The 72,089-nt window shown below is 38.8% G+C and overlaps 1 protein-coding gene across 1 annotated transcript; it reads right to left on the bottom strand.

Annotated features, from left to right (window-relative positions):
• Positions 1-6,745: 6,745 nt before the first annotated feature.
• On the bottom strand, positions 6,746-53,597 carry LOC128543393 (complexin-1). Its single transcript, XM_053513803.1, has 4 exons — positions 53,291-53,597; positions 52,315-52,433; positions 12,208-12,383; positions 6,746-8,553 (listed from the first exon to the last, which is right to left on the bottom strand). The coding sequence occupies exons 2-4, from the start codon at positions 52,343-52,345 to the stop codon at positions 8,356-8,358; spliced, it is 405 nt and encodes a 134-aa protein (XP_053369778.1). The 5' UTR covers positions 52,346-52,433; positions 53,291-53,597; the 3' UTR covers positions 6,746-8,355.
• Between the last annotated feature and the right edge of the window lie 18,492 nt (positions 53,598-72,089).

Genomic DNA, 72,089 nt, shown 5'->3' on the forward strand with positions numbered 1-72,089 from the left:
TCACGCAAACACACACACATACACACATACAGTACACAGTGTCTGCGGACACAAATGGAAACAATTATCTGTCGGGATTTATTTTACAAGGTAAAGTGCAGGTTAATTTGTTTTATTTTTACTTAATATTTTGTATTATTTATTTTTATGTATTTATTGTTTTAGACTGAGGAACGAATAATTTGAGTTTCCATAATTTCTTAGGGGAAAATTAGATTTGGTTTACGAGTGTTTTGGAATACGAGGCCGCGTCCGGAATGAGTTATGCTCGTAATCCTCGTATGCTCGAAAAGGTTCCACTGTATATCTTATTTTTGTTTGGTCAATGTTAGTCAGTGGAACCTTTACATATTTTGGTCTAGTTTTAGTCAATGAAAATTTTACATTTAAGCAATAAGATTATTATTAATAACCCTATAGTCAATCTAGTGTAGCCAAAACTGGACATAAGGCTGGTTTTCACAAAATAATTATCTTTTTATCTGATGTTTTCAGCTAGTTATATTTATTTTTTAACCATTACAACTGCTGCATGTCCATATTTTTTAACTAAAAACAATAGGAGCAGTAAAGACAAAACTTTTTTTTTTGCTAACCTATTTGTTTAATGTGTTTGGCAAGGGTTTAACTATAAAATAGAATTAAAGACATTACAACATAATTATGTTTACATGTAAAATTGTGTGATTTTATGGTATGTCTTGATGTGTTTATTCAGGTTTGTGGTATTTTTTCCATCAATTATGTGCCCACACTGTTTCCCTCCAATATAACTACATCGGCTTTTTTTCTTCGGTTTTAATAAAGAAAATGGGTTTACATATCGGTACTTCTCTTTTACCTGAGTAAACTGCTGTGATGACGAAGAGTAAAAGATGACTGAGCTTGTAACATCCCGTCACTGTGAGCACAAACTACTCTTGATCCGTCGCGTGCTGTGACCTGGGAAACAATGCTGCTCAAGCCATAATGAATAAACACCGTAACGCAGTGGATTGTGATGAAAATTATATGTTGACGAAAATAAAGATAGATGTTTTATTAGTTTTTAATTTTTAAAACCACATTTTAGTCACATTATATATTTTTCGTCATTATTTTTCGTTGATAAAAAAGTATATAATTTCTGCTTTTCAGACAGAATCAGAAAATCCTTTGTTTCCAGGTCCATATGATGTTTTAAAACATCTTTACAACACTTCCCTCGAAGCCGTGTAGAACTTCTTCTACCCAGGTAGGAAAGGCTTTTCAAACAGCATGTCAGGCCGGTGCTTCTTTGCACGCCATGGCGGTCTTGCAGGTGTACCAGGCCAAACTGCTAAAGGATTTGAGCACGAGCGGCACCGTGAATGAGATAGCATTCACAGAATTACGCCGGGCTACTGACTTGTCCCTTCGCGCGACCAAGCAGACGGCCCATGCTATCGGCCGTTCTATGGCTTCCCTGCCAAATTTGACAGGCATCAAGGATACGGATCAAACATTTCTCTTTGATGCCCCTGTCTCACCTTCCGGCCTGTTCAGCAACACTGTTAATTCCGTCGCCACCAGGTTTCGGGAGGCTAGGCTATATGAACAGGCTTTTGGGAAATTTCTCCCATGCCTTGCTCAAGAGTCGAGACTGTCGGCCACCCAGTCTCGATCAGACCTGATTCTTGCCATCCTGAAGTCGTCCTAAAGCTTATGCACCCAGTCTTCACCACTGTGGCGTGGTCACCACTTCCGTGAAACTGGAAAGGGCGCATCTGCTGACAAAAGTTGCTGGGAAAAGGGGCCATAAAACATGTTCCCCCACCAGACAGAGAGTCAGCCTAATACAGTCGGTATTTCTTGGTTCCCAAGAGGAACGGGGGGCTGTGTCCAATTTTTTTTTTTTTTTCTTCCAAGTTCCTTTCCCTCAGGGCGATTTACATTCCAGGGCATTTGAATGTGGGAGCAGATGTGCTGTCCAGTCAAGCTCTGACACACCGGAAATGGAAACCCCACCCCAAAGTTGTCAGTCAATCTGGGAGAGATTTCACGTAGCAGAGGTGGACCTCTTTGTCCCGAAAGAAACAACAAATGTCCCCTTTACTACTCTCTGACTCTTCCAGCTCCCCTAGGTCTGGACGCCTTACGTGGGCCAGATTACGCATTTATGCGTTTTTCCTGATAGCTCTGCTCCCGGGGGTCTTGGCAAGGGTCGTCAACAGGGTTTGCGCCTCTTACACGAAAATTTGTTCCCATAGCGTTTTCACGCAGCATCTCGTTCCCGCCTTTTCAGGAAACTCGGTTACAGCAAAGTAACCCGAGACTTTATTCATGTAGCACTCCTTTCATAACAGACTTCTACCACTCATCCTTTACCCTAATCTACATTGGCCTTCATTATCTTAATCTATCCATTTATCCATCCATCCAATTGTTAGTTGTTTACAATATTATTATATAGGTTTTCTTGAAATTTTGTCAATATTTTTTTGTAATAGAATCAGATCTCTAGCTTCTTAATAAACAACCCCAAGGCTTATTTAATGTATGTGTATTAGTTTGAGGTAAATATTTTTATGGTGCATTTCTCAGCACTGTTTTCATGGTTTTATTACATGTATTTGGCTTTTTTGCCCTTCTTTTTATTTTTGATTGCCCTGCACTGCTCAGTTTACTTGATGCTCTGTTCTTGCTTGGTTTTCACCATAGGTTTGTCTGTGATTTTAGTTGTCTCTGCCTTATGAACATGCTGCCAATACTGCTCATTTCATTGAGATCATAAGCCAAAATGAGAATTAATAACATATTTTTACCTATCTATTAATACAGTGAAATGATTAATATGATTCAGGCTATTGTTTACTGAGCCATCAGTTTAAATTAATGCACAATATCAATTAAACATTCAGTAACAATTCAGTAAGAAGCCTTTTTAGCAATTGTTTTATAATATTTTAAAGCCATGCTTTAAAAAATAGATTGTACTAACCATCTAAACTTAAAGCAACCCTTTAAACGCTTAAATTTTTTTTTTAGTTCTGTAAAACTATCATTATTAATATAATTCTTAAACACATTATTATATAATTAAAAACAACAGTATTTTTTTAGTAAATTTTGAATGAACAGAATTATTTCAAAATTGATATGAAATATACTCCCCGTCTACAGAAACTATATTGGTCCTGATTTCCTGTAAGGAAGCTGTCCACATGTGAAATCTCTTCGTCTTGAAGGAATCCGAGCAGCCCGCAATGCTTCAACTTTGCCAAGAATGAGTTGAACAACGGCTTGTACAATAATAATGTCTTGTGAGCTATCCAACGGGCATGCAGTTTAGTCCACAGGTCACCTGTAGAAGGTCTTTCAAACTCAAGACTCTTTAATAAGTTTTTATGGCATCAAGATGACTTTAATATGCATGAGATTAGGAAATTCCTCCTGAAGATATTTCGGGTGCTAACATTTTTAGTCATTCTCACTTGGTGTCTAATTCTGAAGCTGTTCTGCAGTCCTACCTGTGCCAACTGGATATGAACACTCTATGTATGCAGACAAGTAAGTCCCAGACACTTAATATAAAGTTAAGGGTGGATCATTAAATTTTAGGATGTTTTGTGTCTTCAGATTAGGGCCACAAAGATTAGTGGCCCTTGTAAAGTTTAATGGTATCACAAATTCTGACATGTGTCTGGATGTTTTTATTCAAAACCTGGTTGTCCGAGCCAGGAGATTAAGATTTTTGTGTATCCATCATCCAAGCAGACAACAAAATTAACCATGCATCTAAAACAGCAATAAAATTGTATGCAGCAAAAGAAAAAAAAATAGCTGATCATTTTTAAAACAACGAGAAAACACATTTCTAGTTTAAAATAAGCTTCTTGCCAAAGGTTTTGACCACCCTGTATTACCCTTTTTTTGTTAATCATTTTAAAAGAATTGAGTAAGGTCAAGTAGAAGGAAATTTGAGTCTTAAGATATTTCAGTCCAAAACCTGGTTGTCTCTGCCATGATTTGTGGATATGGATCACTGTAACCTATGACTGTATATAGTAAATGTGTCTAATCATACACAGGATCTTACAGATTTCCAGTATCCATGTGTCAGACAATGATAATATTAATTGTAATACAAATCTACAAATTGTACTGATTTATAGACTTATAGACTGGAAACTAAGCGTGGAGAAAGAATAAGTCCTTAGAAAAATAGCTTGTGTGAGTGATGGAATCTTTAGTTTTTATTTTTAAAGCCAATTAATGGGAAATGTAATTTCAAAATTGTTGTATGTTGTCTTTGAGCTCGAAACATCACTTATTAAAATTTGTAATTAACTTTGATATGTTAACATTTTTATGAAAGATGCTAATAATGTTAGTGCTGATGCTAGCACGTTTCTGCTAATGCTGGACTCATAGCAGAGTATGAAATGCATTTAGATTAGACATAATTAGTTTTAAAGAGGGACCCCTTAATTTCAAGGTGAGCATCAACACTGCATTGTGACTAATAAGGACCTATAGTCTAATAGCCAAGTGGAGGTCTATAATTTCCATTTCATTGAAGCTTGCGCTTGAGACTCTCTTTGAAGCATGATTAGCAGTTTAATCCTTTAGACAACACAATCCTATCATCATTTGAATGACACAGTACATTCAGTTCACAGCCCTTTTCATGTTTATTGAACTGATGCCAACTTGGTCGCAAAAAATATCAAATAAAAGAACACTGTCCTCTATCTGACTTTAGGGGAAAAGTATAAAACAAGCAGCACACTGCATTTTGAAATCACAGTCTGTTTGTACATGCGGCAGTGTTTCTCGCTGAGATCCAGGAGCACAGCTTCACATCTAATTTCCATGCTGGTACAAAGCAGACTCAGTCTACAGAGCTTGTACTGCAGTGAGACATGCTTCTCAGGGAATCCCACTTTTTAGAGCACGACACTCGGCCGCTCTGGCAGCAGAGCAGAAACACAGGACCATGAGCAATTCTATGAAATCACTTTATTCTCAGTGTGTGGTGATTCCATTTTAGGGGGAGTGGTACAGTGTTAAATCAGTCTAAAATGGGCATGCAGTGGGGCTAACAGGTAAAGCGTTTAGGAGCACAGGAGACATACAGAAGTATCTTTAACAACCTTGCCTACAGCGCACACCATATGCATGCATACAATTTGCCAATGAAGAGAAAGAGAAGAAAAGGAGAGAGGGAGAAGAGGTGAGCAAAAGTTTTCTTTCCCACAGTTACAAAAGAATGCACACAAAAAAGGGAAGGAACAGATTCTTCTTAAAAATACAACACCAGAAAGACAAGAACAGGAAGAGGTTACAGACATAAAAACCACAGTAAGAATCGTTTATCTTGTATCAGCACAGAGGACACAGATAAGGACAATGCAGAGAAACAACACGTTTACATTCAAGTCACAAGAATGGAACAGCTCATAGATTTCTGTCAGGCAGTTTTTCGATGCTGTGAACATCTGAATGAAAAGGACTCGCTAAAAGGTGAGGACTAGTGGAAGCTTGTGTATGAAAAGTGTGAGCATGTAGATGAGTGTACTGTGTGTGTGTGTGTACTGTATGAATGGTTAATTGGGAATGGGGTGGGTGTGGGCATGCCTTGGGCAGCATTTTGACAAATATCTGTTGGTCACAGATCACTTAAGGGGTATCTAAGGATTCAGCCCCTATGGTGTTATCAGAAACATACTGTTTATCATGGATGTCAAAACAAATGTAAGAACTTTAAAATGAAAATTGAGTTACATTCAGGACAGGAGCTTATCTGCAGTGAAGGCAAATATAGATAAACAAACTGTAAAAAATGAAGTAACAGAAGGACTCAAAGTAGAATTATAAAGCTTGATAATGTGGTGCATTAGAGAATGGAAAAATAACTTAAAGATGTAAACCATTTCACATGAACACATTCTGTCACAAACAAGCCCAATCTTTGGTTTAGGAAAACATAGACGTGAAGGAGATGGGCAATGTGAATGAGCGATGCTCGATGGAGCTTTTCGGGCAGTGTTCCCACTGTATGTTACTAATCGTCTCACAGGACACAATGTCACAACCGACAAGGACTAAAGTTGAAGGCAGCTCCTATACATATTGAAAAAAAACATGTTGTACTGTAGACCTCAGTCTTTTATGTTATACGAATTCCTTGTGAACAAGAGAGTTTTCTATATGGAATCATTTCACATAATTAAGCAGTGTAACAGCTCACTAGTTTGGTTAAACTCGACTCTAAATTGTTAACACAGTAAAATCCTATATATTTGTTGCTCTCATTAGTACATGGCAGGACAGATAGCTATAGAGATTACTTTGTAGGCTTTAGTACGATGTGATCTCTATTATTGGAGCCACAGCACAGTAATAGCTGCATTTAAATTAGATGTAATTTTTCCTATGTAAATGCATCTATGCTTCAAGAGCCACATATACTGTAAGTAAAAAAAAAAAGGGAAATTAACATAGGCTAGATGGAATGTTCGGAATATTTGGAATGTTTAAAACACTCCAGTGGCAGCTGACAGCTAACTACATTTCCCTCGAAATGTCATGCACTACAAATTTGAACTGTGTGCAACTGATGATTTTACCTGAATATATAATAGTACACAGTTGTGATATAATGTAATACAAACATCATGAGTATTAAATATTTGTAATGTAAGCTTGGTTTCATACATTATACAAAGCCACTAAACTTTTTTTTTACTTTTAAGGTTAAAGAAAGTGTCACAATACTCCAACATCGGTCATCCCTGATATCTGATCTCTCACGATCGAGAAACGCAGACCCATTGTTTTCCTTCTAATTAGTTACTACGAATACATCACCACAACAACACTGACAAACAACAACTTAAATACAGTTGCAAAGAATTTTACAAACACAGGCTGAGGCAACATTGTAAGAGCAAGGCTCAGAAAACCAAATGCGGTTTTAAGCCCATGCTAAAACTCACACTGACAAATAAAAAGAAATTCTCCACTCCCTACTTTCTTCTGCAAGATATAATTTTGCTTCATCTCAAGTCTTTATTTTGACTGACACTAGTTAGACGACACAGCATCTGTACACTTACATTCTTGAATTAATTATTAAGTTTTAAATACACAACGATGAAGATTGTCTGTTATTGCTGATCTGGGACGAGATTCCCGTAATTAACCAACGGACACAGGACATCTTCATTCAAAAACAAATATTGCACTGTTGTCACTGTCTGCTCACTTAAAGTGGACGCACAACCGAGTTATGCGTAGAAACAAATATGTAAACACCTAATCACTATGTTCATTATTATACAGTAATGACAATGAAGATTACATAGATGGTTTTATATATATATATATATATATATATATATATATATATATATATATATATATATATATTATATAGAGCCCTATTGGTCCAATTTTAATAGTGTGTGCTCAATGTCGTCCTTGTGTTTTACAGTAGGTGCTAAGCTAAGCTATTTTTATTTGATATAGTGCCTAGCTCTATACTTTCACTCATCATGACTACATTAGCATGCCTGTATTCATGTTAACACACTTAGAGAGTGGTACAATGAGTTTATGAGCAAGGGATGTACTGTATTTCTAATGGAAGAGCTTTACGTACATATGGTAGCATGTATAAGTCAACAAAATGAAAAAAACAGAGTTATTGCCTTAAGTATCAATGTATTTCATCTAAAAAGTCAAACAAAATGGTATACAGTGCATTCACATAATTTTCATGCTTAAAAAAGATGTTTTTTTTTCCCTTTGCTTATTTCCATGTTCCAGGACTTCCAGTCATTTACAATGGTTTCAAATAATTAAATGTTATGATAAATGGTATTATGGTGCTTTACATACAATTATACACTTCTACCACATGAATTTAATAATAATATCTTTAACAGAACAGCAAACTTTAATCAAAAATACAATATGGTTTGGAGGACTTTCTCCAAGGAAAAATTATGGCTTTTACTCTTAGTAATTGTGTATATATTGATATATTCTTGTATTCATATATAGTCTTTTTATAAGCTATTTACAAATGAAAAATGTGGTGGCTTGGGTAATTAGTGTTGTTCCAGACCCTGGACTCTGCCATTAAATGTATCTTTAATTTGAAAAGGTGTATATATTTATATATATATATATATATATATATATATATATATACAATTTTAGTGCACAATTTTAGGCATGATTTCTGGATCCAACACTCCAAATTAAAGACTACAGTCATGGCATGTTCACAGAGTCCATTGACTTTGGATCTAATGAGTGAAGAGAGGGTGGTGTTGTGAAGGTTATGGCATTTATGGCAGGTTTAATAACAACACATGGATGATTGTGTTACTTCTTATTGAACATGTCTACAAGAGGACCTGGGAGGAACTTCATGACTGTGTCCACAATACTTTCTTCTTCATCCTCGTCATCACCACAGCCGGTGGGCACAGCTTTCTTCGGGCGAGTCAGACTGCCTTCAGATGCCTGCTCCATGGCAGCCTGAGCCTCAGCCTCCTTCTCCTCCTTTTTCTTTATTCCATACTAAACATGAAACACACAACAATAACAATACTTAGAACTGTCTAAATTCATTCATGCAGTCTGACATATAACATAAAAATTCACCAGTTCTCATTTACATTTATGGCATTTGGAGGACAACCTTATCCAAAACAACTTTCATTGATCTCAGTATATATCTGAGCAGTTAACAGGCCTTGCTCACAGGTCAAACAGTGGTAGCTCGGTGGTGGTACTAATGTAGTAGTTTTATGTCGAACCACTGAGCTACCACTGTCCCTCAGGGGTCAACTAGGATATTATTTAGGAAACAGATTTATTTCATGAGCATAATTGAACAATTAAATTATTAGGCTTATTATCTATATTCAAACAGTAATTTATTGAAGTAATTGTGTTTTTCTCCCCAGGCTTTTCACCAACTCAATTAATAAGGTCCAAGTCGACAATATTTATATAAAATTATTGTTTTTAGATTGTTTGATTTTTGGATTAACCCCCTTTAATTTAAGCCACTCATTAAACATAATATCAATAAGAGCAAAATAATACATTGAGTAGCTTTGATGATGCTGAGATGTTAATGCTTTCCTTCACATAGAGTACCTTACAGAACGGTACAAACAGAACTTGTTTCTGGATCCTTGCTTTGAGAACTACTGGCTTAAACAACTGACATATATAATTTGGAAGTGTTACGTGTATGTCCATAGGTGATAATGCATAACTTAGTGTCTATAACTATAAGACCATGATTGTAAGGCTGTGACTCCAAGCCCATAACCAAAGCCTGTGACAATATGTCCATGACTATAAGCTCATAATATTGGCAGACTGCCACTTGGCAAAGCAGCTCAATTCCTCCAGTGTTCTGACAATTAGCTTAGCGGTTCACAGAAATTAATTTATACTACATGCATTTGTTCATTTAAAATAAATATTCTGATTAAATGCTGTGCCAAATACTGGCAGGGAAGGTCCTTTATTGTACATGTGTTTTAGATGGCAAATGTTCCACTTGGTCTCCATGAATCAGTGGCTTAAAATGAGAAAATGGCTTGCCTTGGGTGTTAATGTTGATTTCTTTTAGGCATTTTTTGGATATAGATTTTTTAAAAAGAGTAACATGAGAGCTGAGATCATGCATTTAAATAATTTTGTTACTTGGCTTATTTTGGAACATTAAAAAAAAAAAAAAAAAATATATATATATATATATATATATATATATATATATATCAGGTCATATATTTTGCATGTCTAGATTGTGTAGTATTTCAAGTTTTAAATGTTTTTTTTTTCTTAAACTGATATATCAGCATTGGGTGTCTTTCCTAATTGGTGTCTGATTTCCTTAATGGTGTCTGATGACCCTCTTTTGACTCATTAAATATTGATAAAAGATGCACACATTTCCTATCAGTGACTCTTCTGCTAGGAATTACTAACAATTCTATGTTCACTGGTCTAATAATCGCCTTACCATGAATATTGTAGGGGATGAGCCTTGACTTTTAAGCTCTCGAGGGTTACATTAAAGCAGATACCTGCCAAACCATAAAGTTCAGCAAACGTGGAGCTTCCTCAATATTTCAGTCACGTCTTCAGAAAATGTCAGAATACAGTCAGACTCCTTGTGACAAATTAGACCCATGGGGTGAGTCAACGAAATGCCTTTCTTTATTCTCTAAATGCACACTACGGGGCTTAACATATAAATGTATCTGTTCTAATCAAACTCTGTTAGCTCACAGTAGGAAATGATTCACCATTTTATGCTTCCATGCACGTTGTCTATTAGCTCAAAAAACCAACATAACCTAACAAAATCCTCACCACTTAACAAATGCTGTTACAGTAAGTTATTCTACCAGATCAAACTAATAGCATTAAAGCAACAATCATTTCAAAGCCTTTTATTGATTATGCACTGCTTCCAACCTGCAATAAAAGTCACCACTTTGAAAAGTGTGTTAATGGGACTTAGACATGTGTTAAGAGTGCACATTTATTTAAAGTAGGGAGACGACCTGTTGGCACACATTGGAAATCCTATTTAGCATTGTAAAAAAAGAAATTGTCTCTTAGTGTTTTACTGTTCTTGCTCTTTTATCTGTTTTACGTTTTTTCTCCTAAAATTTGCAAGTATTTTTGAGTGACATAAATCTGATACAAGTTACCAAACTACAGTACACTATATGGCCAAATACAATGCCTTGCAAAAGTATTAATTCAGTACTCTTTTATAATTTGAGCCAGATGAGTTCTGCATTGTCATCTTGGAATCTGCCCGTGCCTTTAGGGACGAAAAAAATCCATTGGTGAAAAACCTGGTCAATTAGTAAGATCATAACCCTGCACAACATGCATGTTTGGTAGGCACTAGGCATAATGGAACAGGGTACTCTGGAGCAGGTAAATCTGGACTCATCAGACCACATGACATTTTTTTCAATGCTTCACAGTCCATCTCCTTAGATTTTTTTTCTTGATGCAGGACAATAATTTGACACTTCTAAAACAGAGTAATACCTCGACCAAAGAATATGTCTTCTGAGATGGTTGTTTAAGAAATGAGATGCTACTCACTGCATCAGTTAACTGGTTGCAGATGAAACATATTAATTATTGGAGTAATTAAATCCAGGTGTGTGTTTTTTGGCTAGAGAGTGAAAAGACAGACAGACAGACAGATAGATAGATAGATAGATAGATAGATAGAGACTTTATGATAATTGACACTCAAGTGCATCTGCATTAGAGCAGTGTTATTTAAATTTGTTACACAATTTAATTAGTCTTTTGTTGATCAGTTGTGTTAATCAGTCATTTTGCAATTCAGAATTAATGCACAATTTAAAAAAGAAGGTAAAGTCTCTAAAATTGATTAAATTGTTAAAATATGGAAAATGCAACCTAGTTTCTTCTTCTACCCTAAAGTTTATTGGAGTTTGATGCAATACCACACCTACTGAACTGGAGAGTGGCACAGAAGATTTAGTGGAATAAAAGATAATTACTTTGTATAAGACATGACATTTAAAAATTTAATACCAAAATATGCACAGTATTTAATATATTTTTTAAATCCTTAAAGCCTGTAAGAAATATAGCAGCCTGAGGCAAATCAGACAAAAAAAAAAAAATCAATTTAATGCAAATCATTATGCCAAAAAATCAAATCGGATCAAATCGTCAGTCTGCCTACAATGCCATTAAATTTACAATTTTGTGAGAGCCTGTGTCAAAGTTTTGTAAGAGAGGTCAAGGACAATCCTTCTCTTTGCCCAGCAAGTCAAACCTGTAACTATTCACCCTTCTCTAAATCAACACAAGCATCCCCTGCTCCTTTTTTCCTGATACACAGACTAAAACTCAGCAAATATTTGTATGCTTACCTCAGCGCATGTCTCTCTTTAGCAACACAAACATATTTATAGGTCTGAGTAACACTGTGCTGAAAACCATGAGGCCATGATAGATCATATATAAAATGAACTGAACTTTATTACAGTATGTAAATAATTATTAATAATAATTAAACTATAATAATTAAACTATCTCAGCTACTGCCTAAAATGATCCCAAAAAATATTAAATCAAATTATTGAAATTATTGTCACCTTTCATCTGCAACAAACTGTACACTTGTAATGACTTCCTTTTGGCTCTTACCTTATCCCTGATGCCCTGTCGGATTGATTCCCTCTCTGCTTCCATTTTTGCATATTTAGCCTTCCTCTCTTCCTCTTGCTGTCGCAGAGCCTCTTGTCTTTCCTCCTCCTTTTTTTCAGCATCAGGGTCCTTCTCTTCCTTGTCCCCGAGCATTTTGCCCATGTCTTTGGTCGCCCCTAACAAAGGAGGAAAAAAGACTTCAGATGACAATATATTACAATGCAATGCATCACCTTGTGAATTTGTTTTAATATGAAAAAAGAAGAAGAAGAAAAAAAGAAGTACCAAGCTAATACAAGCTTATAGTGTATTTTATATCTTCCCCACTGTGGAAGCTTCTGTCTATTTCAATGCAACGGTGGGACAGAAGGGACAATGGGTCAGAACAGTACAATGTTCAACACAGTGAGAGACTGCATGATGTAGACCATGCAGATAATAAGTTTTGATTATCTCAACCATCTATTCATCACAGACACAGCCAGTGCTTGTTAACGTCTCTGGATGTGCACATTAGCAGCAGCTGTATGTGTTTCAGTGTAGGGCTCTACTGATGCTTGGACTGCATTAGCAGAACATCTAGTCTTTATAGGCTGTGACCAAATCGCCTGCCATTTTCAGTTCTTAACTCAATGCTGTACAGTATATTGTACATGACAGAACATATTTTTTGTATAAACAGAAGATGCAGTTTAATTTTTCACAGCTCACAATCAATGTATTTGATGTTAACATGCATAATGCAGCAAGCAGCATCAAACCAATTATTAACATAATTTTATCAACTGGTACTAATTAGCAACTTATTAAAAATAATTCAAAACAAGATCTTAACACCCTTTGACAATTTTACATCCAATAAGGATAATGGAAGCTGATGACTGTGGCAAGAACTAGGAGGAAGAACATGCCTTTTATATTGGGCAGCATCTTCATTATGCATCAGTATAGAGATGGCTAAGGTTTCCCTCTGAGATCATTCTCAGGTACACCACAGCAGTGTATGGAAGAATGCCAGATGGCTCTCAGAATAACAGAACAATTTTGTTAAAATCCTTTCTGGGGATATTAGCCTATTTTAATACATTTGTTTATTTTCCAATCCTCATAAACTAGATAACTCACTCCCCTTTGGAGGGAGTGATAAGAACATGCCCATCCATGCTTGGTATTAACTGAAACTGTAAATAGAAATAACTGTGAGTTAGAATGTTTGAATGTTTGAAGCAATTTAATTCAAATTGTATAGTTGTTTATTGTCACAGCATAGGATTTAGACACCTAATGAGCAAGCCAGAGAGAAAACTAGCAAAGGAAAACGAAACAAGGAAGAAGAGTTGAAATGGAATCTGTCATCTATAAGTTGAATTATAAATCATTACAGTATACAGTTACAGCAAACATGTCAGAGCAGACTTCTTCAAGTGCTTCAACAGAGTTAGGACATATATGCTGCATTTCAATGAGGTATGTGTTTATGATATCATGGCCACTGCCATTTCCTACAGTATAGCTGTATTGAAAAAAAAAAAAACTCTTCAGATGCTATGCGTTTTATAAATTATTGTAAATCACAATACTGTGCTATTAACCAAAGCATTTTCTACATTTGATTAATAATGTCTTTCATTATTGTAATTTATAAAACGTATAGCATCTGAAGAGTTTTATGTTGTTGTTTTTTTCAATACAGCTATACTGTAGAAAATGCTTTGGTTAATAGCACAGTTTTGGGATGACTAACTGGATAAAAGACATCACTATGATAATGATTTTCACTAGTTCCTAAAGGCGTCAACTCTGACTGGTTAGAATGTATCAATTAATTTTCTGTAAAACCATGCCTCTAATAGGAGCGCCAAGAAATGTGCTCTTTATTGTTTCCATAATAATGGCAAACCGAGATTTTATATGTGGACACTCCACATAAACAGAAGCATATTTTTGGAAAGGGTGCTCAGTGTCAGCAGATGTCAGTGATGTCCATTTTATGGACAGGAGAAACTCTTTTGGGCAGAGGACTTGGTGGTTTCTTGGTAAAAGGACAAGCTGTGTGTGTTTTTTTTTATTTCAGAATAAAAAATAATTGATATAGGGAAATATTTTGTTTCATTGATGTTCCTCAAGAATGAACATAACTATAAAACAAGGCTAAGGCTAAGTGTAATTGGTTCCTTCTTTCACATCATTGTCATGGCAATGTTGACAGCCAGTAAGCGTATGGTGTTTTATGCCACAGAGTTTAAGGGGTTTAAAACAGACACCCGTTCAAAATTAACGAGTTAGCTAACGATTAACTTCATGATCTGTGAACTTCTGTCAGTGTACAATACATCCAATGTGTGGTGAGGATGTCACGAGTCAAATGTGCAAAGAACAGGTCAGTGTATTTTTGTTATTTTAACTACGTCTCAGCGAGATGCAAAACTTTTTTAGAATGCTCCAAGCCCATAGCACAGGAATCAACCAATCAGCTTCACTCTTTATGTGCTCCCAGATCAGGTGGTAAAATTCTCTGTTTTCTTCATGCTTGAAGGATGGAGTGCGCTTGTCCACACTTAATGGCTGACATTTTCCACGTGTTCTTGGAGTAGTATGTAATTTTTACTTCAAAATCATTTTAATATTACAGTGTCTTGTGTTGTGCTTTAAGGTCAGTTTGTTTAATCAGTTCAGGCATTATTTGGGCATGAAAATAAATAAACTTTGCTTATTTAGTTTGTTTATGCATAAAAATCCATTAATTAAAAAACACAATAAATATATTTGTACGTTAAAAGTTAGAGCTTTAGGTTCGCAAGCAACAATTTGCAGGCAAATTAGGTATAAATAAGGTTTCTTATGCACATAAATGTATGCCGCTTTAGAGTTGCTTTAGTTTAAACATTCAATTGCAGCCAAACAGCAGCTTTTTTTCCACTTGGTTTCAATGTATTTTTTCTCAGACTGCCTTAAATGTGAGTGTATATTGCTTGTAAATTATAAACGAGTTATAACCACTCTTACTGGACATTTAACCTTGAATAGAAATCAGATTCTGACCTTTAAATATTAAATTTGAGAAGGCCCATTATAGAGCAAATGTAATAAATGTCATTCTTTAATTGATAAGATACTCATGGTTTTGGGAAACTGACGTAGTCTAACTGAAAAAAAAAAAAAAAAACACTTTAAGAAATACAGTTACAAGAAAGTATGTTTATGAGGACTGATATATTGTTTTATACTAGCCAGACTAGTGTGCTGGACAAATATTGAAAATCATTGGGCAATTGGTGAATATGAGGACATGTATGAAAGAAATAGTGAAGTCTATAAAAGAAAATTAAGTCTGTTTTTGGAGCAGTTTGACACAAATACTAGCATCCTCAAATCCTGAGTGACATTATATTAGGTTGTTTTTTTACGTTATTGGATTGTTGTAATGAGTACTGTGCTGAATGCCAATAGCAACCTTAGGGACTGAATTGCCAATATTCTATGGTGCATATTGCCTGGGGACAGAATTTTGCCTGAGGACAGTCATCAGATGAAGTGTTGCTTGGATAATCTTGCATCATAGAGTTTGAGTATATATGATAAGGCAAAAACTGTTACCACTTTCTATTTTGCTCTTGTCTAAGCTTCATCAAGCAACTGGTTAATGAGGAAAATCCCTTCATACACATAAATGTGTGTGTGTGTGTGTGTGTGTGTGTGTGCGATTTGCAATACATCTCTGTGCTTACTTGCATTACTGACGATTACATTCGCACTGGAGTTTTCTCCTGTCTGAGCTCCTACGTGTTTCATTATCTGTTTTTAATTAAGGCTGTTTTCTCCTGCATCGCTATCTCTCCACCGTGCAGTGCTGCTAATCTGAGCTCTTAAGGCTAATTAGCTCAAGTGATCGTGACAGAGTTGCCATGCCGCCAAATGAGACAGCTGTGTCCCAGAAGTCTTTGCGACACTGCAGCGGAGATCTGTGCTGCCAACTGTGCAGGAACTCAGCAAGTGGTTCAGCCAGGCACAGTGAGATCACCCTGTGATCTGTTTAGAGCAAGCCGCTAGCTGGCTTAAACCTAAAAAAGCTGGGATTGCTTTGGTAACTGTACAGCATTTAACACAGATGGGTAACTGACAGATGCTTTAAATGTGTTGAGAGAAATTGATTTGTGTGTGAGGTCTTACTGAAAGACATTTTGATGATTTTTAAGATATGAAGAAGCTAAAAATCCCTTTGGAGAACTTTAATGTATGCTGAACAAGTGACAGGCACGGATTATTACATCATGAAAAAAAAAAACACGATTTAATATACAAATGCAGGCAGTGCAGCAGAGATTTGCCAATTTTGCATATTCACAGATATGAGGTACGTGATGAAATTCTATCAGGTAGATGCTGTACAAATTATGGTTAATTAGCATCAGGACATACCATATACCTGGACTTGATAATATGCAGAAGATTTTAATGCAATTAAACATTTTATCACATCATAACTGCCTCTGGCATCTGGCACTGTACTATAAAACTCCTGAAACTGAAAAAAACTGCAGACGCTGTATGTTTTATAGGATTACAGAGATATTACTATGGCTTATGTTGCATGGCTGTGACTGTATTAATGTGATCAACAGCTGGAAAAGAGACACCACTGCACTACTATAGATGATTTGTTTGTGTATAGGGACAGTACAACTGCGAGAACAGAAATACTGTTTTGCACTAGATGACGGCTGGGTAATTTCGTACTGGTTATACAGTGGTAGATCAATGAGATAAGGCTCTAAGTTACTGATCAGAGGGTCAGCAGTTTAGGCCAGTCTGCTCAAGCGATGTTGTATCTCAGCCGACCCTGCAGTCTGTGATATGCGAGGAAAAGAATGTAATGTGTGAGTGATAAATAAAAGCTTTTTCCTAACACTTATTTTATGTGAAAATACAATGTAGAGAAATTCATTATTAATTTCAGGCATCTTAAGTAATGTCCTTATCCTGGTCAGGGTGGAAGTGGGTGTGAAGCATGCATCACAGAAGCAAAACAGGAGAATTTATCCCAGTCCATCTTAGGGAACACAATTTTATTATTAAATATTGTTCAAACAACTCATAGCCAGAGAACAACCCAGAGAAGCCTCTTTCATGCCTAAATTTCTCAGCAATTTGTTTCCTTTACCTGCTTTAAATGGTGTTAAGAGAAACCGGACTTGTATTTTCATCTAATTAATTGTTCATTACTACATGCCCCACTGTAACTGAATGTATTCTATACCAACTTAGCTGAAGCTTCAATTCTTGGAAGGTTTTCTTTATTCTGAATCTTAGTAACACTTATTGATCTGTGTGTGCATACTGTCAAACTTTAGGGGGGTTCTTTACAGGATGATGCAGGTCCATCTATCAAGACTCTAATAGCTAGATGAGAGAAAAAGATGCTCCATTTTGAAAGAGGCCTGACTGTAACTTAAAATGGCCTGCATTATGTAAAAAGCTTCAATGCATGTGACAGTGTGCGAAAGGATGAAAGTGAGAAAGTGATAGAACTGGTATGCTCAACGGCTTGCATGTTCTTGAGACTGTGTGTGTGTGTGTGTGTGTGTGTGCCCTCCCAGTGTGCGAGTGTGGGTGGAGAAGAACAAACTGTGCCACTCTGTGTGAGCGTGTGTAAGCGCAATAAAAAAAAGTATACATTGATGAACACTTCTTTGCTTGCAATTGTGTCTATGCATTCCAAGATGATATGTGTCTGCAGGATTGTGGATCTTTAATTGTGTGTGTGTGTGTGTGTGTGTGTGTGTGTGTGTGTGTGTGTGTGTGTGTGTGTGTACGTGCGTGTGTATGATTGAAGGTTGTGGCTGTGCACTGAAGGACACTGAAAGGTGCAGTGGAATCCCTGTGGAGCCGAGACATGCATGTGGAGCTGCGGGATCGCTCAAGGACTCTGTGTTCTGTCTTCCCCATCTGTCATTTAGTGACACCTGCTCATGGAGCAGAGCCTAGCGCCCCACCTTGCCCTCCCACAGAGACATCAACCTCCCTCTTTGAAGAAAATAAACCACACTGTATCCAACAGTCTGCAGCACACCCATAGTTGCACACAATCATAGTTGAGCTTTCCTTTCTACTCTTGATATCGCATCTTGGTTATAAATCTGCTAAAAATTGGATGCAATATGGAAGGTCAAACAGGTCGCAGCTTTTCTTAAGACCTCATCCGTAGGAAATGTATGTCTATCTGTCATCTTTTTACTTGCCATTTTCATTTAAATGTGTCACTAAAGCCATCTTTCTTTCTTTTTTGCCACATATAGCCCATCCCTTACACTGTACTTACTGTATTTCCAGTTCTTCTTGGTCATGTGCGAGCACAATATACTAACCCACAAGATGCTACAGCTATCACATCATACCTGAAGGTCGATAAGCATCCTCAAAGGAGAGCCCTAATCATCCAATTTATGTATAAGGCTAATATATGCTCAATATTGATTAGTTTCGACCAACAGCTGATGGCTGCAACCAATCTTTCCATGTGGCAGATGTCTATAGTGTCAAACAGGCCATAATAAAAAACATATCTTCCAAAATAAAACATGCATATTTACGGATATGCACAGGAATAGTCTAGCAAATTCAGGTTCTAGGACATCCTCAAGTCATTAGTTTATTGGGTTTTATTAAATGGTACAAAGTATACAATTTCCAACACTAACAGAACATTCCAAGAATGTTTTCTTGCTACTCCAGAAAAATGTATAACATACATGTGGACATCCCTGGACATGTATATTGGTACATGTCCTTTTGTTGTGATAATTATAGTCAATTCATATATATATATATAAAATTAACATTAATAAGATGTTCCAGGGTTGAGGGGATCAATTCCCGTCTTGGGTCTGTGTGCAGGTCATGTTTTCCCTGTGCTTGGTGGGGGTAAACCGGTCTTCTTCCACATTCCAAAGACATGTAGGTCAGGCCAATGGGCGTTTCCAAATTGCATTATATGTGAATGATAAGCTGCAGGCCCACTGCAACCCTGTATATGGTGAGTGAGGATGCCCCTTGTTAGATATGTTTTTTTATGTTACTCAGGAAAAACTTTACAAGAACTATGAGGAGGAGAACCTATTACAGCACTGACTCTTGTAGGCCATGGAGTATTTCAGGACAGATGATTAAGTGTTAAACAGCACCCTTAGCCTGTTAGGGATCCGTCAAATGAGGCAAAGTGATAGAGATGACCAGCAGATAGTGCCTTAATGAGTATTTTATGTGACCACAGATACTAGACTACATATATACTGTACTGCTTGTCTTATTGAATGTCTCTAGGGGATACTTGAATAAACTAGCAAAAGCAGCGTCATGGGAGATTTCTTTATTATTATCATCCACAGCCAGAAAACAAACTGCAGGTAATGTAGAACCGATGGCAGTGCCTGGGATTATTACATTTCTTATGGCGTATATCATTTTACAGTTCCAACCTCATGCTACAGTATCTACTGGATAGTGATTGGGCCATTGTTGCCACTACAGAATTTTGTTTAAATCACATTCATCTTATTATCTCTCACTTACTTGCACCCATTCTTCATATCTCTTATACTGTACAGGGTTACAGGAAGTCTGGAGCATATCCCAGGGGACTCAGGGCACGATGCACGATTTTAGTTGACTATATAACAAGTAATATTAAATGGTGAAAAATAGATAAAGCTTTATAAGATGTTTTTTTTTCCAGTTAATTAATATTAATGCAAGATAAACATTCTCTTTCATTCTAAATAAAAGCAACATAAAATGAATACCTCTAATTCATGATTCAAATGTTGATAAAAAGTACAAAGGAAAAATGCAACTATCAAGAGTTGCCAAGTTTTTATACTGTAGTTTATAAATATATATATATATATATATATATACATATATATATATATATATATATATATATATTTTTTTTTTTTAAAGAAGTCTGTGGTTTGTTTTTAATCCTAAACATTCTGCTCTGCACACACACACACACACACACACACACACACATAGATATAATTTATTTTATTTTTTCTGCTTTTGAAACACCCTGAATTTTGAAGAGTGCTGTTCTTTCCTTTTTTTTTTTTTTTATTTGCAAGCACTAAAGCTCAGGAACTAACAGACATTATAGGAAGTAATCAGTCACACCACACTAGGCAAGTCAATTTCACTCGTACCTACTGCGTGATCCATTTTTTAAGCCATGTTGCATGCCTGCTGTTGGTTTCTGGCTCTAGAGATGAGAACGCATGAAAGCCATATGTGCAGAAAGTGAGACAGTCACGCCTAGGACAGAATGATACACTTGGTTGGATACTAAAGATCGTGCAGAGCGTCGGGCAACACCAATAGCCCATCTACAGCAGAAATACCAGTATTTTAAAATTCATAAAGTAATAAAAAAAATAAAAGTAAAGATTAGCATTCACTTCACTGGTTGTGTAGTGTAAGTATTTTAAAGAACTAGTGTAGATGAAAGAGAATGGAATAAGAAATATTGAGTCACCTGGCCATTTTCAGCTGAAATATCCACATATTATGCTGTGTCTCTCTACGTGAAGACACACTTATCATTAGTGTTCAAATTGACATTTTCTTCATAAAAGAGTTAGAGCTCAGTGTAGAAACCTTTACAACCATGTGTATCATTTATCTAAAGTGACCTAAAGTATCGTATTCTCTCCTTCAAAGGATCACAGTGCACATTTGGTCCTACTGTGGCTTATTTTACAGATCAAACATGAAAACTGTACTGTGGTCAGCTAAACCGCATGAAAAAATAATGCAAAATAGGGCGGTTAAGGATTTGAATGGGCAGGTTCTCTCTTGCATGTGCTTAGTGTGTGCACAGAACAAATGGTATGAAAAAAAATTAAAACTTTCTGGACTATTTTGAATAATATAATCTAAATCATTTAATACTTTCTAATGACAATATAATGAGATAAACCTTTTCATTTGCATACAGTGCACATGCTCCCATGCCCTCTATTATGTATTCACCTAGCAATCTTATTTCGCAGGGGTTATTCCAATGAAACTAATCTTTAATGGCTGTCTTAAACAGCTGCCTACAATGTTGATTTTACCCAAGAAATGCTGATTAGCCATTAGGCTCAATTACAAATTACATAGTGCATGTTTAGATTGTCTGGTGCTGTAATTGTCTTTCTCTTTCTCACAATTAAGCCACAACAATGCCTATTATGCGATTTGCCTTTCATTGAGCTGCCTTTATCATTTAATTCATGCTATCCTCGACTTTTTTTTTTTTTTTTTAGATTTTGGCAAATCACCCTAAACCCTTTAATCTTTTATCTTATTATTTAGTTATTTAATATCTACAGTGAGATTATTAGAAATGTAAGATTATGGTTTAATAGTTTTAATGGTTTAAACTCCCTACTTGTCCAGCAGAAAAGTGTTTGCCCTATTATGCGAAGATTGTGAGTTTCAATCCCAGTGATGCTACAGCAATCCGTGTCCGGGAGCCCAAAAGAAGAAAACTGGCCAGCTCTCAACAAGGGAGGGATTCAATCACAGCAACTCAAGCAAATTATATCCATCTGTAAGCTTATGCATGGGGAAGAGTGTAGTTTCCTTTGTGTATTCATTGTCATATGCACAAAAAAAAAAAAACAGGCAGATTCTTTTTAAAAAAAATTTACACAGCTGCAACTACCATGCTAATACCTTAATACTTGTCATCTCCAGCTGGGTTTATCATGTAATTCAGTACAACTGTGCTGTTTACCTGGTTTGCATTCTGGGACTTTGAGTCCAATGTTTCCTGTCTCCACTACTTCAATGCTCAATTTTTGAAATCTCACTTATGCTGAGATCACTGTTTTTTTTTGTATCAGCAATAGTAATGATATCTGAGTGGAACCCTTACCTTTTCACTGGGATATGAAAAAAATACAACACTAATCACCACGGATTACCAAGCATACCAGAAATATTCAGATACAAACACATCTCATGCCTTGCAAGGTAGACCTCACTACGACAGATTCACTTTTGCCAACTTTCCTTGTCTTCGATATTATATATCACTCCTCATTTCTTCATGTTGAATTAAATTTAATTAAATTATGTAGATTACAAAAATGGGAGAAAATGTTTTACTGTGACAAGCTGTAAAGTTGCCAAAGATATTATAACTTAAAAATTGTTGTAACAAAATTAGCAGCAATCTCATTGTTTTTTTTTATTCCCCTTGTAACCTGAGACCTTACTTAGACTCAGTTCTGCAATATCAGTGGCAACAGTGGCTAACCACAGCTCTGTCTGTCTTCTCAGTGCAAAATCACTCGCGTCATCCTCTGTATGACACCCAGGGGTTGGCCATCAATCACACAGTCAATCTGATTCCACAGATAACTAACATCATTATTCAAATGGGACTCACCCACATTCTCCTCACCCTCTATTCGAGTTTGGAGAAATCTGTTTGGCTTCACTTAATCACACAATCTGTGAAAAGCCATTTTGGGGCAATCCCATTCCCAGCGTGAGGCTCCTGAGGGGTCAGAGCTGCACTGCTGGGGATTTCCTGCATATTTTATGGCAATGCTATAAATTTCTTCTCTCTTGTGGTTAAAATCCTGAATATTCTTTTTTTAAATGCATCTGTCACAGCAAGGCAGGTCCATCAGTGTTGGCGGGGGTAATATCGCTCACGGCTTCAGAGGAATTTGATTAGGCGGAGGCAAAGGACAACGTGATGCTCTTAAAGGTTCATTAATATCAATTTGGAGGCTAAGGAGACTTTTTTTTAAATAAATGATCACTTTGTTCTAATTTAATAACAATGTAGGAAATTACTGCTTTTATTTATGAACTTTAAAGATTCTGCTGATTGTGTGTATTTGTGGTTTAAAAAAACAAATGTATTACAACTCAAATTACACTTACATATTTCAGTTAATTAAATTTTCAATCATGCATCAGTGATGAATTATCACACGTATGTTGGTAAAGTATTGGCTTTTTATTTGCAAAGGAGACACTTTTTAAACCTCGCTGCTCCATTGCTGATTCTGTCTAATACTTCTTTGACAATATTCTTTAGCCGGCAGTTTTGGAAAGCAGTCCCAGCCCTCCCTCTTTAATCAGAGTGTTTAGTCACTCACTGAGGTGATCGAATGCAAATAGCACACTTCAGAGCTGACAGACTGAACCACTTCACAAAGTAGAGACTGGAACTCTTCAGAAATAATAGACTGGGACAGAATTTTTAAGACTTAAAGACTGAAACACATTTTTCTTTCAACTGAATGAAAAAATACTACACTGAAATATATTCATTTACAAACATCTAGGAATTTCACAAATGAAAATGTAGACTATAGGTTAATTAATATATTATATTAGAATTATCATATATAAATTTAGATGCAGAAACTTTTCAGTACTGCAGTGAAATTAGTGCCAGCCTTCATTGTGGAAATTACAGCAGCTGGAACTGAGCCTAATTTGGCAGTCATGGTGAGTGGAAGCTTACACAAATCTCTGACCTACAATTATGATACCAGTGGAGGGATGCCATGTGGAAAGTTTTAATTCAAAATATTAAAAACTAAAGGCTTTCAACTTTCATTTAAATTGCTTAGAAATAAAAATAAATATATAAAAAAATAACCAATAATAATTGAAACCTGTGTGAAAATTTTGTTAAAAAACAATTAGATTCTTGTCAAATTCCAAAAATACTCAAAAGCTGAAAAAAACCCTGAAGCCTTTAGTTTGTAATTTAGTATATAAGCAGAGTTTGAGCCCACTGACAGGCATTCCTCCAAAGTAAATCTAATGCACCTAATCTTAATAAAGCCAGTGCTCCTTGGATGTTGCATGTGGCCTTTTAGCATTACACCTTATGGTCAAAAATAGATACTACAACATGTGCTAGTAGGGGGTAAACTGGGGCAGAAGTCATGATACCCCTTGCTAGGGGAGGTACAGCTGACAGCACAAGTATAGGGTTGGCAGATTGGGTAAGCCTAAAACATCTGCGGCTGCTGAAAACTTGTTTTATAGAAAACCATTAGAATTATGTCTAAGAAATATCTGCAACAGGCAAAGTGTAAGACAAATTATGCAAAGATTGGGAGGATGAATGGAGGATTTTCAAGTGAATATTGTCCATACATTTATAATATGGACTGAAACTTGTGTCCCACACAAAGGCTGATAATAAATGATGGTACTTACTGTTCCCTTTCAAAAGCTACACTTGATGCTGCGTGAAAGTGCTATGGGAACACTCTTCGTGCAACCGGTTGTTAAAGCATGTGTCAAACACGCCAAAAATTTTGCCATATATACTGTAACCTCGGTCAGGTTATGTCACTTGATTAGGTGCACCTGGAGGTTATAAATAGGCATGAACCGGAAACATCCTCAGCTCTTTTTGTCTTCAAGGACCGACATTGTGTGTGTGCGTGTGTGCAAGCACTTTTTCAAAGCAAAAAGAAAGCGAAAATAGAAGGTGTCTTATTACTCACCCGAAAGATGGCAGAGTTAGACACGAGTGCTGTCCCTCCGTGTAAAAGAATATCTCGCTGAGGGTAATCTCCACGCTTTCTGTTTTCAGTGTTTGGGGGAAGAGCACGCAGTTTTAGTATCAGTAGTTTTCTAGAGGTGGTAACGCATGGTCGAACGCTTACACCTCGATTCGTCGTAAAAATAAATAAATAAAATAAAATAAAATAAAATAAAATAAAATAAAATCCCCCAAACACTTAAAGTTAGATGACAGGTTTCTGTCGGGTGGCCGGAAGAGGGGCCTCAACGATGGTTGATGCGAAAAGCATAAAATGTTAGGTAAACATTAAAGCACTTTTTGTAAGTCGCTCTGGATAAGAGCGACTGCCAAATGCCTAAATGTAAATGTAAATGAAAAGCGCGGTTTTATATGATGATGCCCCAGATTCAAGAGACGCTTGCGGGCTATCTCTCTTCTGAGAGCTAATACTCCCTGGAAAAGTCCACACTCCCCACCAAGCCGTGTAGACTAACATCTTCGTTGGTGTGAAAAGCTTTTTCAGGCAGCAGGTCAGGCTGGTGCTGCCCTGTACACAATGGCTTCCAGGCATACCAGGCTGACCTCCTGAGAGATCTGAGCACTGGCGGGTCTATCGATGATGTGGCATTTGCGGAGCTATGCCGAACCACAGATTTATTTCTCCGTGCCACCAAGCAGACGGCCCATGCTATCGGCCGTTCTATGGCCGCCATGGTCGTCACGGAGAGACAGCTGTGGCCTAACCTCACGGACATCAAGGACAGGTATCGCGTCTTCCTCCTTAATGCCCTTATCTCGCCTTCCGGCCTTTTTTAGCTAAGCCGTTAACATCACTGCCACTAGGTTTCAGGAGGCAAAGCTCCACGAGCAGGCCTTTTGTAAGGCTCCTTCCCCACCGTGCTCAGGGGTCGGTTCTGATCAGGTCCGGTTCTCGCCAGGCGTGAAGCACAAAAGGAGATTGTGGCGAGCCGAGCAACCCCTCATGAAGATGGGACGGGACTCACTGTGCTTCGCAGTCCGCCGAGCACTGGCAGCAGGGAATCTACTGCCAAGTATGTCTCTTTAGATACAAAGCACTGTTAAGATTACAGACTTTGCTGAAAAAAGGGGGCCAGACAGACAGAGAATCACGCTATTACAGTCAGTATTTCTTAGTTTCCAAGAGAGACAGGGGGTTGCGTTCATATTTACATCTTTGTGGGCTAAATATCAAAATGTTGACAGCCAAAATGATTGTTTTTCAAATCCAACCAGAGAATTGGTTTGTGGCAATCATGGGATTGCGCCTCTGGGAAAAGCTAGCGCAACAAATTCTGCTTTGGGGCACAGGACAAGTTCCTGTCCCTCAGGACGATTTACATTCCAGGGCATATGAATATGAGAGCAGACTTGCTGTCCAGACAAGTTGTGACACACGGGGTTTGGAAACCCCAGCCCGAAGTAGTCAGTCCTTCAGCTCCTCTGGGTCTGAACGCTATAGCCCATACGTGGCCCAGACTGCGTCTTATGCATTTCCTTCCGTAGCTCTGCTCTCGGAATTCCTGACGAAGGTCCGTCAACAAGGCTTGCGCCTCGTATTGATAGCGCCCTGTTGGCCGACCAGTGTGGTGTTCAGATCTTATATCTCTCCTGTAAGGAGGGAGCTTATGTCTTAGGCACAGGGGACGACATTCCATCCTCGGCCCGAGCTCTTCTACCTTAACGTCTGGCCCCTAAAGGGGACCAGTGAAGAGAGGCTGTTCTTCCAGCCAGTGTAATTGAAACTATACTAAGTGCTAGGACTCCCTCCACTAGAAGAACTTATGCTCTCAAATGGAGTGTATTAACCCAATCCACTGCCAAATTGTTTCAGTGCTGGAGTTTCTACAAGAAAATTGACCTTGGGCTTATGCCCTAGTATTCTTTGAATGTACATAGCCGCTATTTCGACTTGTCATGTCCTGACTGATGGGGTTTCCGTGGAAAGCACCCTTTAGTTGCCCGCTTATTCAAGGAACTAAACGGTTGAGGCTGTCCACTAGAGCGACAGTCCCTTCTTGGGATCTAGCTATTGTGCCAGAAGGGTTGGTTGACACCCTTTTTGAACCACTAGAGTCAGCGCCTTTAGGCTTCTGACCCTTAAAATGTTTTTTCTCATGGCCGTTACTTCTCTCAAGAGAATTGGAGATTTGCAGGCATTGTCAGCCTCCCCATCTTGCTTAGACTTTGCCCCTGGGCTGGTCAAAGCTATGCTGCATCCTCACCCCAATAATCTTCTGGAGGTTCCATTCTCGACTATGCACCCAGTTGTTCTCAAAACCTCTGTCCTTCGCCATTTACAGCTCCGGAGCAGGAAAGACTTCACTTACTGTCTTCAGTTTGTGCTCTTCAGATTTACATTTTATTCACCGCACTAGCCAGTGAAGTAATTCAGAGCAGGTTTTTATATGTTATGGAGGCTGCAGCCGAAGGGCGACCGCCATGAGACAAATGCTGTCATATTGGGTGGGAGATGCTATTGCCCTAGCCTACGAGGCGCGTGGCAGACTTCGCCTATAGTAATTAGGGCCCATTCGACCAGGGGGCTTGCCTCATCAATTGCTCAGGCAAAAGGCGTTTCCCTTTGTGTGATGCGGCAGGTTGGTCCTCTCCGCAAACAATTTGTCGGATTTTATAGTTGGATGTCTATGTAATTCCAGCATCCCAGTATGATGTCTAATACCCCTTTGGGGGACTGTGCGCACACTACACAACCCTTGGGGGTCCAGACACTTGCAGTGCGGTGGCGTTGGTATTCTCGTTCCCATATGGGAACGAGTGTAGTTTTTGAAAGGGAACGTCTCAGGTTACTTTGCTGTAACTCTGTTCCCTGAAAAAGCGAGAATGAGATGCTGCGCTCCAATGCCGCACTGTATGCGTGACTGGACGTCCTTTCAGACAAAATTTACCTGAGGATGTTTCCGGTTCATGCCTATTTATAACCTCCAGATGCACCTAATCAAATGACGTCACCTGACCGAGGTTATATATGCCAAAATCTGCGTGTTTTACACACATGCTTTAACAACCGGTCGCGCGAAGAGCGTCCCTATAGCGTTTTCACGCAGCATCTCGTTCCCACTTTTTCAGGGAACAGGGTTACAGCAAAGTAACCCGAGATGTCTTTTATGTGGCTTTGAAATATAATTGGGCTGAAAATTTGTTTTTTATGTATATGAAAACAAACAAGGAGTTATAAAAAAGCACCCTAAGACTGTAACACATTTTGATAGACAATATGATAATGTTACGATAACAGCACACTCAAGATACCATGACAAAAACTGTGGCAAGTAATTTCATCAGAAAACATAATAATGTCCTTTAATAATAGGCTCTAAACTCTTAAAATTGAAGGTTCTACTGCCTTTTTCCAGAGTGTTTCACTTTTCACAGAAAAGGAACTAAATAGAACATCTTTACCATTTAAAGAGCCATTTATCATCCATGAAAAAATCTTAATATATAACTGTAACTGGCTGTGTTTTAAATACAATCAGTTCAGACAGCAAATAAAACTATACCACAGATAGGAAAAACTATAGGAAGAACCCTAAATTGTTTCTCTTTTTTTCTTCTATTTAGAACCTCCTTAGAATGTGAATACCATTTAACAAATGACAGAATCGTTCTGTATTCATTTTTCTCTAAAAGCATAATTTCAAATATCTTCAGCCAGGCACCATCTAATAAAAATTCAGATGTTACAAAATATGTCAGAAATACACAGACAGAGCTGGCAGTTGTAATGGTTTATTTGTACTGTCTTTGTCATTTTGAAAGTGTGAGATTTTAGGTTACTCACACATTTCTGTGCTGTTTGTTGTCTAAAGGTCAAAGGTCTCAAAAAAAAAAAACAGGAAAAGGGAGTGGTGTGTTGTAAGATATTTGAAGCCGGCAGTGTTTTTGTCCCATAACTTGGGCTTTAGCTTAAACAGCTTTAGTTTAAGAAATTGCATGCCTTATTCCTTTGAGAAAGATTGTAAAGTTTGTTAATTAAGCTATATCACATAAGTGCTAAACATCTATAAAACAGTTAGTTCTGAGCAAGTAATCTGATTGGATGAAGGGAATTTCACAAGTGCTGATATACAGCGTAACATCTTGACATCTTATGTCATCTTAAACAACACTTCGTCTCTGTAGTAATCAGAGCCATAGAATGATACATATATTTAAACTTCCCAACAATATACATATAGTTAAACGTCCCAGTTTTGTTATGCTCTATATCTGCACTTGTGGAATGCCCTTCATCCAATCAGATAACTTGTTCAGAACTACTGGGTTGGTGGTGGCTTAATTTGTTTAAGACTCCAGTTACCAATTTGAAGGTTTGCAGTTCAAGCCCAGCACCGCTAGGTTGATGTTGTTGGGCTCTTGAATGGCCCTTAACCCTACTGTATCTCCAAGGGTGCCGTATAATGGCTGATCTTGTGCTCTGACCCCGCCTACTTACAACGTTCTGAATTGCCTCTAAACAATTCCGTTTACAGCTAACACAAGCTATAAAAGGTTCTCAGCAGAATAACAAATCCCTCACTAACCCCTGATCAAGGGGAATAATTAGTGTGTGAAAGATGGGACTTACACCCTACATAGTGCACTAGTTTTTCATTTTACACTGAATCTTAAAAGTTAGCTGATAGACTTAAGCAGAATAAGTGGAAATATAAAGAGATTTATATCCTGTCATATATTTTTATGAATGTCCACCACCTCCCTGTTTTATTCTCCTTACCTTTTGGCTACATATTACCGGTAAGAATTTAAAACTACTTTTACTGTTGCTATTATACCAACTGTCAGTCGCTAACTATTGGTCACCAGATCAACTAGCTAGTTCTGCAAATCGTGGAAGAATATGTGTTAGTAGAACAAAATAACTGGTTAAATAAACAAAGAAATCATAGTCCTTTAATAATAAATTGTGTTTGTAGAACTTTTTTATGAAAGCAATATCACACTCGAAGACGGTTGTGATAACACGGTCTATGACCGAATCACAGCTGGTCAGATATTTAGCACAATAGCCTGAACTTGAGTGGGATATTGCTTAATTATAGTCAATCAGAGATTTTGCTTATCAAAGAATGTGATCAGATAACTTGAAAAGGAGTATTAATCTTAGGTAAACATGGGAAATTCATTAGTATCTGTAATATTCAGAATTTATTATTATTTTTTTTTTTTGGTTTAATTGATCTAACCATTTGCATGTTTATGAATACACCATGCTATATTAGTTGTTTTGCACTAATACAGCCTTTAGGCTGGGTTTCCCCTGCTACACTGCTCACTGAACTGTACAATCAACCATACTGCAGTTGTTCGGGATATCTATAGCTGCACCACTCATAACATGTGAGATGTGGTGTGTGTACATACTGCATTTGCCCTATTCCGTTATGTGAGTCATTACTAAAACACATCAGACAGGAGCTACTCAGTTGGAAAATTAACCTTTTATAGCTTAGGGAAGGGCGATGACTGGCTCAGGCTCTCTAGGGCTTTCTTAGCTTTGTTCAAAAAATTTCAGTGTGATTGCATAGGTTCCAGATGGTTTTTTTTAAATATTGCCAGCCAGTAAATTAACAATATAGATGGAATAAATGGCCATTAACTACAGAGATGTATTGGTGTAACTGGCATATTGAGATATATAATCAGTAATTTATTACAGGAATGAAAACAAAGATTTGAGACATTTCGAAAATATACAAAAAAATTAAGAATCAAACACCTCAGCCTTATCAATAAATACTTAATTCCAGAGAATGTACAACTTTGATTTCGGTATGAACTTTTAACTTGTGACAAGACACGCTATCTACTTTAAGATCCTGCCCTGAAAGAGCAGGCACTAATTAATCAGCCTGATTGCATCCCCCAGGCATTTCTCCTCAATCGCAGTCATTAGTCATTAACGGTTCTAAGCACATACCATCCCAAATGAGTTCCTTCATGCCCCCTTCAAAACTCTGTGATTCTCTTGGCCCAGCATGACATCACTATGATTGGGAATAGAGCCTTAGAATGACATAAGGATGTTATGTGGCTAGATCACCTGAACATGATTTTTTATAATAGCATTTCTTAGACTTTCCTAAGGTTGTTCCTTTCTATGCTGAAATGAAATAAAGCATCCTTGAAATAATGAATCATCTTGTAAGCATTTATTAGTGACATAAATTACAATGTGCACTACGTTCAAAATGCATGCATGTGTAACGGAAGAAATTAACTTAAAAATTTTGATATACTGTACTATGCGGAGGCAGCGAATTTTGCAAACCTCTAACCTCTAACTGGAAATTTACATTTTGCACCCTACAAAGACTACTGCCATGCTGCACAGTGTCTTAACATTTGTTATTTCGCATCTGTCCGTCCTCAAATAACAGATGATTTGCATAAAACTTATCAGATTGTTTAGTCTTCCATTCATGAAAGGATAAAGCCTCTGACCTGTGGTGTGAGTGCAGTGGAATGGAAAATATTTCTAACCTTTCCTTTCATCCATCCGTCGTTAGAGAGACAATGGTTTCTATGTCAGCCCTCATTTAGAGCCATTACAGTGCTCTCGCCGTGCATTAGCCTCAAATGGGGCACTAATTACATGCTGAGAGTCTTGCTGGTCTTGTTTCCTCTCCCACTGTCTGCCGTGACTTAAATAACAGCGTCTGACATTAATGTTGGCCCTTCTTACTTTCCTTTAAGAAGCTCCCACTTTAACTGTTTTTGCTTTTCTGCCCCAGTGTTCTCTAAGTGATGCCTTTGTGAATCAAATGCCCGATATTGGTGCACAAACTATCCATACGTTTGTCCTGTTTTTCTGTGCTGCCATGCATGATGTTCAAATTTTCCACCTGCAGTAAAGGTTGATTACAATTGATTTTGCTCTTGCTCTCTCTCTTCAGACCTCTCTTTCCTTCTCTTCCCCTTTCTGTTCGCTCATTTATCCCACCAGACAATATTATCAAGTGAAGAAAGAAATGTAACTGAAGCAATTGCCTCCCAAACCGATAAGTTTTTGGTCCGGTGCCCTTTGTCCTGAGCTCACCGAGGCCCTGAGAGACAGAGGGTATGGATAAGTCACATCTGCAGGACTGCTGTTTTATAGGACAAATGCAACTTATTGATTTCTGATCTTTTATACATGCATTTATTAGCTGGCTAAGCTGGTACAAATATTATATTCTCCAAGAGCCCTATTGTATCAATAAATATATTTGGAAAAAATAAAATTAAACGACAAGTTGTGATGTCATTAACTTTAGGTTCACCTTTAAACATACTAGTAAATATGTATCTAATTTTGTACTTTTAACTCTTAGCTATTTTTGCATTACTAGGTTTTAATGTTTGTATACTGGTTTCAGGCGATACAGAGTGTCCTAGATTATTTTGTTCAGCACAACCTATGCAATATGATGAAATTTTTTTTTTCACATATTCCGGTTAAAAAGCTGGGATCAGAACACAGGGTCAGCCAGGATACAGCACTCCTGGAGCAAACAGAGTTAAGATGCTCAATGGTGGTGCTGGGACCTGAACCCCCAGCAATGTTTGGTTAGATGCTTTACTACATACGAATTGGTGACCCAATCAGTGTATCTTCATCAACCAGAAACCCAGTGTATTAAAGTGAACACAGATAGCAGGGAGTTGTTCTTACAGTATTTACCAAAATCTAACTCGTCACATTACCTAACGTCACCCAATGTCCATAAGGGAAATCATGTACAGAAAGAATATATTTATACCAACATGAGAAAATTGGGTCAAGTGTTTACATGGCTAATATATACCTACCAAATGAATTATCAAATCCACCCTTTCATTCTGACTGGAAATTCGTTTGGATCAGAGTGAATCAGACAGTCTTGATTAAGGCATAACATGATGCACTGTTATTACAATTATTAATAGAATATTGGGGTCCATTTAATTGCATCTATTGTTGTTGGTGCCAGACAGGGTGGTCTGAGTCTTTTAGAACCTGCAGATCTTCTGGGATTTTTGTGCCCAGTGAGCTAACAGAAGAAGAAAAAAATTTTTTTTTAAATAAAATAAACAGCAGTTCTGTCGGTAGTAAATGCCTTACAGTTGGTAGGGGCCAAGGAGAACGGCCCAAGTGATTCAAACTAAAATAAGTCTATTTTAACTCAAATAAACTCTCCATTCAATTGTCAACCACTGTGAGCAGTAGACCATCTCAAAACACACAACATATCGGACTTGGTGGTGGATGGTCTAGGAACAAATGCAGAAGAACAGTTTTATTCCTGTCAGCTAAGAACAGGATTTTGAGGCCACAGTGTGCACAGGCACTGAAACTAGGCAGTTAAAAAAAAGACTAGAATGTCTTTATAAATTATCTGGAATAGTATGCTGTTATTGATTTGGCTTAGCACTAAACAGAAAATTCCACTTTTTGTTGGTTACGTCATTTTTTCGTACTATTTTCTCTTGAACTACAACAACATTGTTTTCTGCTAATCACTGAAACCAATAACATTTATTTGAACAAACACTTGCGTTTGTAATCACGGTAAGGGACCAGCTGGAGCAACAATTGACTGTTTTGGTTTAGCAATTTTGTCCTCAAATAACACAGAAACCTCAATTATAAAATGGCAATAGTGGTGGTTGTATTAGGTCAAAGACTCAGAGAGGAGTATTTTTATTTTTCACTTTATGGTTTAGACATTTATTTCAAGGGCACTTCAAGTCTAGTGTTCAATTTTTACTGATAAAAAAAATCTAACCACAATAATATTGCATAAATATTTGCTGACATAGAGAGGAAAAGAGAGTTATTCCTTGATCAAACAGACAGATAAACCCCTGTCAGTGATATCTGTTTACATTATAATATTATTTATATATGAGAAAAACTGGCATTTTCAACTGAGGAAAAAGAGCTCTCTGTTACTGACTTAATTCCAATATGTTCAAATGAAGCATTTTATTAAACACTGAAAGTAGAATATGTAAACATACAAAGAGAGAGTTTTAAAGGCTAGTTATTTAACTGAAAGTCAAAATCGTGAGAAAAGGGAAAAAAGCCTTAGCCCTAGCCTACAGTAATGGCTTGACCTATTTGTTTAGAAGGAGGTTCCTCTTTTAGGCCCTCTTTAGGGACGGCTTTAAAGTGATGGTAGATCAACAGAGGTCTTTCTAATCGCCCACATTCTTTGCGGAGGTACTGCGACTGAAAGCGTACAGCACCACAAAGACATTCACCTCACAAAAACCCCTCTATTATGTGAGTCAGGAGGAGGTGGAGGTTTGCTTTTCCTCATCAAAGTAAGTTCCAAAGGTCATGCATGTGGAGGGATGTAGGAGTGAAACTTGATTTTTTTAATTCTCTCAAGAACATTCGTATATTCTATTAATATATACTACTAATAAATCTAACGCCAGGGCAGTGCATAGCATCATGTAGATATGTTGATCATATATACAGTACTACATACAGTATACAGTATAGTACATATGGTACATACCTATGGATCTGTAGTTTTTAATATAGCGCATAAAATAATAAAATATAATAAAAAAATAAATAAAAAAAAACATCTAGAGCTACAAGTGCTGCTCCACCAAGGCTTTGCCAATTTCATGTTCCATTAAATATGTCACTAAAGAATAATAAATGTTTTGATTAGCCAGGGATCAAGTCAGCTCCTCCTTCGTCCTATTATTGCCTTTTCTTTCTCCAGGATATTATAATTTTCACAAAGATGAAAAGGAATCTCCCCTCAGCAGATGGCAAATGACGCAGCCTTCTCACAGTCATGGTGAAGGCCAGAGGCCAGGGCCAACACTGAGAGCCAACACTCCCCTCACTGCACCAAGGTGTGTACACATGGACATGCCGCCATTCCCTGCAAATGGAGATGCTGGAGGCAACATATAACCACTACAACACGCCCAGCCAGTTGTCTTTCATTCGCTTGAATTGAGCCGAGGGAGTCCCATGGTGCACCATATGGAGGTATATGTATGATGTTGTGAAAGTTTGAGCTGCAGAAAGGCAAAAAAAAGTATGCACATTGGTTTAAATGCTCCCAAAAGGCGTGGTTGAGGTGCAAATATATGAAATATATAGTTTTAAATTTTTTTATTTATTTATGTGCCCTGTATTTGTGAGTAGATATGCAAATTTTTTTCAGTCATGTCAGTCACATGTAAATCAACTGAATATGGGTATCACACCCATCACCAGGTCTTTCCAAAACTGTTGGCACAAAGTTTGGAGCACATTCCTGTAATAACAGTAAGATTTCTGATCACTGAAACTAAGGAGTCCAAACCTGTTCCCGGATTACAATTGCCAGTGTGAGCAAAATGAGTTCTATAAAGACATGGTTGGCCAACTTTGAAGTCTAAGACCTTGAGTGGACTATACAGTGCTATACCCTGACCTCAACCTAATTGATCCTTTTTTAGATCAATTGGAAAGCTGACTGCTCATCAGATCTCCTCACCCAACATCAGTGCCTGATTTCACTAATGCTCTTGTGACTAAATGAACATAAATCCCCACTCTTAAATCTATTGAAAAGCCTTTACAGATGAGTGGAGGTTATAAGAGCAAAGGAGGGCTAAATCTGGAAAGAGATGTTCAAAATGCAAATCAACTAATCAATTGGTCAGATTAATTTATGTGGATTTTACACATTGTGCAGTAGGCAGCACTCGATTCTCACAGTGGTTACTGTTCATGTTTCTGAGTTTTATATATTCTTTTTTATATCTATCCCAGAGGTTCTTTTGGGTTTACTGCACCTTATTTTTCATTCTGACTAACTTAGAAATGTTGTCTTCATTAGTAGACACTTAATAGCAGCCAAGGGACAACACAAGAAAGTGTCAAACTCAGTTTTCTGCTTAAAGACAATATTTAGATTTTATATGTATCATGCCATACTAATCCCAAATATATAGGAAAAAATAAAAATACATGCAAAATTAAGGTTTGGGTCTTCCATGTACAGCTGTGACTTTATAAATTATAGGATGTTTTTTGCTGCATATTAAAATGTTTATTGTATTGTTTTGAAAGAAGAGAGACCTATCCCTATTGGATAGAGGTAATGGATAATCTTAAACCTAAAACTAATTAACTGACTGACTACTTGCAATGTTTATTAATATTCCTCCTTAAAGGGCAATAAGAGAGCAATATCTCTGCAATGCAATTACTGGTCAGGTGCAAAAGCACAAATGCTGGAAAGTTATTGATGATTACCTGTTGAGAGTAAAAGTGAATTCAAATTAACAAATGGCCACTTTCACAGTGGGGAGGTGCATTCATTACTTGTATGAAGGCTGTAAACCCATCTGTATGGAAATGAGAGAATGGAGGTGCAATAAACTGCAGAATAAACCGCATGACCTTGAGCTGCAGACAGTGCAGGCCTGCCATGATGCACGCACGCACACACACACACACACACACAAACACACACACACACACACACACACACACACGCACACACACACACCCTTACATATACATAATTAATCCGTCCTTCACATTCAAGGCATTCATCTAGTCAATCATGGCTTTTTCACTATGAAAAAATCGAATGACCAGCGTTATGTGAGACCCCCTCTGATCTTTGTTGGCATAAATCCTGGATCTCAAAAGCAGACAATCAGAAGCAAAAAAAAAACAGGACAGTACATGGAGCTGTACTAACATAAAGAGAGTAGCTCATACCTTCCCTAGCCTGCAGGATGCTGTGTCCTGCCAGAGAGATACAGATAGCGCGAAAGGGAAAAGTGCCCAGACCTGACAGATCTGCATGCTTTCTAGGCAGCCATTTTGGACACAAGTCAAGGGAGTGTGATAGAACAGCCAAAAGAGCTCATTTCCGATGCCAGTTAGTGAAGCAGTTATCTCTAAAGGACATGGGGCACCAAACTGAGGGCCCAAATGGTGAAAGGGCACATTGAGGCTACCTAACTACTGATGTCATTAACCTATTTTTACCCTTGAGATTCCTTTGTGTAATTGATATTTAAAATACTTCTTTAATTTGATGAGCCTTAATTTAATATTATATATATTTAATGATAATATACCTTTTGTTTTGGTATAAAGATTGGAATGTACTTTATTATGATTTGATTAAGCCAGTCATCCCGGATACCGTAGTCAAGGCATCACTGAAATCGTCACGGGTTACTTTGCTGTAACCCTGTTTCCTGAAAAGGCGGGAACGAGATGCTGCGTGAAAACGCTATGGGAAACATCTTGTCATGTTGCCGGTTGTGAAGCATGTGTGTATTAAATACACCAAATTTTTGGCTTATATAACCTCGGTCGGGTGACGTCATCTGATAAGACGCACCTGCAGGTTATAAATAGAAGTGAATCAGAAACATTCCTCAGATTGATTTGTCTGAACGGACGTCTGGTCACATAGGCAGTGCGGCATTGGGACGCAGCATCTCGTTCCCACCTTTTCAGGGAACAGGGTTACAGCAAAGTAACCTGAGACGTTCCATTTCAAAGGCTACACTCGATGCTGCGTGAAAACGCCATAGGAACGAGAGAGACAACCCCGCCGCACTGCAAGTGTCTGGACCCCAAGGTTGTGTAGCGTGTGCGCACAAGGCCTAGAAGGTCTCAGAACTATGTCTGGGTAGCTGACTCAAGGACTTGTGAGCCCGGAGTAGCACGAACATTCAGACTATAAATGTAACAAATGTGTGCGGTAAGGACAACCCTCCGCGTCACACACTTGCTGCAGGGGAATACTTGCTAGGGGAATGCTAGTGTAATAGATAAGGCAATCCCCCTGGTTGAATGAGCCCTGATTCCTAGAGGCGAAGTGAGCCCACGCGCCTCATAGGAGAGGGCAATAGCCAAGTGTAATGGCGGCCGCCTCCCGGTTGCGGCCCCAGAACATGTAAAAGCTGCTCTGACTTACGCCACTAGCTGATGCGGTGGACGTAAATCTGAAGAGCATGTACTGGACACAGTAAGTAAAGTCTCTCCTGCTCCGAAGCTGTAAAGGCAGAGGACAGAAGGCTTCAAAAACAATAGGGTGCATGTTGGCAAATGTGTGCGGAGAGGACCAACCCTCCGCATCACACACTTGCTGCAGGGGAATACCTCTTGCTAGTGCAATAGATGAGGCGATCCCCCTGGTTGAATGAGCCCTGATTCCTGAAGGTGAAGTGAGCCCACGCGCCTCATAAGAGAGGGTAATAGCATCTCTCACGCAGCTTACGGCCCCAAAACATGTAAAAGCTGCTCTGACTTACGACACTAGCTGATGCGGTGGATGTAAATCTGAAGAGCACGTACTGGACACAGTAAGTGAAGTCTCTCCTGCTCCGAAGCTGTAAAGGCGGAGGACAGAAGGCCTTAAAAACTATAGGGTGCATGTTGGGAATGGAACTTTTGGATGATAGTTCAGTAAGGATGCAAAATGGCCCTGACTAGCCCAGGGGCAAAGTCTAGGCAGGATGGGGAGACTGACAGATCTCCGATCCTCTTAGAGAGGTAACGGCCATTTAGAAAAAACATCTTGAGGGTTAGAAACCTGAGGCGCTGACTCTAGTGGTTCAACAAGGGGGCACAAGCCCGAGGACAACTTTTCCTGCAGAAACTCCAGCACTGAAACAATTCGGCAGTGGACTGGGTCTACCTGCTTCGTCATGCACCAACTTTCAAATACATTCCATTTGAGGGCATAAGCTCTTCTAGGGGAGGCAGCCCTAGCACTTAGAATAGTCTTAATTACGCTGGCTGGAAGACCAGCTCGACTTAGTTGGTCCCGATCAGGGACCACCAAGGCGTCCAGACCCAGGGTCTGGAAGAGTCAGAGAGTAGTAAAGGGGACATTTGCTGATCTTGTGAGGCAAAGAGGTCCACCTCTGCTACATGAATTTTTCCCAGAATGTAAATCGCCCTGAGGGACAGGAACCTGGTGCGCTAGCTATTTAGCGGCGTGAGCACAGTCCGCCCTGGCGATTAATATATGAGACTGCCATAGTGTTGTCCACCCGCACTAGGACATGGTAGTCTCAACTGCTGGAGGAAGTGCTTTAGGGCCAGAAATAGAGCCATCATTTCGAGGCAATTGATGTGCCGCGCAAGAAGATGGCCTCTCCAGCTCCCTTGGGCTGGAAGGTCATCTAAGACCGCACCCCAGCCCATGTGGGAAGCGTCTGTCGTTAGCATCTGCGACGACAAGATGAACTTAGAGTGGGACCCAGAGTCAGAAACCGGGGTCTGAACCACATAGGAAGGGTACAAAGCACCTGGCGCGTAGCCCTTATTGGGGATTGGCCCTAGAGTGAAATCCCCTGGTTCTTAGCCACAACTGAAATGCTCTCATGTGCAGAAGGCCCAAAGGTGTCACCGTGGATACAGCTGCCATGAGAGCTAAGATCTCTGAAAGTGATGGTCACTTTCTGGTCTAGCTTGATTTCCTTGACGGTGTTGAGAATAAATTCAAAACGAGCGGGAGACAGCTGTGCCCGCTCACGCTCGAATCCCATGTGACACCCAAATATGTTGTCCTCTGAACAGGAAAGAGCACGCTTTGATGGCATTGGATCTCAATCCTAAGAAACAAAGATGAGCTAGGACGACATGCTGATGTCGAAGCACTAGCTACTGAGACTGGGCCAGCCAGTCATGTGATTCAAATACGGATGCTCTGGAGTCGTAAGAGCCAGGACTACATCCATGTATTTTGTGTATGTGCAGGTGAGAGAGCTAGACCAAATGGAAGGACCCAATACTGGTAAGCTTTGCCCCTGAAAGCAAACCTCAGGAACCTCCTGTGTTGTGGCAATATTTCTATTAATTTATTTTTAGATAGCGGTAAAGCCCGCAAAATCTAAAAATTGGATGCAGCCTCCGTTCCTCTTGGGAACCAAGAAAAACCGACTGTAGTAGCCTGACTCTCTGCCTGGTAGGGGAACATGTTACATGGCTCCATTTCCCAGCAACTTCTGTCAGCAGATGCGCTCTTTCCGGTTTCATGGAAGTGGAGGAGGGTGATGTGAGGGTGATGTGAGAACTGAATCCTGTAGTTTTTCTCTACAGTGCTTAGTACCCAAGGAGATATACTTGGCAGTAGCTTCCATGCTGCCAGTTTCTCAGAAAGGGGCAAAGTCTCAGGGGCTTGGTTAAACGGGGGGGATGTTAGATGTTCGGCATCCTAAAACATGGCAGGAAAAAAACGAAGAACTAACATTTAATTGGAGACTGGTGTTGCCCGAAACACCAGTGGTGGTGGAGCAAGAACACCGATCTCCTGGGGGTGCCAGGGAGAACACTTCATTCTTTGAAAGGAATTCTGCGTGCTTCTCCCCATTGGGGGGCCACCCCTCACGGTCCTGGGCACATGAACCTCAAGGCTTCTTTGTAAAGAAGACCAGTCTGACCTCTTTTAAGGCGGATTGCGCGACGCACCCCAATCTTACGAGGGGGTGCCCGGCTCAAAAACACACTTCTTGTGTGTTTCACGCCTCGCAAGAGTCAGACCCTGTCGAGACTGGGTGGCCGACAGTCCCGACTCTTGAGCACGGCGGGAAAGGAATTTCCTGAAGGCTTGTTATATACCTTTGCCTCATAAACCTAGTGGCAGCCAAGTTAACGACATCGCCATGTAGGCCGGAAGGCGAGAAGGGGGCATCAAGATCCTTCTCCTTGATGCCCCTGAGATTCAAACACAAGGGCCTCTCCGCGGAAACCATGGCAGCCATAAAACAACCGATAGCACAAGCCGTCTGCTTTGTTGCATGAAGAGACAAGTCTGTGGCCCGGCGTAATTCCAATACGCCCTACCTTAAAGAGCCCCGCCAGTACTTAAGTCTCTTAGCAGGTCAGCCTGGTAGGCGTGCAAAACCGCCATGGTGTGCAATGGAGCACCAACCTGACCTGCTGCCTGAAAAGCTTTTACCTCCAGGGAGGGGGTAAAAGTCTACACAGGAAGTAATAGCTTTTCAGAAGGGATGATGTCCCAGCAGAGAGATAGCCTGGAAACGTCTCTTCTCCCTGGGTGTCATCATATAACTCCGCGCTTCCACCTTAACTATATTTAAATAAATAAATAAGTTGATGGCAGGAAAACACAGCTTACTCCATGAAAGGGTTAACTCATATTGAGATTGCTAAGAAAAGGGGAGAGAGCGTCGTTGAGGCTCCGCCCCCCGGCCACCCGACAGAACCTGCCGTCTATGGGTTTTTTTTTTTTTATTTATTTATTTTTTAAGTGCTTAGAGGCTATTACCATCTCCGCGGAAGCAAGAGAGGATGTTTTATCCTTGCCCATTCACAAGAAGCGCCAGGGCGCGCTTGAGAGCGGACAGAGGAATTTCCAGATCCGATTAGAACGCGAAAGAAAGAAGTTTTTAAATCCGTCTCTCACTGCTCTGCCGGATGCACGAGTTTTAACCCCAGGAATGCGCGGCGGCTTGAAGCTTCTCAAGTAATGCGAGGCACGCGCGTAGCACTTAATCGAAGCAGTAAAGTTTAGATATCGCCCTTCAATATGGATTATACACGCAGAGGGACATCTCGTTTAAAACTCTGCCATTATCGGTGAGTTTAACACTTATTTTGCTGGTTAGACACAGACACGCACACACAACTAGGTGAAGACAAGAATCTGAGAAATGTTTCCGGTTCATTCCTATTTATAACCTGCAGGTGCGTCTTATCAGATGACATCACCAGACCAAGGTTATATAAGCCAAAAATTTGGCATGTTTCACAACCGGCAAGATGACAAGATGTTTCCCATAGCGTTTTCACGCAGCATCGAGTGTAACCTTTGAAAGGGAACCCCTGAAGTCCACTCACATCACCATCCCCATTGCAATAATTCACCAGGCCTTGAAAATACTCGTATTTCACACCTGATGCCTATCACCACCACACCCTTTTAAACAGAGTAATGCTCCATGTCTTTGGGTCTGAATTGGCATGCCTTCTCTTATATTGTGGTATGCTGCTTTTAATTACATCCCTGTTTTTGGCTTTGTGAATCTACGATTGCATCTGATATTCTGTTTGCTGATTGCCTGCCCTATTGCATGATTCTGTTTGTGATTCTGCCTTGTGATTTGGATTTGTTTATCTGTGCTAGTTTCATTACAAAACACTACCCTGCATTTGCATGCATCTCAGCCTATCTTACCTGACAATAGGTCACATATCTAAACAATGTTGGTACAGTTTCTCCTAAATAAGATCTCAACAATGTCTTATGCAACACATTGGCTAACTGGCAAACTTATGTTCTTGCCAGTATATGAGTTATGTTCTTTTTCAGTGGATCTTCTTATATTCTACATTTTACAACGATGCATACGCTGGAATATTTATTTAGTTGCAGCTGAGTTACCTTTATAAAGAATGGCCCTAAAATGTAGTAGATAATCTTCAGATTAATCATGTCTTCTAATTTGAATAAAAGGAATTTGAGTTTAAAGTTGAATCTGCATACCACACAATGCGAGTCAAGATTACCTACATCAGAAGCAAGAGAGAATACAACAGTACCTTGACATACAAATTTAATCCGTTCTGGAGGCGAGGCCTTAAGGCCAAAATTTCATTTTGCAAAATTCATTTTCCTATAGTAAATAATGCAACTGCAGATAATCTGTTCCCGCCACCCAAAAATATTACCAATTTACAATTCCATAATCATATTTAATGCCTATAAAACAATTAAAAACATCCATGTAAATGAAGTAAAATATAAAATAAATAGACATTAAACCTCACTTAACCAATTTTTCTTGGCAGTGGCTGCTTTAAAGAGGAAACTGAAAGTGACTCAAATTAACTGAATATGGGTCTATACTATTTGGCTAAAAGTATGTGGACACCTGAGCATCACACCCACCACTACAGTAGGTCTTTCTGTTGGCACAAAGTTTGGAGCACATAATAACAGTAAGATTTCTGTTCACTGGAACTAAGGAGCCTCAATCTAATTGATAATTTTTTAGATCAATTGGAAAGCTGACTGCTCACATGGTCCTCTCATCCAACATCAGTGCCTGATTTCACTAATGCGCATGTGACTAAATGAACATAAATCACTACGAAAACACTCCTAAATCTAGTGGAAAGCTTTCACAGGTGAGTGCGGGTTATAACAGCAAAGAAGAACTAAATCTGAAATTATATTTTCAAAATGCACATCTTATAATCAATTGATCAGATTCCTTTACATGGATTTTACACATTGTGCAAAAGCCTAGCTGAAAGAAATCACTAATGCACCAGTGTCTTCTTTATTAAAAAAAAAAAGAACATTGTGACACAGCTAATTGTTTGTCATATTAGCATATCAGTGCTATTAGGGCTAATGCTAGATTAATAGGTGGCACTAAACACAAGTTTATGTTTAAAACAAAGATAATTTTAGGGTTAGGGTTAGGGTTATTGTGCTACACATTTTTACAATGTGTAGCACAATACATTATATAGTAATTCAGGTAATGTTTATCTAGCAACACCCAGTTGTACAAGCAGACGCGACAGCAGGTAAGATGAATGTCGTTTATTAAACTACAACAAGGCAGAAAATCAAACACAGGTAAGTCAGGCTCGGAAACTAGAAACAGGCAAGGGTCGGTCGATGAGAAAACCATGTTAGAGGGTCTAGGTAGAAATTATAAACCAGAAACAAAAATTGCATCAAATGTAATTAAACAGTCACGAAAACAAGGCTCAGTAACATGTGGATTAACTCACAAGAGTCACTCATTGGCTGAATTTTATTTATGCAACAGAGCACTTGGTTGCAGGTGTGATGAGAACACCACTTAACATACAGTACATGTTGGGAGTTGTAGTTTGCTTCCACCATGGTTGTATGTGAAGGCCGCCTTCTGATTTTGTAGCCGCTGCTGGTGTGACACCAGTACACTTGTACCAACACGTTAGTTAGCACGCTAGCTAACAATCATCAGTTACCATAAAGTGTTGACAGATAAAGTATTTGACTTAAACTGACTAACGTTATTATAGCAAGGATTTTTATAAAAACTCAAGCATTATAACCCATAAACAGATACCTCTGATAAACAAGATGATTTGTTGCGTATTAGGTTGTATTTAGTATTACATTATGTTTAAACCGATTACATTGGATTTCTCCCAAACCATAAAGCACAATATCTCAAAACACCTCTGCGCCTAGACACATCCCATAATACTAAACTTATGAAATAATGTGTTCTGTCTGCATCTATTTTTATAAAAGAATTTCCCAAAATTAGGTCACACTTGCAGAAGTCTGCGTCTGTGCAACTGAAACAGTTCTGCAAAAACTTTAAAAAAAATAAAAAAAAGAGTTCATTGCACAGCAACTGCATCACTGTATGCACTGTACTGTATATGTCTGTGTGTGCACTGTGACCTGTTCACAGGCAGGGTAAACAGCAGCCTCATCTCAATAAACACTGTGTGAACTATCATTATCAAATGCAAGTGTATTGCTGTATTGATTGCCCTCTAAAAGGTTTTTGTTGCCGTAAGGACAATCAATTAAAGTTTTACCCTTAAATTCAAAAGGTCAAGCAGATCTAAATAAAACTGCTGAAATTACTATGAGGAATAGTCTCATTATACTGTACATAAATACCCAAAATACGACCTACAAAGACAAATGGCTTAACTAGCTACCATACCAAATTTCATATTCAACATCAGCACTAAGAAGCCTTAGCCACTGGAATATTGTAAATAAATATAGCTAGTTTTATCAATAGATTTTTACTCATCACTCTCCACTCACTTTTGTCTGTACAACCTTTTCCTGTATACAAGGTTGTGGAGGCCTGGAGCCTATCCCAGAAGACTTAGGGCTGAAGTGGGGTACACCCTGGATGGAGTGCCAATCCAGAATATAGTAGATAAATATTCTAGATATAGTAAATCTATAGTAGATATAGTAAAAATATATATAAATATTATGATGGCGGGCTTACAGCCACTGTTGAGCCATATTAGTTGAACCTTCTTGCTTGAACCTTCTTGCTTGCTTACACTCACCTGCAGCCTCTGTGTATGTAAGAAGGGGGCGAGGATTGCTGATACACCTGGGCTGGAACGCAATAACCGCTTTCCATTTTCCTGTTGCCAGCGGCCTACAGGAGTGGATAATTACAAAGCCTAAATTTACAATTGTTCTTTGTCCCTGAAGAGTCTGCAAACTCTGTGTCGGTTTCACCAAGAAGGAAGCTGAATGCCTTGCATTCATGCATGCGTCCCGCTGTCTCTGCCTGCCTTGCACCACCTGCTCTGTGATGCTCACCTCAATTGTTCGGCTCGCCTTGTCGCGAATTAGAGGACACTGCCTACACTGGGCTATACTCCGTGGACCCACGCCATTCACCTATGCAACACCGAAAGCACTGTTCTGCTTCAGAAGTAATGCACCTAACACCACATACGTTTAACCTTTCTGCTGAACATTGTCTCAATAAAGACTATTCGTGCTTGTCGAATCTGGTATCCGTGTTTTCTTTCTGCTTGTCAATCCTGTTACACTGGTGGCGAATGCAAGCAAATAGACCGGAACCAAGCCCACAAAGGTCTCTGGAGGAATATTTAGGCCATCTTGGAGACCTCAAAACAAGCATTTAACAATAGACACTTTTGGAGCAACTTTCACAAGGTCTGCATTTGCATCTTTAGCATCGCATGGCTCGAGAGGTGCCCCTCTTTGATCCACATGGAGATGTGCAGTCCCTGTTAACAAAGCTGATGCTGCACGATGACCTAGAGGCATTCCTTCACATCTTCAAAATGTAGAACAGGAAGGCTGGCCTCAAGGCAAGTGAAGCAGCCTTTTCCTTGCAATTTTTCTTTTTCCGATGAGGACATGGAAAATTATGATTTGCTCAAGATGGAAATTCTCACGCGTTGTGGGATTTTCAGTACTCGATCTGGGCGTATGACTTGCATGTTGAGAGCTCAGCTGGACTGCCTCAACCAGTGTCGTCACACTAGCCCGCCCCGTGCTGTTTCCATCCAATGCTTCATCGGGAAATCTAATGGCAGATACTTGTGTACAGGCGAGAGGTTTTGGAAGTGCACATGGTCAAGGACCACAGGAATAAACACATTCTTAAATCTGGAATTATCCCTGAACTTCCTGTGCATTTGTTCCTGCAAAAAGCAGGTACACCGTTAGTCCTTAAACATGTTAAAAAACTGCAACAAAATATTAATGAAGTTGTCCCTAGCAAGCCTATGACCGACCAGCTTGTATTCCTGGTCAGTAATCGTGTGCTGCTGCTCCTCCCCAGCACAACCTGCAAATTTCTGGCCCTGGCAAGGACCATTCACCATTCTGGAAGAAGTCGGGCTGGTGAATTACAGGCTGCAACAGTCGGGTAAAAGAACTGAGCTGTATCAGGTGAACTTGGACTTGGTGAACAGTGGATCAAACCTACACCACGCATCTCAGCTCTCACCTCTCTCTTGTCAGTCGAGCAGGGCCAGGAGTTGAGTGAGCTAGTGGAGCAGTTAAACAATGTGTTCTCCACAGACCTGGGGATCATACAGCTGGTAAGCCATGACATCAAAATGGCGTCTGGTGCTACTGTTAATCAGCTCCTGTACCAAGACCTGAGTGCCCGCCGTCATGCCATAAAAGCAGAAGTCGAAAGCATGCTCCAGCATGGCATCATAGAGAAGTCATCAAGCCCCTGCTCAAGCCCAATCATGACAGGGCCCAAACCAGACGATACGATTCATCTCAGTACAACTTCTGGTGGCATCTTAACCTTTGAATCATTCCATCTTCCGCGTGTAGATGATCTTGTGGATCGATTGAGGAAGGCCTGGTTCATCAACAATTTAGACCTACTGGCAGGTGCCCCTAATACTGGAAGCAAAGAAGAAAACTGCCTTAAGACAGACCAGGGCCATTGGCAGTACCGGGCTCTTCTCTTCGGTCTGCTTGGTGCCTCAGCTACTTTTCAGCGGCTTATGGACATTGTCCTGTAAAACCACTGTTCCTATGCCTCTGCGTACTTAAATGACATAATCATCCATTATAGTAGCTGGGTGGCTCATCTACACCACCTCAAACAGGTCCTCGGCGAGTTAGCAGCGCTAATGGCAAAACTCCATAAGTGTCACCATGGGCTGCCCGAGTCCTACGACCGAACCCATGACCAAAAAACAGATGGTGCATCAAAAGGGCATTCCAGAGCAGGTGGCTGGACGTAAAAAGAATACCAGGCATTCAAACAACTAAAGGCCCACCTCACCAGTTTCCTAGTCCTCTGAAACCCTGACTTTGATCTCCATACGGACATGTCCGAGATTGAGCTTGAAGCTGTCCTGTCTCAGGAGCTCGACAGTAAAGAACATTTAAGTAATCATCTTAAATGTAAGTAAAAAAAAATCTCTTATGTAGAACAGAATTTTGCGACAATAGAGAGGGAGGCTCCTGCCATTAAGTGGGCAATAGAGAAGTTGAGATTATACCTAGAAGGGCTGCTCCTTACAAATCAAGCTCCTTTACAATGATGGGCAAAAGCTAAAAACACCAATCCCCAAATTACAAGCTGGTTTCTCTCATGGCAAGATTTCTTATTTTTAATCGTTCACAGGGTCAGCCCTTAACCTAGAAATGCAGATTGACCGTCAAGAAGACACACCCTGTTCTTGTCAGCAGGTGCAACCTTGAAGGTTGTGGGGGAATGCTGTGAGTGGAGCTTAAAGCTGCTCGCTCAAACCACTCACAGAGGGTGGTGCTTGCTGCTACAGCTGGGCCAGCATGAAAGAATTGCCAACATTTTACCATCACCAGCGGCCTATAAATACGCTATGACACGCTCAACTGGTAAGTAGATAATTTCAAATCCTTACACTTGTTCTCTGTCTCTCTCTGACTCTGCAAACTCTGACACAGTTTCGCCAAGAAGGAATCTGTATGCCTTGTGCTCACGCATGCGCCACGCTGTCTCTGCCTGCCACCTGCTCCATGAGGCTCACTTCACCAGAGGACACCAACTACACTGAGCAATGCTCCGTAGAACCATGCCATTCACTTAGGCACCACCAAAACCACTGTTCTGCTTCAGAGTGTAATTCACCTTCGTCTGCATACGTTTAACCCTGTTGCTGAATGTTGTGCTGAAGACTGTTAATTCTTGTGGAATCTGCTTCCTGTGTTTTCTTTCCATATGTCTCTCTAAAGTTGGATGCAAATAGAAATTTCTGCTAATCGTATGCACTGATTTGTAAAAAAGCATACATACTGTATATTTAACAAAGGGAAGGCTCTGTAGATATGATGTGGTGTGACAACCTTTATTCAGAGGCTTGTATGTAAAAGCAACATGATTAAAGTGGGAAAACATACCTGAAAAGATAAAGAGTATCTAAAAAACTGGCTGTGTCTAGCTGAACTGTTCTAACTAATTATAATGCTATTTTCAGACAGATTGTTTTTTTATGCTTTTTATAACTTTTTATGCTTTTGACAACTTTATTATGCTTTTGCCATCACTTTGGTTTAAAACAATTTGATGCTGGCTCCCCAGCACACTGCTGCATAGGATGGGTGAAGTGCATGTGTTTGCGTAGTATATTTTCACATTTTTAATTTCACCGCTCATTGGCTTTCACAGTCGTTTTATGCTCATTTTCTTTTTCTTATTTTTGATCTCCCCCTCTCTTTTATCCCTGTCTCCCTCTCTCTACCCTTTCCCCTTTCTATCATCAGGATGTACAAACCGTTTTCCTTTACAATCCGTATTTCACTCTTTATATAAAAGCGTCTTTCTTCTTGTCTGACTTACTGTCCAATATGCTGCGTCATTCTTTTCCAATAACACCAAGCCCTCAAGCTGCTCAGACTCACGTTTCAACTAAAAGCTGGACTGTTACAGGATTTGCTGCTCTTTTCTCATAATGGCGCTTTGATCGATTTTTATTGCTTCACTGGTCATAGTCATAACTCAATATCCACTACCAAGCCCCTCCCTTACCGAGGAGTTCACCACCTGGTATCACCGCATCCGCACATTGATTTCTGTCCCCCAGGGCGCACGCTGCAGGCACAGGCTTGCTTATGGATTGTCTTGTTGAACAGTTAAAAATCCTGCCTGCTCAGCATCAGTGACCAGTCCTTTCAATCAATAAGGTATCAGCTTTCACACAGCCTGGCAGTGTGATTTCTGATCCACAGGCTTTTGGGGCAGAACTGGATGTGCCCTGTTGCTGTATTTCTGGAAGACAACATCTATAGCATGAATGCTTAATTTAGATGATGTTTATTAAAGTTACATTACAGCTATAAAATGAGGACCTCTGTTATCCAAAATCATAGAGGTGTACATGCACCCACATTTTTTCCCCTGACTTCACTGCAGCTCAGTTTGTTTTAATTCAGTTCCACTTGTGTGGATCTTCTAATTATATTTGATTAGTTTGTCCATGAGCAGTGACTCTCTGCTAATCTAGCCATGACCCAGTGTTGGTTTGAGAGCTCTGGTTGGCGTGATCATAAAGCAATGAAGCAATGGTGATTCAGCGCGCAGGCCATTGATAATGAATCTGTCACTTCAGTGGCCATCACTTCACTGCAGCTCCACTTGACCCAGCATATGATCTTTAATGCTGATAGAAAGTAGTAGATCCAGTAAAATGACACAGAGTGCAAAGAAGAGGGAAGGACAGGACAAATTATTTAGGTCCCCTGGTGCAGAAAACCATTGAGAAATGCAGTGAGTAAATTTTGTTTACTTTTTTGTAAAGAACAAAAAAGTGTTGTTCTGCTTAAATGCTTTTTCTGCAAGAGATGTGACCATTGTGCAAAATAAAGAGAATAGTTCTCATTTGGAGCGCATTGCAATGATGTTGTTTCTCACAGTGGCAGCAATGTGGTTAGGGATCCAAGTCAGTGATCAGAAATTTGTGAGTTTGAATCCCAGGAAACCTAGAGAGCCACTGCTAAGTCTTTAACAAAAAATATCATTATATCCTTTCTCGACTGTGAAGTTTTAATTTTTTTACACCATACCACATTCTAAATATACTTTAGAGACATTCGTGACTCACTACCTGTGTAGAGACCAAATGTTCCTGAAATGGTCCACATGATCTGTCATGCTCTGCTTCATCTAATATTAAAAACTTCATCCACCCTATGTTTAATAAGTACAGGACAGTTTTTTAAAGGCAAATAAGAAGCTTGCATTTAAGCCAATTAGCTTAATTCAATGCAACTTCTAAAATATCTACTGGAGAAAGGTTGTAAGAATTAAAATAAGGTTCTTGGAATTAGAATTAAAATCTGCTTTGGAAGATCCAGTGGAAACGTTCTGAAATTTCTTAAAAGGTAAGGGGTGCTTTAAAAAGGTTGCTAAAGCCTAAAAATATATAAATAATCAGTTTAAGATTAACCAAAAATAATAATAATAATTAAGTTTCAATTTATATGCTTTAGACACAAGCTTATTATTTTCCCCATACAACTAGTTAATGCCACAAATGAGGCATAAAGTCCATATACTGTATTTATGGAAAGTCTGTCTAAACCACTGAAATTAGAGAGCCATTAAATGGACACAAACCCTCTGCACTGATGGACAGAGTATTTTTAAAACAGCAGCCTGCCATTCTGTTGTATACAAACATGCTACTGTGCAAATGATATGAAAAGACACCTTACTTTAGTGCTCTATTTTAAGTTGAGCTGCATTATTATCAGACTCCTAGAGTTTCAATTGTGTCTGAAACGTTTTGCACACAAAGTTTTTTCATGAGTAAAAATGAGAGAGCACACACTACATGTCAGCATCATTAGCACTGTGGGTCTGCTATGCTTTTTCATTATCGCAGGGGTAGAAAAAAAGAAACAGTATGGACAAGATAAAGCCAAAGATGCGTGAGTGTTTGGAAGGTGTGTGTGTGTGTGTGTGTGTGTGTGTGTGTCTGTGTGTGCTGGTGGAAGTAGGAGTGGATGCGGGGGGTTTGGCTAGGAGTATATGCACTGCTGTCTCAGCAATCAATGACTACACTTTACAGAATAAAGGGCACTGTAGGTCAGACCTACAAGATAGAGAAGTTTTTTTTTCAGGATACAATGAAAGATAAACGTTTTGTTTTTTATATTAAGGGCAAGGTAAATGCAACTGTGTGAATATGAATGATAGGATGGCTGACTTCTGCTTTGCCTGTGATTCTGCAATCATGCGCTGGGGATTTTTTCCCTCATGAGTGTTAATGTGCCTCTTCGGTGGCGACTCGGTGGAGTGAAGTGCAGATAGCGTCTCCACTGGCTGACCTTGGGCCTCTAAATCTCTTTCAGAGACAGACCCATTATTTCCCCTCAGCCCAGGTTTTATTATCTAATGCAGGTCGGGACTGCCCAGTGGCTGCTATATGGAAATTGCCTGTACTGTATGTTGATTTACTGGACTGGTCAGAAGGAGAGACAGTGGAAAGATGAACAAAGGCTCCTAGAAGCTTTTATGTGACCTTTTTTTTTGATGAATAAATGTTCTTTTTTACATTTTGTCAAATACACTTATTTATTTTTTTTTGTTCATTTGAAGAGAACAGATAGCATACTTAAACATTAAAATAAAAATAAAAAATAGATAGTTCAATCTATTTAATGGCACACATTTACTGTTTGTGAAAAACAAGGTTGCATTAAAGGGCTAGTGCTTGAGACATTGGCACAGTTCTCGAGCGTTTTTCTTTTTTTTTTTTCAACATTTATTTTACCCATTTTATAACCAGATCTGTATACTGAGACGGACTGACACCCTGTTATCCTCAGCAGTAGGTTAATGAGATAGATCTTATTTCATCTCCCAACCTCACACCCTACATGCACACTTTTTTTTAGTCAACTGCCATGTGTTATAAAGTCTACTATAAAAAAACCAGCCTGTATTAAAGCGGTAAAGCATTAAAATGGTAAATTCCATGGCAGTACAGTAGCCTTTTCCTTCAGATCAATGCTTAAACCTTTGGTAGTAAATGCCGGACCACTGATTAACTTTACGGTTTACCATTTTAATGTTTAGTGCTTGCCACACTGCATTCCATTCCTTTTTTCCATATTTATTAAATTATAGACAATATAATTATGCATTCCAAATTTTAAAACAAGAACAGTAATCAATGTCTATTTGTATCTGTATTAAATTTATTCACTTTTCAATAAAATGCAAAACACTGCACATTGTCAGGCACTTAAAAATACAATCACAAACCCACTTACTTGTTCAGATGACCTTAGAAAAAATTATTATTATTATTTTAACTAAATGGAGGAGGGCATCTTTAAAGTAAAGCAATGCTTATTTCAATTCCTTCTGCCCACACAAATCAAGCAGTGCAGTGAACCTCCAGGTTATATTCAATTTCTTTAAAATGCAGAACATCATGAGTATCTGCACTTTACCTAAAAATTTCTTGGTTATTCTCTGAAGTATCCCCGTGTGAATAAATGCAACTGTTAGGCGCCCTCATGTCTGGAAAAACACGACTGCGGGGAACTTACCTCCCAACGCTTGCTTCATAACAAAATTCATCTTGATGGCTTTTTATTCCTACTTCCTTCACAGTCAGATGTTACATTTACTTCAAACTTCTTATGTTGTCCCTTGTTGTTCACCAGATCTATGAAACACACACACACATGCACACACACATACACGCACAGAGCGAGAGAGGCTTTGTAAGGCGTGAGCTCCTTTAATGCCGTAGTACTGTTTGAAACTTGACAGCAACCGAAATAAGAAAAAAACATAAAGTTTTTTTTTTTCGTTTTCCTTTGGGATTTTATTTCTGAATTCCCTTTATCTCTCTGTGAAGTAACTCTGTACGATTACATATTGACTTGCTCACACCAGATGACCTGTGAAGGTCATTAAAGGTCAATGCAGCAATTGCAGTTAAATATAAAGTGTACACCATCGTCATTTAGATTTAAATTGCTTATCCAACTTACAGGAATTAGGATCAGACAATGGCATGAAAGATGCTTGTTTGTCTGATTGCTCAGGATTTTATGACACTGCAGCCTAAATGTCGACCCATAACATTTCCTACAAATGTGCATCCATATAAACAAGTGATACTTTTTTTTTAAATGTATAAATGAACAAAGCAAGTCCTTGGAGATCCCCAGGGCAGCACCCTAAACCCATTAACTGGGGTAAACATGTTAACTTTTTTTCTAATAAAGAGGGGAAACCGGCACCTGATTGTAGTGCTTATATGCGCTCTAATGCATCTCTGAGCTATCTCTCTGTGTGTGTTCTATTGTCCTCTAAAACGCTTGCGTAGTGAAATGAAGATGCCCCAGTTCTTTGGTGATGTCCCTGTACTTGATATGCGAGGGGAATCACTTCCTTGTTGGTCAATATTTCAGCACCACTGCCGTTGGAGAGCTCCGGTCCGTCCCACTCCAACGGGTAAAACACACACACGCACACACACACGTACACACACACATGTCGAGAGGTGGTAATTACCTGTGTCCGGTGAATTCCGATCTCTCAGACACACGACGATCCTCCTCTAAGTGAAGTTCAGGTGCAGGAGCAGTGCAGGATCCTCAACTGCAAGTCCCTAGCATCTCCAGCTTCCGGGTAGAGGAAAGAAAGGACGTCCTTGCATTCACAGGCAGTGAGTGTGATGTGAGTGTGAGAGTGAGTGAGTGTGTGTGTGTGTGTGTGTTTGGGAGAAGGGGAGCGCAGCTGCCGCAGATAGAGGGACTCACTGAAACGTCCCACACGCTAAGAGAGAGAGAGAGTGTGTGTGTGTGTGTGTGAGAGAGAGAGAGAGAGAGTGCAATGATTAACACCGCCTAGTCTTGGGGCGCCCTTCCTCCCTACACTCCTCTCTTTTTCCATCCCTCCCTCCCTCACTCCCTCCCTCCCTCCGCGCACGCTCTCTCCGGAGCAGGACTGATAAGTGTGCACCTTCTTAAGGTCACCTCGGTGTCTCTCTGTATTACTGTTTCAGGAATCGAATTCAGTTTGTCAGTGTGCATGATTGTTTAGTTTGTGCAGGGCGACGTGCGCTGATGCGCTGATGCGCAGATGTAGAGCCGGTTACGAGCGCGTGATGAGGCGCAGACGCGCGTTTTCACCTCGGCTTGTCCTTGGAGCGCGCGCTGAGGAGATTGGTCACGCGCGCGCTGCCTCGCGATAGCCGCATCCTGCCGCACTAAAGAGCCTACTATGTTTTAAACAGCACGCTGCTGACTGCAATATGCGGCTTTGGCAGGGATCCAGTGCGTGTGGCTATGTGTGTGTGTGTGTGTGTGTGTGTGTGCATATGCCTATCCCGGTTGCTTAGCAGAGCGCAAGCACTGATATTTCGTGCTTTTAATATTTTCGAGAGGGGTTCTGCTGAAAACTGCAGCATCCCTCTCTCGCTCTCTCTTTATAGATCATTATTACTATTTTGAATACGATTGATTATCTCCTTACAGTGGCACCTGGAAGTGGTTGCGATATATGAGGCAGCAAGTGAAGGTTTCATCCCTGAAGTTGATGTGATGGAAGCAGAAAAAATGGGCAAATGTAAGAATTTAGGCGGGGCAAATTGTGATGGCTAGAGGACCGCCAAAACTGCAGGGGTCATGAGACACTTCTAGGCTGCAGAGGTCAGGACTAGTGTTAAATACATCTTTTAAAAAATATATTGATACGGCGATCCGAAAGTACAGTGTTTTTACAAGTAACTGCTACAAGAACGCACAGGAATAAAACAACAACTGTGTGGCAATCATGCTGGGATCTTTAATCCAGTTCTGGGGGCTCAGTATCCAGCACTCAATCCCTCAATCACTTAGAGATTGTAGGACCAGTCTAGCAGTCCTGGAGGAGCACTGGGAATGTAGTGCAGTGATAAGGGTGTGATATATGCTCTGAGGTACTGAAAGTGGTCCATTTTTGACTTTTTAGGGAAACATCAGTGTTTTGAATCTGATGTGGGTAGCTACAGGAAGCCAGTGGTTAGAGCAACTTCAAAACTGCAGCTTTTGTGGGATTTTCCTGGTCTGCACTGGTCAGGACCTTTGAAAGGTAATCCAGGTAAGGAAAACCTGTGAACTGTCGACAGGGTCATGGGCAGCAAGGGTTTACTGATGCATGCAGGGAATGAAGGCTGGCCTGTGTAGATCAATTCAATAGATGTGCTACTGTAACTTAAATTGCTGAAAGAAAGTTAAAGCTGGTTCTTATAAAAAGGTATCAGAACGCACAGTGCACCACAGCAAAGGGCTGTGTAGCTGAAGACTGGTCAGGATGCCCATGCTGACCCATGTACACCACCAAAAACACCTACAATAGGCATTTGGGCATCAGAACTGGACCAAAGAGCAATAAAAGGCTGGCCTGATAAATCATGTGTGTGTGTGTGTGTGCCATTCTGCCATTTATGTGGATGTTACTTTGACACATACTACCTACTCAAACATTGTTGCTGACCAAGTATACGCCTACATGGAAACAGTATTTCCTGATGGCAGTGACCTCTTTCAGCAGGATAATGCGCCTTACCACAATGCAAAGATGGTTTAAGAATGGTTTGAGAAGCACAACATCTAGTTTGAGGTGTTGACTTGGCCCCCAAGTTCTCTAGATTTTAATCCAAACGAGCATCTGTGGGATGTGCTGAAAAAACAAGTCTGATCCACAGAGGTCCAACCTCGTAGCTTATAATACTTAAAGGATTAACTGCTGATGGCTTAGTACCAGATACCACAGTGTACATTCGGAGATCTAGGGAAGTCCATGCCTCAATGGGTCAGGGCTGCTTTTGGCAGCAAAAAGGGGACCTACTCAATATTAGGCAGATGGCAATAATACTATGGCTGATTGGTGTGTGTGTGTGTGTGTGTGTGTGTGTGTGTGTGTGTGTGTGTGTGTGTGTGTGTGTGAGGGAGAGAGAGAGAGAGCATACAGATATGTACTTTCTGCTCATTTTATCAGGTACACAGAGTGCCTTATAAGTACACTTTAATGACCATCTGTAACTATGCAGATCCCCTGGATAACTCAGGTCCCCTCAATGATTGTGTAAATAAAACTTTAAACAGGTTTTGCAGCCAGGGAACCCTTAATAAAATACAAAAATCATCCACTGTTAATAGGCACACCTGTACTTCTGCTTATTCATGCAGTTATTAAATAAGCCAATCATGTGGCAGCAGCACAATGCACAAGTCATAAGTTTCAGTTAATGTTCACGTCAAACACTAAAATAAGGGGAAAATGTAATTTCAGTGACTTTGAACAGGGCATGATTGTTTGCTGCCAGATGGCCTGGATCAAGTATTTCTGAAAATGCTAAACTCCAGAGATTTTCACACACTGCATTTTCTAGTGTTTACACAGAATGTGCAAAAACAAAACTATTCAGAGAATAACAATTCTGCTGGTAGAAATACCTTATCAATGCAAATAAGTGAGCAGAGAATTTAAATAACTGCTTTTTTTCATCTGTAATGAAGAAAAAAATCATGCCACGATGCACAGCATTACCTTGAGGGGGGATTGCCTATAACAGCATAGGACCACGTCGGATTTTACTCCTGTCACCCTGGACAGGAATCTGAGTCTACAGTGGGTGCAGAGTTATCATGGACAGTTCAAGATTGAATACAGTAGCTTTACAGTACCATTACAGTTTGACTGAACTTTATACAAGCAGAAGACATCTTGTTCTGACATCGTTCATAGGCCCTGTGTTTTACAAATACAGTATAATGCCCCGCAAAAAAAAAAAGTCTTTACTTTAGAATCATCAAATATTTGGCCTTCATGAGTATCGATTGACTCTATTCCAGAGTGATGGGTGTGTCAGAGTAAGAAGGACAATGCACCCATCATGCATAGTGCCCACTGTACAAGCCTCTGGAGGCAGTGTGATGATGTGGGGTTGCTTCAGTTGATCAGATATAGGCTCAGCAATGTTGAAAAATGGAGCGAGCTGACTATCAGCTGATTGTCCTAAATGACCAGGTTTCCAATCAAGAGATTTTTTCTTCCCTGATGTTAAGGGCATACTTCATTTCATAAATTGTTAAAAACTGCTTCTGGGAGCATACATTATGCATATTTATTTATTTTTTTTATTTTTTTTTTTGGCCAAACACAGTATAGGAACCAGTTAATACATTAAGCATAATACAAGTGATAATAGTGGGTGGAAATTTCCACCACTGTAATTAAACACAAACAAAATCACATACCTCCTGGTTATGCTTCATAGACCCCTGCTAGTGTCAGAACCAATGGAAAAACACTGCATCACAATAAGACATTAAGAAAAAAATTTTTTCTACAAATCGCATCACATTAGTGACACTGATTAATGTGTAGTGCTGATGTAAGTATACCTGAGTCAGCAGCATTGTTGGGGCTTGTAAACACTGTGTACTCTTACAGCCACTTTATTAGACACCTGCCTTATAAACTTACCTTGTAGTTGTAAAAACAGAAAGAGGTAGTGGCACTGTTTGTCTTAATCATCCTGTAGCTCTTTGTTAGTGTCAGTTTGAATTTACAGTACCACTGATGGCAAAGTCTGACCTGTCCATCAATATGATATGAAACCTTGGATTTATTCAAACAGGCAAGTTATTTCTGCTTGTATGATTTTTGCCATTCTCACTCTCAAAAGTTGTTTTCTTTCATATTATCACTGATCGCTGTTCACACCACTCTCCGTAAACCCTTGAGACTGTTGTATGAAAATCCCTGGAGAAAAGCCATCACTACAACCGGCATGCTTATTGCCAAACATCATGCCACAGTCACTAAGGCAACTCATTTTGCTCAATTTAACTCTAACTAAAGCAAGAAATGCTGGGCTGCCTTATTCATATCACATACCACATTTAGTTAAGATGGGACATTACATTTACAGCATTTGGCAGATGTCCTAATACAAAGTGACTTTTATACATAAGGCCTTTGAGGTTTCCATCAATAAATATATCCTTACACTGGTTCACTATGTTACTCACTAGAAGTGCCATCAGTCAAACACTGTTGGGAAGTTTTAATTTAATTGAATTGAATGTAATTAATTTAATTGATTGATTACTTGGTTAATTGATTTACCCAATAGCCTAAGAAACTGGTATTAACACATTATTTACAGATTTGCAGTGACTCAGCTGGATAGACACCTAAAGAAAGTTCTACTACCTAGCTGCAAGAATAAGAACAGTCTAAATTCATCTCAATCCCTGAGAGATGGCCACCAGTTTCATCCACTGCCATCTGTTTCTTAGATGTTTAGGTAAAACCTCCACCAATAAATAAAAAAATAAAAAATCTATCTCTCGATCAATACTGTAAATCAATCAATCAAATCAAATCAAATTAGTCAGGCAGGGCCGGAGGAGTGGGGGGAGCGTGGTGCAGTAAGAAGGGTGTGGTAAGTGCTCTGAGGTAAGTGGGTGCTGGACCATTACTGACATTGTAGGAAAGCACTGAGTTTTCAATCTGATGTAAGCAACTACTGTACTCATGAAGCCAGTGGAGCGAGAGGGGTAATGTTGCTTTTGCTTTGTTTCCCATGGGTATCACAGCCAGATTTTTCCTGTTTCTAGAACATTTTATTCTTAATGCATATTTCTTTGATATTTCAGACTTGATGAATGTCAGTTTTGTTAGATTCCAAAAGGTGGGCAGACAAGACAAGGATTAAACTGAGAAATTAAACAAACAAGGTTAATTGCAATATAAAAAAGGCTTAGTAATGTTAAATTGCAAAGTGTATTTAAAGGTTGGCAGTGACTGAAAACAGGTGAGTTGAGTAATCTGGAGAAAAAAAAAATCAAGGCTGTAGGCCCTATGATAAATTATATTTGTTTTTCCTCAGTGCGGGTTATAATGTGTTATGAGGGAACATGTTTTTAAAATAATATTTTATGTAGTAATACTAAAACTAAAACAATTAAAACAAAATGTTATCCTCAGGATTCAGCTGTTATATTCAGTTAAGTTTATTGTTATATACAATACTGTGCAAAAGTCTTAGTGATTTTGTACATAATTATGCAGACTTGATAAACATGTATAACAAAATTGGTACAGCATATAATAAGACTTTTGCACAGTACTGTATGTATATATATATATATATATATATATATATATATATATATATATATATTAAAGGGAAGTATTCGTAGGCCAGAAAAGAAAGCAGAATATTATGTAAAAGACACCTATCAGACAAAAAGTTTTGCATGCATGGAAAAATTGGCAGGTTTGACAACGTCCTCAGAAGGGCTGTTTCTGGTTCTGCAGGATGTTCAGCAAACCTAAGCAGCTAATGTCCTTATGAAACTGCACAACTTGTATCCAAAACTTGTAACCAAGATTTAAGCAAAGGGTCTTTATACCAATTATTGTCTTTTTTTTTTTTTATAAATGACTGTTTCCTGTTTTTATGGTATTTTTTTAAATATAGAATTTTTTTGAAGGAAAAAAAAACAGTTAAACTTTTACACAATACTGTAATTTTTACTAACAAAACCAGCTCTGTCTACCCCAAAAGAACTTTAAAATAAGCTTTGAAGGGGGACTGAATAACCTCATGACAAAGCCAGTCCTTTTTTTTTATTATTTATTTGTGTGTGTAATAAGGGCTTTGTAATAAGGTCACATAAAAATAAGAAAATGCTTTTTCTTCTTTTGTGTCCAAATGAGTTCTCAGCGACACAAAGTTTAAAGTAACAATTTAAATATTAAGTAATATTTAGAAATATTAACTCAATTTAGTAACTATAGTGAAATGAATTGAATTGTAGTTATTGAAGTGAGGAATGGGTTCCATCTGTTAATCAGTCTATATTATATTACTGCAGGATCAGGCTGTTGTAAGGATATACGCCATGAAGGTATTTGTCAGTAGTTTTCTGTCTTTGGTATCCATGTGCTGCAACAGAATATATGTAAATGCCAGAGGTCAAAACTCAAGCTTTTTATTACACAGAGGTTTGTACAGTTTTGTTTTCAAACACACCTTTTGTCCTAATATAAGGCGTGAAGATGATTTATGTATCATAGAGCAACGCTTGGTAATAAACGCGGATTATGAAGTGGAGTGGGTGGAATTTCTGAGCTGACATTTGGAAATATTTCAGCCACACTTGTTGTCTCCAACTAAGCCTGAGCCCACATAAAAACAACAATGGCTAGGACTAAGAGTGCCAACCTTGTGAGAACACAAGAAGAACATGATATTAGGGAGGATGGTGATAGCGATGATGACTGTTGTAAGGTTCATTATGAATTCCAAGTTGTTTCAACATAAGCAATGGGAAAACTAGTGGGAATAAAAATTATATATATATATATGCTTCTGCCAATTCTTATGAAAGAGTCTTTTCTGGTAAAAGTTTACTTTAAGGAAGTGTTGAAAACAGCAAAATACCTAGTTGGTGACAACTGATGTCAACCCAAATACAAGTTTATTATATCTTTAGCTGTTATATACCCTTTTTATTTTATGTTTATGTCAAGTTGACATAAATCACATAAATATTATGTGGTATTTGCTTTTTTTATGATACTTCCCAGCATGACATACATCAGCCTGTCATGAAATTGACTTGTAGCTCAGTTTACTGAGGTTATGGAAAGGTAACACAAGTGACAGTGTCATAAATTCTTATGTTGTTGGCATGCCACTGTAATGTAATCACTGTAACGTCCCCTGGTCACTGCTCTGTGAACTCATTGGGTAAAGCCTGTTGTCTCGATATTTCAATCTAAATCAGCCAATTAAAGTGTTATAATAGTCCTAGGCTAACAAAAATTATATATATTATTATATATATATTCTTTTTCAAATGCAGAACTGTAGTTTAGCATTATTCACAACAAATTGTTTACTGTCGCCTTGCATCTCCAAGGGTTTGATTTCCAGCCATGTTCAATTCTGCCTCTGTGTGCATGGAGTTTGCATGTTCTCCCTGTGCCTAGTGTGTTGCCTTCAGGTACTCCGGTTTCCTCCCATAGTCCAAGGACATACAGATTAGGCTAATTGGCATTTTTAAATTGCACATATTGTGGCAATGAGCGTGTCTGTGTGTGTGCGTCTCCTGGAATAGGCTCCAGGTCCCCGCGAACCTGTATACACGATTAAGTGGTATAGACGATGAGTGAGTAAGTGAGTGAGTAAGATTGTCGACAGTGTAGCATGATGAATGTGTATACATAGAGTGGCACTAAGGTCAAAAATGGTAGAGTGTGAAGGTTGAAATATGTCATAGTTTCACTTCGATTCAAGCATTATAGTTCCATTTGCATTACTATCAGAAACAATGGTTCCAGGTCGAGAAACAGCTTTCAGTCTGTCTTGGTGTGCCTTTTAAAGCACAGAAGTTATAGCTGTAGCATTACTTTTACATCTGAGTCATTGACAGCTAAAAAAACAACCGGATTTTACAATAAGCATTAGAATAATCCCAAACCATAAATCTGGTTAAATTATGAACTGCGGGAAACCAAGCCTCCCACACAGTGTAGTTTATAGCAAGTGATTCACTTTCACGACCAGATGGGGAAATGATAAAAGAGATAGGGTAAAGAAAGAAACTAAAAAGAAAAGAAAGAAAAGAAAGAAAGAAAGAAAGAAAATTGGCATGATGATGGAGAGAGAGAGAGAGAGAGAGAGAGAGAGACTGTCTGAATAGTGGTTGTTCTCTCTTATCTAGTAATTAAAAGAAATTACTCAGAGCCTTTCAATCTGAATATGAAAGCATGTTAATCCAAGGATATTTGCCTTTTTTCAATTCCAAGCTTTGTTGCTTTGTCTCCTGTGTGTCCTCATTTAAAACAAAATTAGAACCTGATTGTAATTTCTGTGAATTGTTATGAATCCCTCTAGACATGTGCAGAACAAATTCTCTAACAGAAAAGTGTAGACTGTTATAATGCTTTTACATTATAAAGAATGAATTAAGAACATCGAACCGTAAGCAAGCAAACAAGTACACACAGACACACTCAGGAATGTGGTTAGATTTAGGGCCCAATAACCTTTATCTTCTTTTTATAAACACAACACTCAATTTGTCCAGATTTCCTCCCTGAGTGTGCAGGCTAAAAGTAGAGGCAATAGAGGCACAGACCCAAAAGAGGGTACAGAAAGTAAAGAATAAAGAAAAGTCGATTTTTTTCTGTGCTCTTTTCCTGTGCCTGAGGAAGTATTCCTCCACCTTCAGTGATTCCTCACTAATGGATAAGTTTCTCATTTCACTGTTCAAACCTGTTCTACCTTCAAATGATAACCATGCAATGGAGCTGCTTAATTGCAATGTATATTACGGTTCTTTAAGTAACATAATGCCATAGTAATAAAAAGCTAAAATCAGTTCATATCAATTAATTTGGAAGAAAGTACATATAGGCTTTTCTAGTACAGATGATTATAGCCTAAGAATCCCTATTGATCCTTATAATGTATATATTTACACAGTTCATTTTAAAAAAAGTAATATTGTGAAAAATTTATTTTCTTTAGGAAATGATCCTTTTAAAATGATGTTCATATATGCAGAGTTCAAAGTTCCTTTAGTGCAAAAAAAAAATACTGCATCAATGTTGCATGGTATGGAGGCAATCAATGTCTGTGACATTGCCAGACCAGGTTGATCTAATAGGAGCCTTCAGCTCATCTGTACTGTTGGGTACGGTGTTTCTCATCTTCCTCTAGACAGTGCCCTATACAGTAGATTCTCTATGAGGTTCAAGTCAGACGAGTTGGCTGGCCAATCAAGCACAGTAATATCATGATTAGCAAACCAGTTAGTGGTAGTTTTGCTATTGTGGGCAGGTAATAAGGGAAAGGAAATCAATATCTCCATAAAGCTTGTCGGCAGACAGAAGCATGATGTGATCCAAAAGTCACCTGGTAGAACTCTTCATTGACTTTAAACTTGATAAAACACAGTGGAATAACACCAGCAGATGACATAACACCCCAAATTATCACAGACTGTGAAAACTTCACACTAGACTACAAGCTACTTGGATTCTGTGCCTCTCCACTCTTCCTCCAAATTCTGAGATCTTGATTTCCAAAGAAGTTCACGTTCACCTGAAAAGAAACTTTGGACTGCTGAACAACAGCCCAGTTCTTTTCCATCTTAGCCCAGTCTCCTGACATTGAATCTTGTTCAGAAGTGGCTTAATACTAGGAATACACAAGTTATTTATTAATTAAGACATTTGTGCATGGTGTCTCTGAATGCACTGTCTTCAACCTCACTCCAGTCTTTGGAAAGTTCTCACAAGTTCTTCAATTGGTGTTGCTTGGCAATTGTCACAAGGCTGTCTTAAGGCGTGCTTGTGCATCTTTTTCTACAACATTTTTCCCATTCACTCAACTTCCCATATATGCTTCAATAAAGCACCTTCTGTGGTTTGCCCACTTTTATTGTCTATGAAAGTAAAAACAGGTTTTTGTAGCATTTTATTATTGTATATTTAATATATATGTCCAGAGTCTGGCTGGGTTACTTGAGATCTTTTGCACAGTTGTTCTGAAGCCCCTACTGTGTTGATTTGGGCTTTTTGTCTTTTTAAAATATATGCCACTGCCTCAGCCTGAGATCCTGAGTACTCCGATTAGTCTCCTAGTCCTAGTAGGAAAACAAAATCTCGTCAACATGATGCTGTCACTACCATATTTGACTGTAGGGATCTTATTGGATCTTTTGCCTATAACATGAGCTGGCTATTTTAAGGTTTAAATCTAGATTAGTGCAGAGAGTAAAGAGACTAGTAAAGAGACTACAAAAACTTGGGAGTATATTTTTTATTACACAATTTATTACACAAACAAGTTTGTAAAGCAGTTTTAACAGATGGCAAGTAGCTAGAAGTTAACTGGTCCAGTGGGAAGAGAACTAGGGAGCAAAAAAAAGGGGGAAAAAAGAGCAAAAGAAAAGTTGCTAGTCTTTATTCTGAATTAGCCCACTTACCTGACTGCCAAGATAATACTAACTACCACTTGAAGCATAAAGACACAGAAGAGCTGAAGGCCTCTATCATAGCACCCTGGGCTTCCATAACACCTCTGCAGTGCTACAGACTGATCGCCACGCTGCATTGCTGCAGTAATTCATGCAAAGAAAGCCCAGACCAAGTATTGAGTGCTGTGCATGTTCAACAGTTCTGTGTTAAAAATAGCTTTTATTTTTATTTTTTTATTGAACTTAAGTAATATTCTAATTTTGTGAGATACTGAATTTTTGTGTTTTTTATTAGCTGTGAGCCATAACCATCAATATTAAAAGAAATAATAACTTGAAATATATCAGTCTGTGTGTAATGAACCTATATAACATATGAGTTTCATATCTTCATATGTGATGCACAGTGCCTGATTTCCTCATTTCAAGTAGTTCAAACTTTGTGTAATCAGACCACAGGACTTTTTTGATGGTCTGAGAGAAGTTCAGTGTCTTTTTTAAAACTTTCAGCAAGCTGGCATGCGCCTTTTAATGAGAAATGGCTATTAGCTGACAACATTACCATAGATATTGGTGATTGGTGAAGTGCTGCAGTGATTGCAGGTTGTTTTTCTGAAAGTTCTAGTGACCCATGTGCACTTGGTTACCTGCCTGAAAAGGCCCTTCGTCTTCAATTAGTCAGTTTGGCTGGGTAGTCAAATCTGGGAACACTGTTGGTTATTCCAGATATCCTCTATTTAAGAATAATGGAGGCTACTGTGTTTTGGGGCACTTTAATGCTGCAGAAATGTTCTTGTAACCTTCCACAAATCTGTGTCTTGACACAATCATAGGTCTACAGAATTCTCTCAACCTCATGACCTTGTTTTTACTCTGACATGCACCATCTACAGTGAAATCGTATATGGACAGATGCATGCCTTTCATTATGTTCCATGAATTCAATTAGGCACAAGTGGACTATAGTCCAGTTTTAGAAGAATCTCAAGGATCATTGATAGGAGAATATATAAATTAACAAAACACTTAAAAGACCTGTTTAATGTGGAGCATACTGTATATCTAGCCACTCAACACCTGGCTCTGCAGGCCCTCTACTGGTGTGCTGTGGTGTCTGGCATCAAGACATTGGCTATGGATCCTTTAGGTGCTGTGTTTTTGTTGGGGGCGGGGTATCCATGGATTGGTCTACGGCAACCACTGGTGCGTGATCGGAGTGGAATATGGGAAATTTGAAGGTTTTGTCAGTGACCTTGGTATCAGTGCCAGCATTGACTTTTTTTCTTCGATTTGGGCTGCATTGAATTTTCTGTGGGTTCTGACAAAACCGCCTGGCTATATGGTCTTAAGTCACCCCTAATTTTGTGATATTAAATTGAATAATGTGGCTAAAGTTACCGCATCTGTAAATCAAACTTGCTTTAGGTGTCTGATGCACCATCATTCACTTCAGCCCTTTTCTTTCTTTTCCTGTCTGTATGTCAGTAAGTGAGTCATGACCTGCTGCTTGACGCATCTCTTGCAACAGACTGTCTATTTCAGCCACCCTACCTCATCACAGCCAAATCTATTGGGAATACACCTTTCAGATTAGGTAGTAATGAGTTAGTCACTATTGAATCTCACCTCACCTCAGACTAAACTAATGTTTGTGTGAGAACTTTCCTTGTGGGAGCCTGATCTCTCACATGCTTTAAATACACTCTCGTTGCATGTAGCAGACTCTCATTATCACACACTTCCTGCTAGATCATAGGGCACAGTTCCACACTGGGAAGCTGTATTCTCTAACATGGTCTTCTTGGGCATTAATTGAGTCTTTTTTTCCTCCAATAATGCATATTGTAGCAGTGGCTGAGCGCTCCATGCTTCAGGATTAATATACTCTCACTTCTGCACCTCTGTCAAACCTTTCTCCTTCTGTTCTCTTTTTCATTATTTTGCAATCAAGTTTTATGCATTTGTAGAGACATGGAATTATTCATGGTGATTAACCTTGCCAAAGCTCTGTTTCCTTCTAGAAAACTGTCCTACATGTTGGATGTGAGATTACAATTTTCTGGCCCGTTTCTATTCTATTTCCTTACCTTCTTCCTGTTTTTAGAAATTTTTCTTTAATAACACATTTTCCAATGTTAAATACGTAACAATAATACATGTTATAGTTAGACAGCAAGCTAGTACCAACATTTTTGCTGCCGCTTGACTAGCAATTTCTTCTTTCCTAATTCCTTTTTATTTGTACTGTATGTTAGTTACTTTATATATGTTAGTTAGTTTTAGTTAGTTTGTGTTCATTTATGTTGTAATTTATGTTAGGACTATCTGTCCTGTCTCTGCTAGCCAGCTAACTAGGCCTCTTAGTTAGCTAGTTTAGTGTCTATGTTAATTTATGTTGTAAATTTATGTTGCATGTAGCACCTTGGTCCTGGAGAAACGTTGTTTCGTTTCACTGTGTACTAACTGTATATGGTTGAAGTGACAATAAAGCCTACTTGAACTTGAACTTGTATGTATGTATGTATGTATGTATGTATGTATTTAAAGCATTTACTGCAAGATGTTTTTCACTAGATAATCTTGCTAGCTATACTTCAGGAATAGCTTAATAGTACTTTTAATGCTAAGTCATGTGGTAATTGACTTTTGCAAAAAAACTGTATTTTTTATATAACCTTTCCACCCTTGTGTGGATGGTTTGTTGAATATAGTATAAACAACACTGATGTACTGTGGAGTACTCTGAAGTAAAATATGGTACCTCTCTGAGGTAGGAAACAGTACCTACCCTCCATACGCAAATGAATGTATTTTTTTTAAATTACTGAGTAATATGTTTTCGATTAATACTGTTAAAATAACTTAAAAGCAACAGGTTAAGGAGGTTAAAGTCAGAAAAGAATAAGATGAGACTAATGCACAAGTCTTTGTTTATTACATGTTTACAGTTCATAATTAGCTTTATAGTCAATTCATTGACATTGTGTAACAAATGCATCTAAAACTATAGTACGTATTTTTATTACATAAGAATTTAACTCCCTTTCCTATAGTTGCTACTTGAATCTGCTGACAAAGCAGTTTATGTAAAGTAATTACCTAATTAAATCCAAGACAGATGCTCTGGGGAGTTTTGCTTTCCGCTAAAGTCAGCGATTTATTTCAGCTCTAGAAAGCATAACCTCTGCCTTCAAATTGCCAGAGAAAAGGCACAGACAGTTGTTCCCCACTTATAAAAAATGAAGAGCTTTTGCCAGCATGCATCTTCCCCAGGAGTGTTTATTTTTTTCCAAAACTGAGTAGGCATTGCTCTGGCTTGCAGTGATAACTCAGGGCAGGGTTGATACCTCTCCAGTCAACCACAATATACAGCAAAACTGTCTACAGGTGACAAGACTGAGACACTGTTTTTAATGCCAAGCCGTCTGCTTTGTGTGAGCCACTAAACCAAAAATAACCAGATGGCATTCAGGTACTGAAGAAGAGGAATCAAGGCGTCACATTCATGGGTGAGAGGAGACCTTTATTCCCATACCACATGTTAAAATTCAGTATGGTGGTGTAAATTAGCCTGGTACTTTGCTGACCCAGTCTCAGTGGTGTTACATTAATTATCCCCTAATAGAAGTAAAATAGTAACAGTGTCATTGTTCATTTTACAAATGCCAGCAGGAGAAGAAACCTGCCTGTTACCTGAGCCTACTGTAAAATATCAATTGTTGTGCTACTGTATAGGTACATGTAAATAGTTTGATAGCAAAATGAGATAACTCCATTTTTTTTTTTTTTTTTTTAAGAAATGTGCATTTCTGTTTTCAAATGAAACAATAAGTAATGCAAATCAACAGATAATAAACAAACGTTTGTTTTCTTTGAGTCAATGGGGGGATTAAAATGCACAAATGGCAAAATATCATCTCACTATTGTTTTGGCTATATCAGTGCTAATCTTGTGTAATTGTGCAGTTGTGCAAACTGTTGTATTTTAAGCATGCAATTTAGTTTTACAATTTAGTTGATTTTTAATAAACACCAATCAGCCATAACTTTAAATCCATTAACATTAAAATCAATTTTGGGTTCCCCTTGTGCCACCAGGGTGGCTCTGCCCCTCTGGGCATGGCTCCCCAGGGCTTCTCTGTGTGTGCTGTAGTCTCTGGCACCAGGACATTTGGGAGATGTGGGATGGGGCCAGTCTGGTGTCTTTCTGTCATGGCCAGCCTTGGCTTTTGTTGCCAGTTTGAGCTGCATTGGCTTTTCTGTGGGCTGGCTTTTAGTTCCTATGGGCGTGAGTGAAACCCAGCTGCAAATGGTCCTGTCACCAGGTTACTGGTATATGATTGATAACCAATGTTAATACTATTTAATTCAACTTGTTTATTTAAAAAATTGTTTGAAGATCATAAGAAATGTTAAAACCAATACAAAATTTTCTGTTTACCAGGGTCCGTTTCACTTCAGTAGTTTACATCATGTATCAGCAACGTATCGGTATAAATCTCCATGGTGAAAAAGCTAAATGAAGAATGACGCAGATAGAATATAGCAAATACAACAGCTTCCCCGAGCATGTGAATTTTATGTCTCTTGTGCACGAAGTATTGTGTATTTGTTGGGTGTTGTATCATATTTTAAGGATTGTAGCTTTACATCTTTACTTAAACTTTGTTTGACGGTATTATTGTAATATGAAACTTGGCTCCGAAATGCAGCAAAACCAGTATTAATGATGGCAGTAACAAGGAAAAGATCAGGAAGTGAACCAGAGAGTTACACTACAGTATTCCACACACGTTTGTTAAGTGTACAGCCATGGCAAAAGCCTCCAAGAACTGATTATGCAAGAATAGGCTTTCATGGATGTGGCCAAGAATTTGATTGACAGCATGCCAGGCCAAATTGCAGAGGTCTTAAAAAAGAGTGGTCAACACTGCAAATATTGACTCCTTGTATAAATTTAATGTAATTTTTTTAATTAAAGTCTTTGACACGTTTAATTCATTTATGGTATTTGGTTCACTCATGGCAGCTATTCTGTGAGGTCCGTAGTTCCACTTTACTGATGACCAGTGTTGGGCAACAATATTACTGTCATTTAAAAGGAATCAGTTACATTACAGCGTTACTTTCTGATAAAAGTAACTAGTTAAACTACTTTTTCATTGCAGAAAATGAAAAGTCTTTTGTGATTCCTCATGCATGTTGTTTTAGTCAAAACCTTTATAATTTTTCTACCATCATCACTCAGTTTAGGTTGGCCCATAATCTGTTTTACTATTAATACTCCTTTCTCACCTACGCGGTTTTGCGCGGTGGCCATACAGTAAGTATGGGTTATCATGATTCACCGCGAGTTTTGGCGCTAGGTTTCCATCTTTCCGCGCGCCTCAAGAATTTAACTCCCTTTCCTATAGTTGCTACTTGAATCTGCTGACAAAGCAGTTTATGTAAAGTAATTACCTAATTAAATCCAAGACAGATGCTCTGGGGAGTTTTGCTTTCCGCTAAAGTCAGCGATTTATTTCAGCTCTAGAAAGCATAACCTCTGCCTTCAAATTGCCAGAGAAAAGGCACAGACAGTTGTTCCCCACTTATAAAAAATGAAGAGCTTTTGCCAGCATGCATCTTCCCCAGGAGTGTTTATTTTTTTCCAAAACTGAGTAGGCATTGCTCTGGCTTGCAGTGATAACTCAGGGCAGGGTTGATACCTCTCCAGTCAACCACAATATACAGCAAAACTGTCTACAGGTGACAAGACTGAGACACTGTTTTTAATGCCAAGCCGTCTGCTTTGTGTGAGCCACTAAACCAAAAATAACCAGATGGCATTCAGGTACTGAAGAAGAGGAATCAAGGCGTCACATTCATGGGTGAGAGGAGACCTTTATTCCCATACCACATGTTAAAATTCAGTATGGTGGTGTAAATTAGCCTGGTACTTTGCTGACCCAGTCTCAGTGGTGTTACATTAATTATCCCCTAATAGAAGTAAAATAGTAACAGTGTCATTGTTCATTTTACAAATGCCAGCAGGAGAAGAAACCTGCCTGTTACCTGAGCCTACTGTAAAATATCAATTGTTGTGCTACTGTATAGGTACATGTAAATAGTTTGATAGCAAAATGAGATAACTCCATTTTTTTTTTTTTTTTTTTAAGAAATGTGCATTTCTGTTTTCAAATGAAACAATAAGTAATGCAAATCAACAGATAATAAACAAACGTTTGTTTTCTTTGAGTCAATGGGGGGATTAAAATGCACAAATGGCAAAATATCATCTCACTATTGTTTTGGCTATATCAGTGCTAATCTTGTGTAATTGTGCAGTTGTGCAAACTGTTGTATTTTAAGCATGCAATTTAGTTTTACAATTTAGTTGATTTTTAATAAACACCAATCAGCCATAACTTTAAATCCATTAACATTAAAATCAATTTTGGGTTCCCCTTGTGCCACCAGGGTGGCTCTGCCCCTCTGGGCATGGCTCCCCAGGGCTTCTCTGTGTGTGCTGTAGTCTCTGGCACCAGGACATTTGGGAGATGTGGGATGGGGCCAGTCTGGTGTCTTTCTGTCATGGCCAGCCTTGGCTTTTGTTGCCAGTTTGAGCTGCATTGGCTTTTCTGTGGGCTGGCTTTTAGTTCCTATGGGCGTGAGTGAAACCCAGCTGCAAATGGTCCTGTCACCAGGTTACTGGTATATGATTGATAACCAATGTTAATACTATTTAATTCAACTTGTTTATTTAAAAAATTGTTTGAAGATCATAAGAAATGTTAAAACCAATACAAAATTTTCTGTTTACCAGGGTCCGTTTCACTTCAGTAGTTTACATCATGTATCAGCAACGTATCGGTATAAATCTCCATGGTGAAAAAGCTAAATGAAGAATGACGCAGATAGAATATAGCAAATACAACAGCTTCCCCGAGCATGTGAATTTTATGTCTCTTGTGCACGAAGTATTGTGTATTTGTTGGGTGTTGTATCATATTTTAAGGATTGTAGCTTTACATCTTTACTTAAACTTTGTTTGACGGTATTATTGTAATATGAAACTTGGCTCCGAAATGCAGCAAAACCAGTATTAATGATGGCAGTAACAAGGAAAAGATCAGGAAGTGAACCAGAGAGTTACACTACAGTATTCCACACACGTTTGTTAAGTGTACAGCCATGGCAAAAGCCTCCAAGAACTGATTATGCAAGAATAGGCTTTCATGGATGTGGCCAAGAATTTGATTGACAGCATGCCAGGCCAAATTGCAGAGGTCTTAAAAAAGAGTGGTCAACACTGCAAATATTGACTCCTTGTATAAATTTAATGTAATTTTTTTAATTAAAGTCTTTGACACGTTTAATTCATTTATGGTATTTGGTTCACTCATGGCAGCTATTCTGTGAGGTCCGTAGTTCCACTTTACTGATGACCAGTGTTGGGCAACAATATTACTGTCATTTAAAAGGAATCAGTTACATTACAGCGTTACTTTCTGATAAAAGTAACTAGTTAAACTACTTTTTCATTGCAGAAAATGAAAAGTCTTTTGTGATTCCTCATGCATGTTGTTTTAGTCAAAACCTTTATAATTTTTCTACCATCATCACTCAGTTTAGGTTGGCCCATAATCTGTTTTACTATTAATACTCCTTTCTCACCTACGCGGTTTTGCGCGGTGGCCATACAGTAAGTATGGGTTATCATGATTCACCGCGAGTTTTGGCGCTAGGTTTCCATCTTTCCGCGCGTCGGTCCTCACATAGTCAAACCGAATAGGTGAGACAGGGGTATAACAGCAAGAATAACAGAGAGGGGTGGGTTATCGGGGGCGGGGCTTGTAGAACGACTTTCACACACACACACACAATAATCACCTCTGTCTGGCTCACGGATTGCATGTATAACGGATTACATTTTTGAAAATATAACGAAATAACTAAATACTTAAATGGTTGACCTAACGCGTTATATTACTCGTTACATCCAAAAAAAACAAGTAATCCAAATACTCTAACGCGTTACACCCAACACTGCTGATGACATAACAGAAACAAGTGATGTAATTGGCTTTCAGGAAGAAACTTTTGTTCTAAAATGTGGTCACTTCCTGTCATGGTTTGCCTTTACATACAGTATATTTCAAAGCTAGAAGAAGTTTTCAAATTAAAAGTTTTGGTAAAGACAACTTTATGTGTCAGAGAAAAATAATGTTGCAAAATCAGATTAAAAAGGAGAGAGAAATGGCAGTTATCACATTGTACTGACAGACAAGATTATGAATTAACCTGAAGTAAGCTGTTTGCTTAGCTTATCCTTTCAAATC

This window comes from Clarias gariepinus, chromosome 2 (assembly GCF_024256425.1).
Source record: "Clarias gariepinus isolate MV-2021 ecotype Netherlands chromosome 2, CGAR_prim_01v2, whole genome shotgun sequence".
In the NCBI taxonomy this organism is placed as follows: Eukaryota; Metazoa; Chordata; class Actinopteri; order Siluriformes; family Clariidae; genus Clarias; species Clarias gariepinus.

Bases quoted from the DNA above. Each gene is read 5' to 3' on its own strand.
- LOC128543393 (XM_053513803.1), bottom strand. From the start codon at position 52,345: ATGAATTTTGTTATGAAGCAAGCGTTGGGAG. The intron at 12,384-52,314 runs GTAAGTTCCCCG...CTCCTTTGTTAG, and splicing joins TATGAAGCAAGCGTTGGGAG to GGGCGACCAAAGACATGGGC. The intron at 8,554-12,207 runs GTAAGAGCCAAA...TTTCATGTTTAG, and splicing joins GACAGGGCATCAGGGATAAG to TATGGAATAAAGAAAAAGGA.